The sequence below is a fragment of the Saccopteryx leptura genome, chromosome 4 (assembly GCF_036850995.1).
Source record: "Saccopteryx leptura isolate mSacLep1 chromosome 4, mSacLep1_pri_phased_curated, whole genome shotgun sequence".
Classification (NCBI taxonomy): Eukaryota; Metazoa; Chordata; class Mammalia; order Chiroptera; family Emballonuridae; genus Saccopteryx; species Saccopteryx leptura.
Window position 1 is genome coordinate 89,507,933 of NC_089506.1, and position 72,089 is coordinate 89,580,021.

Consider the following 72,089-nt stretch of genomic DNA (forward strand, 5'->3'; position numbering starts at 1 on the left):
ATTCAGGTTGGCTAAATTGCTGAGGGGTTAATGACTGCTTGGCATCAGAAGAAGACCCTTCAGATTCTACAACCATTTCCTCATGCATCTTATCAAAATACACTTGATCACCATGTTCACTTTCTTTGTCCTTAGAAGAAGTAAAACTGTTGAAAACTGGAACTGGGAGTGTCTCAGAGTGTGGGATAGGTTGTATTGCTGAAGGAATATTAGGATATGCGATCATATGCTGTTTTTTCTTGCCAATGCCCTTTGTATGGATCAGACAGAAATAACAGTCACTACTGTGGTCCTTAGGTTCACGCCAAACCATGGGAATACCAAACGCGTTACTTTGCGTTTTTCTTTTGTCCAGTCACGAAGCATTTCCTCACAATTATGACACACAATAATGGGAGCCCAATTCTTGTCTTGATCACCAAAGGGAACTTGAAAATAGGCAATATATGTACATGTCACAAATGATGAAATATTGCACCTTTGATGTTGAAGTGTATAACAGCCACATATATAACAGAAGGTGTCAAGACTATTCTTACATTTATGCTGACTTGAAGAAGCCATGATTCAATCTTAAAACAAAATAAGAGGGTGTTTTTATCAGATAGAAATTTTTTACATTTAAAAACAACTACGATTATGTAAAAGTGATGTTTGTAAAACATTAATTGCCTTGTGGTTAAGTTCAATCCAAGAGTCGTTGCCCTTTAACTCCAATTTAAAAACCAATGCATGCCATTAACTGTAACAAAAAGAAATTAAAATTGCAGAAAAACTAGAGCATGCACAAAAAAACAAATTTCAGATTTGGAATCAGCGATGCAGATATATGTAGCAGCAGTTTTAAAACCTCATGCAACAGCAAATGAAAAAAGAATTGTTCCCCAGTGAAACATTACTGGAGCTGCCTGCCTCATTGTCCCCTCTCACCTACTGTGCAGTCCATTTGCTGTCATTCTGAAAAGAGACAAATCTGGGGTAGAATTGCCAGATTAAATATAAACACTCGGTTGTTAAGTTTGAATTTCAGCCATACCACAATTTTTTTTTAGTGTGCATGTCCTAGATATTGCATAGATATACTAAAATTTTTTAGTATATTTTTTATATTTGAAATTCAAATGTAATGTGAATCCTATATTTTTATTTGCTAAATCTGGAGGATCATTTTCTTCCATTTTTAGTCTGCTCAGCTGAGAGCTGGCTCAGCAAGCAGGTCTGAGTCAGCACAGTGGAAGTCTAGGGTGTTACTTCCCTTTAGGAAAAGCTACTTCTCAGACCAGATAGATGGCTCCTATCTGCTGTGCCTATAAATATACAAATAGTTATAGGCCAGAGCCCCCTCTACTGGGCTGCAGCTGCAGTGCACGCAGCCTATCTGCCCTGCCTTATGATGGATGCCACACAACACTGCAGGTATACATAGGGGGTGCTCTGCGACTTCTCTGCTGGTAAATTATTTCCCAATACTCCTTTTTTACACCCACAATGCATACATAGAACTACACATGTGTCTATAATCATCCACGTGACAACATTTTGCAAAAATTTGATCTCCTTTATCCATTTTAGTGTTCTTTTTCACTTGTGTTTGTTCATATATAACTGGGAAAAGCCACGTGGGATCACTCATAATGGGTTTTGGCGAAGAAGCCTTCTCTTGCTGTTTATAGTGAGGGTATTCATAAACTATTCTCACTCTTCTATTTCCAGACTAAAATTTTCTAATCTATTTAGTTTCTCCTGCTATGATATACACTAACCATCCCCTGAAGTATGCTCTTTTTGCTTCTCCAAATCTTCTCCAATTTTGTTAAACCTTTCTTGAAACACAAATCTTAGACTGATGATTTTCCTTAAATAGGCAGCCAATAATTTTGTTTCAAGATGATTACTATTTCCCCTATCCTTTACAATACTTTTTCTAAAAACACAGCATTTATTTGATGTTCATTTAGAGAACATTTAAATGAATATGAATTCTAATTTTTCTGGAATTCTGTTAATATATAGTTTGGCATATATAAATACAGTATATATTTTGTTTATAAAATGTATGTTTTACATTTTTGCTATATGCAAGCATTTAAGGCCTCATAAAATCATATCTTCTCTCACTTTTGGCTCCAAAATGATATTTTGCTTCAAACAAGTTTATTGCAAATCTTTTCCCTTATTTAAAACCTGTTATGTTCTTATTAAAAAACAAACAAACACAAAAACCTTCCCACAATACTGCTTTTGGTGTTTCTCTGTCCCTCACACTCTAATTCCATATTATCCTTTTCTTCTTTTTTAAATATCTTATATTTTTACCATTATACCATTCTTATCAAGCTGTTCTTTTTTGCTTCCCTGTCAAAAGAAAAAAAAAACACTCCTTCTCAAAGAAACCTTGATAATACTCTTTCTACATGAAAATTTGCCAAATCCTTTAAGTTAAACTCATACCTCTGTTTTGTATTAATCATATTTATTTTATTACATCTTAAAGTATAATTAATGATATCTCTAAATACAAAGTAGAATCTTGCTAATGTTGGGGACAATGTCATGCACATATTTTTTATATCCAAAGACCAGGAAGAATTCTCTTTAGTTCCAGTATTCAATATATATTTGTGAGTTCACTATCAGAATAAAATGCAAACTTTGGAACTATAAGATACAGTGTGTCTGTAAAGTCATGGTGCACTTTGACCGGTCACAGGAAAGCAACAAAAGATGATAGAAATGTGAAATCTGCACCAAATAAAAGGAAAACTCTCCCAGTTTCATATCTATTCAGTGCAGTTCCATGTGGGCTCACGCACAGACTTTTTAGGGCTCCTTAGGTAGCTACTCCATATAGCCTCTACAGAATCGTCACTGACTGATGGCCTACCAAAATGGGGTTTCTCCACCAAACTGCTGGTTTCCTTCAACTGCTTATCCCACCGAGTAATGTTATTCCTATGTGGTGGCGCTTCGTTATAAACGCGCCGATATTCACGTTGCACTTTGGTCATGGATTCAAATTTAGCAAGCCACAGAACACACTGAACTTTCCTCTGTACTGTCCACATCTCGACTGGCATAGCCGTGGGCTGCTCCGCTGTATACACGGTGTTACATCATCATCTGCACATGTGCACATGCTGCCACATCATCCTACAGAAACTGGGAGGGTTTTCCTTTTATTTGGTGCAGATTTCACATTTCTATCATCTTTTGTTGCTTTCCTGTGACTGGTCAAAAGTGCACCATGACTTTATGGACACACTGTATATATTTTAAAATCTCAGTCTTACTGTTTTCCCTCATGACATATTCAAGTCCTTTCCGTAAGGCTACTATTTTTATCCTTTATACTTGTTTGAAATTCAGGGTATATCCTCTGGTTTGTTTAAACACTAAAACAATCTAACTTCAGTAACTAAAACATCTACAGTGGGTGTTTGGGTTATAGCACAGTTCCTACGACAGTGAAGTAACCCGAATTTTGGTGTAAGTCAAAGCACACCCTAGCCTAAGTCACTTACCTACCCTAACACAGTGTTAAAATCATAATATAGAACATAAAAACACAACTAAGCCACAGAGAAAGGAAAAGGACATAAATATACTGGACTGTACACTGTACTGCATATTCTTCCGCCGCACGCAGCCAAACTAGTTCACCCACGTAGTCCGTAAGTATGATGATAACAGAGTAAGCCGAAACACTCACATCTCAATTTTTTAAAAGTTTTTATGGGAGTGAGTGTTATAAACTCAAAATGTTGTACGTCAAGACTGTTGTAACCCGAGGAGCCCCTGTATTTCGATGTAATAAGTTAAAATGTTCAGCTTTATGTGGAGGAACTTGTGCTCCCCTCCCCTGGTGGGACTGCTTTAGGCTGGTGCCTGCAGTGGGATGTAGGCCAGTGAATGGTGCTTGTGTCTCTCCTATCACTAGCCTACCTCGAGTTGAAGAGGTAAGAAGAGCCAGGCAAGTCTTACTTGCCGTGTACAATTATGGTGATTTAAATTGGTGACTCTTGGCTTGGCAGGGGTTTCAAGCTGATTTGGTTTTTCTTGTAGCGCATCACTGTTCTTTCTGCAGTCTTTACTTGTAAATAATTACTTGCACCAACTAAGTGAACTGCTTAAATAGGAGCTGGCACGATCCACATAGAATGAATGCCTCAGGCACTCTTTCTCTCACTATAATCTGTTTGTGCTTGTGAGCCCCAATGTAGCAAATATTTCTTTGCTGATGTTGAAACCATCTAATTGGTCATGTTCTCTTTCTCTTTATATTTCTCGACTGTGAGTCCAATACAAACCCCTTGTGTTCCCCCAACTCCAGAGATCACGTATCAGGGGAAGCAGAGGTTCAGGGTTCTCAAAGCTTCATGTGATGATGGTGTGAATGTTTGTGTCTTCCACCACCACAATAATTCATTTATTAAAATCTACCAGAACCTAACCATGCTGGCACCTGATCTTGGAATTCCAGTCTCAAGTAATAAGTTTCTGTTGTTTATAGGTCACTTTGTTTCTGGTATTTTCTTTTTTTTTTCTTGGTGAGAGGCAGGGGGGGGGTAGTGAGGCAGACTCCCACTTATACCCCGACAGGGATCCAACTAGCAACCCCATCTGTGCCCGATGCTTGAGTACCAAACTATTTTTAGCACCTGAGGTTGACATGCTCAGACCAACCAAGCTATCCTCAGTGCCCAGGGCCATGCTCAAACCAATTGAACCACTGGCTGTGGGAGGGGAAGAGGAAGAAGAAGGGGAGAGGAAGGGGAGAGAAGCATGCGGTTGCTTCTCCTGAGTACTTCAACTGGGAATCTACCCAGGATGTCTATATGCTGGGGTGATGCTCTATCTACTAAGCCACCAGCCAGGGCCTTCTTTGGTAATTCCTTATAGGAGCCTGAACATACTAAAACACTGCATCAAAAACAGTAGGTTGCTATTGTTTTATCTGAAGCAGAATGTACGCATTCTTTGCAAAAAGACCTAGAATCATGGAATGTTAGACCTGGAAGATGCATTAAAGGCATCTAGCCAAATTACAGATGAAGAAACTGAAATCTAAACACTAAGTACTGTAACCATTGTTTGATTAACCTTAGTTCAATAAACGTGACTAAATGCTCCTTTGAAAGTAAAAATGGAATATGAAAACAAGACAGAGAATTGACCTTGCAGGAGATTTAGTTAGTAGAAAAACCAATATTACAATCCAGCTATTCCTGTTCCTGGTCTAAAGCCATATCTGCTACCCTGCACTAGGAGAACAGTTTAGCATACAGGAGAATCTCTTTGGGAGCTGTTAAAATGCAAATTACAGAGCTCTGCTGCTGCTGCATCTAACTCAGTGTGGAGGGTCCATGAATCTTCATGTTTTTTTTTGTTTGTTTGTTTTTTAATTTTTTTTTTTTTTTTTTTGTATTTTTCTGAAGCTGGAAACAGGGAGAGACAGTCAGACAGACTCCCGCATGCGCCCGACCGGGATCCACCCGGCACGCCCACCATGGGGCGGCGCTCTGCCCACCAGGGGGCGATGCTCTGCCCATCCTGGGCGTCGCCATATTGCGACCAGAGCCACTCTAGCGCCTGGGGCAGAGGCCGAGGAGCCATCCCCAGCGCCCGGGCCATCTTTGCTCCAATGGAGCCTTGGCTGCGGGAGGGGAAGAGAGAGACAGAGAGGAAAGCACGGCGGAGGGGTGGAGAAGCAAATGGGCGCTTCTCCTGTGTGCCCTAGCCGGGAATCGAACCCGGGTCCTCCGCACGCTAGGCCGACGCTCTACCGCTGAGCCAACCGGCCAGGGCCTGAATCTTCATGTTAACAAGCAGCTAAGTTACACAAATACAGGTTGTTCTGTTCCAGAATTTTTTTGTTTGTTTGTTTGTTTCAGAAAAGGTGCAGCCCACTGATATCAATGTCAGAGAGAAGAGGTGCATCTGTGTGACTTGGCGCCTCTCCTATCATCCCACACTTTGGAGAGCTCAATAAATGTGCACAGTTGTAGTGAAGATACATCTGGGTTCACTCGGGTGCCTCTGCTTTTCTGAAACTTATTTTCCAGGGTTATTTTGTTGTTTCCTGCAGAATCCTGATATCATCCCCTTGTTCTAGAGATTCCCTGAATGATTATTATTATGTGAGGACCATGTTTTATTTTATGTTTTATCTCTCAGGACACAGACCCTTGCAACACTGGACCTACAGGAAACGTAGTATGTTGACTACCTGCTCTTTCTTTCATGGTCACACCCAGGTCTCTATAAAATATGAACTGACTAGAGAATTCTTCATAACAAGATTGATTGCTTTTGATGCTACTTTTATATTTCATAGCATATTAGGACAACAGTAAGGCCTACTTTTTTGAAACTTCAGTAAGTCTGACTGATCAGTAAGAAACAGAGCAAAGCTGGTACCCGAGGCATGACAAGGAATTTCTCATACGGTAAGATAATGGAGTTTGAGTACTAATAACACCTTCTCTTCAGCCATTCCCAGGGTGAACTCTCAATCTCATTTCTAGTCTTTCCCTACAAGGACTAAGACATGGTCTGTCTTCAGTGAGAGGCTATGAGGAGCTTGTCCACTCATTTAGGATGATAAGTATAAATATTTTCTGCAATTTCTAAAATATGTACATCTACTTCTAGATTTGTTTTAAAATGCTACTGAGCTGCAGTTAGATTGCATTTATCCTTAGCACACATAAAAGTTTAAAGCCTATCAACTAATACTTTAATGAGATTAACTTTCCAACAACAGCATTTAAGTGGGAAGGGAAAGCTAACTAGGCATCTGAATGCATGTTAGTTCTTCCTCAAATAAGGAGAATATTTAATTTAGCGATATAATCTCCATTTCACTTTAATAAAGAAAAATAAATGGTAAGGCTAATATCCTTATACCTGTAAGGCAAACTGGAATAAGTTAGAAAGCAAAAGCATCAAAGGAGTTGGAATCAAGTACTTTTCTACTTAAAATTATTTTCTCCCGGGGCCGTTGTCTAGTATTCCCTTCACATTTGCACCAATGTTTATAGATTACCTCGAGGACATAGGCATCCACACATCACCTTTTTATGATCCTTATTCATTGAGGAGTGTGATGAGAAAATAGCCATTTTGAGTTGCTGCCCAGGCTTTTTACTGCATGACGATCCTGTTCACACTCAGAGTCTGGACACTCAGATAAGGACCGAAGCTTAGTATTCCTGCCACAAGGTCTTTCCCCAGGTACCTTTTAAATTAACCAGTTAGAGTTGAGCCTGTGGAAAGTCAGTGACTTCTGTCCAATCACCTTATAATTAATGGATGCTTATAACTTACTCTCTATCTGGGACTTGGGACCTGGAACAGGGGGCTGTCCTTCCTCCGGCTGATTGCCTATCTCCATTTCTGAGATGTGTAATTAATAAATCTGTGACTTACTTCCTTTGTATGAAGTGTATTAAAACTTGTGCTTTCAATCAAAATAATGCCAGATTTTCATTTCCCAGAAGTGTGAGCCTGGATGCTGAGGAAGCAACCTTCCAACCCAGTGTGAGTGGTTTCTGCCTCCGCCTTCAGCAGGTCGTAATCTGCATGTTCTAAATTTAATACACTAGCATACCCCCCCCCCCCAGCCCGCAACACAATGAGAGCCCGCAATAATCCAAACACTCCGGAGATGTTAGATATTCAGTAAGGAGTTTCTACCTTTAAGACATTCTCAGACACAGACCCAAGGACTGTGGCATAAATAGATATATATTACAATACTGCAGGACAGATGCTATCAGAATTATGACTAGATCTACAAGACTCCAAGCACAGAACCACTCACCATTTCTAGAAGAGCTGAAGGATGCTTTAGTGAGATGGGCCTCAACCCTCCATATTAGTGTCACCTGGGAAGCTCTCAGCACAAACAACACTCGCGCTCCAGCCCAGGCCCATTACGGAAGAGCCTCCACAGGTGTGTCCTCAGCGGCAATAGATTTCAAAATATATCCAGCTTATTATAACATGCATCTAAAGTTAAGACTACTTTAAAGGAAATGGTAAATGAACTATTTAAAGTGAACTATGTGTAGCAAATCTCTGTATTTAAACAAAGCCCAGGTTAAGTTACCTATAGATAAATGAGAATGTTTTGTCAGTTTCCCCCTTCCAAATTCTTTCCATTATTTTAATGTCTGATTAGTTAATTTTGAATAGGGCAGAATTTTAATACTTCTTAAACTGAATGATTACTTTCATAATAGGCAACCAAGCTTAGCTAAAAATGGTTTTTATTTCTACCAAAAGAAATCTGTTCACCACATAATATTTTATTACACCAGTCAGTATAATAAGTTAGAGCAATTTTATACATCATTCTGGGTGTCAGAGAATATAATTAAAAGTAAGGTGACTGGTTTAATGAAATAGAGTCAACAGTAGAAGACAGAGATTTTTCAAATGGCATGTAGGTCTTTACTGTTGTTACTTTTATTTATCAGAACATACTGTTAGTTTAAAGGTTCTGCAACCAACTATTAACATTCCTAAAATTCAGCAGATACAATTCACTTAAAAGATATAGCTTACATTGCTATTGCTCATTATAAGTGATGTTTGAGGCTAATGATTAGCAGCCAGTAATATTGCTACATTGAAACAAATTTACAGCAACATCTCACTCCAAGAACAGAGTTCCGTGAAGCCCCACCCATCTTACATCTGACTACATTATTTATCCTCCACTGCTAGACACATGACCAGTTTTCTCAGATAAAAATTCTTCTCCCAAGTCAAACTCTATACTGTTATGTGCTCCATGTAGATCTCTTTCCCTTCAAAACCAGATACTATCAAAACATGACCTGATCTACAAATTCCAATGAATGTCAAACTTCCTCACTAGAAGTCATATGCTACATTTAAATTTTTTCTATTACTTATTTTTGAATCAAATTATATTGTCATATTTTCTTGTATTTCATACACAATTTCTTATGTCAGAGGTCAATTTTGGAGGGAATAAGTCAAAAGAATAAGGAACTAGGTTTATATGGACAGGTTAGCAGGTAGCAGGCCTATTTTGGCCACTTTACTTAGAGGCTTGGAGAAGGTATCTCGCAATACCAGAAAAATATTCAGTTATCAGCCTCTTTCATTTTAGTAGCCAGTTCTGCTCTATGCAGTGACGTTCATTGAGGGATTACTCCTCACTACCGTATCACCCCATTACCCGCACACTGAGGGCACACCAGTGAAGGACACACCGAATACGTAGTCTGGCACATAGTGACCAGTCAAATATGTACAGAAGAGTAAGGTTAGACAGACTAAGAGACACAAATATAATAGTCATGAATAATGTTGTTGAACTGAGGGCTTCATTGTCGCACCGCATACAGAAGGCATATTAGTGAGTAGAATAGACACTGGATGGAGCACTTGGATCAATTAAATAGGAATCACACCACAGCAACCATAAGAAAATCACCTGGGAGATACAGAGAGAGACTGATGGGCTGTGTCGAGTAACACTAAGACTGAGGACAGAAGATATTATTCAGAGCAGAGGGTAAAACTGAAAATGTTGGACATTGGGGTGAGAAGTGGTGGAGTAAGTTCACTGTGAATGCAGAAATAAAAGATGTGATATCTTCAGTGTATTCTCTTATGTGTTCCACATGTGAGAGATGGAAGGCTAGACTGCTGCCCACCTCTTTTACAGAATATTCAGGAAACTAAGAACAACATACAGGAAACAGCAAACAAGCCATGAGGAACTGCTTGTAACTCAGTAATTGTGTAAAAGATATAGAGTGTATGTGCTGCAAGGGAGAGAGGGGAGTGATGACTGAGAACTGGAGAGTCATCAGTAGGATTTGAGGAGGTTCTGAGTAGTTCCAGGAGGAACAATGCTCACAGACCTTCATGATTTAAGGTTTCAGTGGGGCAGTGAACAGACATTCTGGTGAAAAAGAAAAAAGGACAAGATGGGGGAAAGCAAGTTGAAGATTTCAGATATGTAATTGTGCTGCGTAATTACGAATTCTGCAATGACACCATACACTTGTATAACTAAATAAAACTCAGAGTGAGCCTCAGAACTTCTGGAAGTATGGCACATTTAATTGCAGATATAAAACACGTTTTCATGTCTTTCGGTGTTTATATTCAAAGGAAAAGTAAAATTCTTTTCTTTCTTTTTCTTTTTAACTTTCCTTTCTCTCTTTTTACTTTTTTCTTCTTTTTTCCTTTCTTTCCTTTCTTCCTCCCTCCCTCTTCCTTTCTTCCCTTCCCTTATCCATGCATTAAACACTTATGTTTTGTGCCGCTACTATATAACAGGTGCCAGAGGGAAAGCAATGAGCATGGAGCTTACATTCTACCAAAAAGAGACAGACTGTGTGTCTTCATGTCTGTATGCTTTTAAAGTGACTTTCGTCAGTGATAACCAATTTAAAGATAAAGCAATATAGGATGGAAAATGATGAAAGTTGGGGAGGCCTTAGCAATTTTTTAAGTGTACAACACAGTAATTTTAACCACAGCACATCTCTAGGACTCTTTCATCTCATAGAACAGAAACCTTGTACACCTTTTAATAAGATATATTAGAAAGGGAAAGACAATAATCTCTACTGAGGGCTTAGTGTACCTTGATTAAATGAGATTTTATTAACTCAATACTTTGACTTTTACTCTGGATTGGTGCCCTTGGACTTTTTACACCTTGGGGCAATGCACCATAACCATATTCAGGGTGGGTGAAAGATGTCTTCTCTCCACTATGATGTAGGTTGACTGTGATGGTAGAGGTAGGAGAGAAGACTAGGCTATTTGTGGGAATGTAGCAAAACAGATCAGTTCTAGTAAAGAGAACACATAGAAGTAGATGGACAAAAATTATATTCCTATATATATTTGGGAAAAGGTATCCCTTAGAAAGGTAGTCCCAGAAGCACACATACCCCATTTAAAAATTTTTTGTTGTTGTGACATAGTAAAATTTACTATTTAACCATGTTTAATTATACAGTTCTGTGGTGCTAAGTACATTCACATTGTTGTACACCATAACCACCATATATCTCCAGAACTTTTTTTAAGGGTCCAGACTAACACTTAGTACCTATTGAACAGTAACTCTCCATTCCCTCTCTCCCCATTTTCTGTCAATCATCATTTTACTTTCTATCTCTATGACTCTGACAACTTCAAGTAAATTGTATAAATGGAATCATACAATATTTGTTCTCTTGTAGCTGGATTATTTCACTTAGCATAATGTCTTCAAGGTTAAGGTGTAGCTTGTGGCAGAATTTCCTTCCCGTTTAAAACAATACTATTCTACCGAAGATACTTATCTATCAATTGCACTGAATCTGCAGATCATTTTGGGTAGTATTAATATCTTAACAATATTAAGTTTTCCAATCCATGAACACAGGATGTCTTTCCATTTATTTGTGTCTTCTTTAATTTCTCTCAGCAATGTTTTGTAGTTTTCAGTTTGCACTACAAGTCTTTCTCGTCCTTGTTTCACATGCTGCATTTTAAAGACTTCACTTGTAGCACTTAGCAAGGACATGGACTTCTTTACTCTAAGTGCTGTGAGAACCCTCACTACCATTAAGGACAAAATGTGACAATGTTATAAAAGACATACAAAATTCTATGATCACATATACAATGTAAACTCTGACTCCTTTTCTGAGGTAAATCCTGGTGCTTCACACAAAAATAGCTACAAGTAGTATGGATTGTGCTTTCACACTGTGGTTCTCTTTGTGTGCTCCAAAATCTCAATGCAGGCTATCAACCCATAGAACGCATGTGAAACTTTTTTGTCTCCCTCTTGCGCTAGTAAACTATTTTCACACAAACATATACACACTCCCAAATACATGAAAGATAAAAGATACCTTAGTGTTAGTTCTGACCCATGGTCTCTTTCAGTGGCTTTAAACTCCCATTTGGTACACATAGCAAATGCTATGCTCACTCAACAATACTGAGATATCCATTTATTTAAAAGCTGTGAAGGCTTTAAAATACGTAATTATATAATTTTTCTTTAAGAAAAAGAACCACAACAGAAAATATTTCTCTTTTAATGCATTTTTCTGAATTTTCTTTTCTTTCCTTTTTGTGGAAACACTGTTTCAGAATGATTCAGAAAGGCTCAGTCACTCACTGCTGAATTTATGATACTATAATTATTTGTCATTTGTTATTTACAGACTGCATTCATTATACACAAAGCTCACAAAACAGAAAATGATTATGGTCAGGATTTTAAATAGCTCCTAAGGAATGAGGGGCACTTAAAAACACTTGGCTACTTAATTATATTAATAATCTAAAATTATAGAAAAATGAAAGTCAGCAAAAATTATCTACTTCAGGCTGTTCTTTTTTTAAACTTTGAATAGAGGGTAAATAAAATAGTAATTTTACATAAATACTGTATTTACTTAATACTACGATTCATTGAGAGTATGACAGATCTTAACAAATATCAGCTCACCATAAGTATACACATACAAAATGTTACCACTTCAATAGCACACATTTATATGCAAAATTACATATCACTCTTTTTTACATTCAGTAGTCAAGTCTGAATCAAAGCTTCTTCACAGCCAGAATACATTCTCCTGAGCAGTATGGTCATTGGCAATAATGCACATCATCTCACGAATGCATAGCTATTCATGAGACTTTTTGAAATTAATTTATTTATTGTGTTTACATATATTCTAGTGTCTACCCAAAAGCACCCCCTCCCCCATATTACCCTCAACATCTCCCTTACCCCCTTCCAAAAGTTCCCTCCCCCTTTTCCTTCAGGTTTAATTCCATTCCTCAGTTCACATTGTTCCTTGGATTCCTCAAATGAGTGAGGTCATATGATATTTTTCTTTCATGATACTTATTAGTCATTTTGATTTCTTAATTAATTTTAGAACTAGTAATAATTTTTTGATGCATTTTAAAGAGTACTGCATTTTTATAATAATATTCTATTTGGGCCCTGGCCCACTGGCTCAGTGGTAGTGTCAGCCCACCATGTGATTGTCCTGGGTTAAATATCTAGTTGGGCACACAGGGAAAGCTACCACCTCCCTCTCCATCCCAATCCCATCTCTCTTTCTCACTTCCCCTCTTGAAGCCATAGTTCAGTTGGTTCAAGCACATCACCTCTGCACTGAGGATGGCTCTGTGGAGCCTCTGCCTCAGGTGCTAAAAGTAGCTCAGTTGTGAGCAGGGTCTCAGATGGGCAGAGCATTGGCCACAGACAGGGGTTGCTGGTTGGATCCCTATTGGGGCACATGCAGGAGTCTGTCTTTCTATCTCCCTTCCTCTCACTTGGAAAAGAAAATTAAAAAAAATAATAATCTATCCGATTTTTTAAACATTTTAAAAATAATATTCTATTTGTTTAAGCTCATCATTTTCATTTTTTTCATGACCTTTTAAATGAAGTATGTTGCCAGAATTTAAACAGCTTTTGAGGAAGATTTATTAATTACATGTTCACTCAATACTCCTTCACTATGTGTGTATCAATTGCACCACATCTTTTTATACTTTGTAACTTCTCAGTCTATTCTAGAAATTCTAGATAATCATTTCAACAATGATGTGAAAATGTGTGTAACTTACCATTAAGAAAAATCTTCAAGATGTCAAGACCAATGACTTTGAAATTTTAGATAAAGTATTATGCATATGATAAACCTATTTAATTTGCTTGCCATGATCTTGTTAACTGTTGTAGTAGTCCCTCAATTTCCTTGTGCAAGTATCTATCCCTCTTGTAGTATACAGCCTCTTCATTTCTTCCTATTTTTTACTACAATCAGAGAAATATAGTTCTCTTTTATCATATAATACTCAATATAAAAATATGATTTATTCTATAATTTCTTATTCTGTCACTTAAACTATGTTATTCACATTTTTCACTTCCCAATTAAAACCTGAAGAACTCAACTATTCATTTGTTTTTTGGGGTTTTTTTCTTTTCCCTAGAAATGAGCACAGTGTCTTAGATGGGAAGACTGTCAGTAGATGGTGAATGTAACCTCCACAGGATTGAGATTTTTTCTTTAAATTCCTTGATGTGGTATGCATTTCTAGTGTGTAGAAGAAAAGAATACCTGCCACATATACTGTGCTTAATAAATATTCATTTGGAGGGATGAATAAATAAATGCTTCAAATGAAATAAAGGACAAGTAAACTAGTAGTTAAAAACTAAAGAAATGGAGTAAAGCAAACTTAAAATGACAAAACCATAGATGTATCCATTAGGTATGTTGTAGGTGAGTTATAAAATTGAACTATGGAAATTGTTTTTAGGAATGCACATTGATCATGGAACCTGTCATTATGGTCTCCATGGCCTCATCATATCCCATTGAGACATTTCCATTCTATTTTCTCTGCACTAATAACCTCTTTCAACTTTAGTTCACACTTCTAATTAATAAAATCTGATACTTTAAAAATGGACTATAATACCCAAGAGACAAAAAAAAAAATCATTGTAATAAAGGGGGAGTATGTTGCATTAACACTTTAATTTTTGTTTTCTTCAAAAAATAATGATGATGGTAGGCTTTATTATTTTTTAGTATATGAAATGACACTCAATGTCCACCCTGGTTAAAGGAGAGATAGCCCCATTGCACTTATGGCCAGCAGGATGTTTTGGAAGCATGGGGATTCTGTGTGGCAGTATGGTTGACAGTGGCACCCTCTCTCGTCACTTATGGTTTACAGGTACCTGGTAATGAGATTATAAATTATTTAATGTGACTTTAAGTAAATATCCTCAGCAAATAGACCAGCAACTTAAAAAGAATTCTACAAGGAAACAGCAAGTTAAAAATAACACTTCTTATGCAAGAACAACTAAACAATGAACAAATAAATGACTTGCTTTCCCTATTCTTAGCACATGTTCTTCACTAGCCAGATTATCAGATAAAAATAAAGATGATCTAATCAATGGTGACAAAAACCCAGTCATGACAATTCGAATTTTTTCAAGAAGTCTTTATTCAATATGATTTTTAAATATTTATGAGCTTTGTTGTCACAAACAGAATATGTTGAGATACGAGATAGTGAAAGCATTATGCTCTAGTCATTTGAACAGTAAATATCCACAATTTAAAGACATTCATATATGTTTTCCAAAAATATTAAAAAGCATGCAATAATTTTAATAAAATATCAGTAAATTTCACTATACTTAATGATAAATGTTTGGGAAAATTTTTTAAGTTTTCTTAATAGAAAACATAAAACAAAGCTACATATTATTAAAAAAATACTGTTTTTTCTTCAGTGAGTAAAAAAGAAATCTGTAATTTACATAGAAAACAATGTAACTACCATTGAACCACATGCATTTCTCAGTATATATTTTTTTTAGAAAACAACAAAAATGCTAAATATTTAAAGAAATATTTATACAATCAAAATACACAGTTGAAAAGTACATATATTTCTATTTCAATAGTGAAATATAAAGACAACTAAATTTTGTGGGAATTCCTGAAGGGACTATGCACTATAGAAGATATTTTCTCAAGTAACCACTTAATATTAAACCATTCAAGTAGTTGTTGTTTTGATAAGAATATTTTTAAAAATTCAGGAGTAAGATGTCAGAGATACTAAATTAACACATCATTCATGGAACTTACTGTAGTAAAGAAATTGAAGGTAATTGAATCAGGTGACATTACAGGTTATTTTTGATGTACCTAAATTTACATAAAGAAGACCTTAAAATATATTAGAATTTTAAAATATGTTGCAATAAGACAGTGAGTGACATCATTGTACTATAACAGAGTTTTCCTGGTTATCTTAGGGTAAGAAATTTAAAGGCTTTATTCAACTTTAAGATGAATTATATATTTTTCTTTTACCAAAAGGAAAAAGAAGGCAGGAGACAATTATTCAAAATTAGTGACATTCAGGTGGTTTGTTCTCTATCATAGCATAATTAATATTTTTGAGTTAAAAAAACACAGTTGAAATAACTTCCCTTTATTATCAAGATGACCTTTCAAAATGACAAAGAAGGCCCTGGCCGGTTGGCTTAGCGGTAGAGCGTCGGCCTGGCGTGCGGGGGACCCGGGTTTGATTCCCGGCCAGGGCACATAGGAGAAGCGCCCATTTGCTTCTCCACCCCCCCTCCTTCCTCTCTGTCTCTCTCTTCCCCTCCCGCAGCCAAGGCTCCATTGGAGCAAAGATGGCCTGGGCGCTGGGGATGGCTCCTTGGCCTCTGCCCCAGGCGCTAGAGTGGCTCTGGTCGAGGCAGAGTGACACCCCGGAAGGGGCAGAGCATCGCCACCTGGTGGGCAGAGCATCGCCCCTGGTGGGCGTGCCAGGTGGATCCCGGTCGGGCGCATGCGGGAGTCTGTCTGTCTCTCCCCATTTCCAGCTTCAGAAAAATACAAAAAAAAAAAAAAAGAGAAAGAAAAGAATTCTCAAATAATCTCAAATTATGAGAGAAAATATTAAAATAAAATATTTTGTATTTTAGAAAGTGTGGATCACTTATAAATCTCTTATATCTTCACTGTAGTATAGAGAGGGGAAAAAAGGGGGATATAGAGACATTTTCTTATCTGTAAAAAATCTTAAAAAAAAATAAACAACAGGACCTGGCCAGTTGGTACAGTGGTAGAGCATCGGCCTGGCATATGGAAGTCTCAGGTTTGATTCCAGGCCAGGGTACACAGGAGAAGTGCCAATCTGTTTCTCCAGCCTTCCCCCTCTCTCTATCTCTCTATCTCTCTTTTCCTCTCCCGCAGCCAAGACTCCATGGGAGCAAAGTTGGCTCCAGGCACTGAGGATGGCTCCATGGCCTCCACCTCAGGCACTAGAATGGCTTTGGTTGCAGCAGAGCAATGCTCCAGATGGGCTGAGCATCGCCCCCTGGTGGGCATGCCGGGTGGATCCTGGTCTGGCGCATGTGGGAGTCTGTTTGTCTGCCACCCCCTGCTTCTCACTTCAGAAAAATACCAAAAAAAAAAACCCAAACAAAAAAATAAACAACATAGTCTTACCGGTGGTGGTGCAATGGATAGAATGTTGGCTTGGGATGCTGAAGATGCGAGTTCAAAACCCCAAGGTCACCAGCTTGAGCACGGGCCCACCAGCTTGAGTGCAGGGTCACCTATTGAGCATGGGATCATTCTATATGCATTGTGCCTTCTAGAGTGCTATTCTTCTAGAAGTCTATGTTAGAATGGAAATATATTGTTTATTCTATCAAATTAATTTACCTTTGCTCCAATTATCTGACTATATTTTTCTCTCTGGCATTGTGTTTCTTTACTTTCTTTTCCATTTTCTTCTTTCATTAAATTTATTGGTGATGACATTGGTTAATATGATTATATAGGTTTCAAGTGTACATGTCTATGATACATGAACTTCATACTGTATTGTGTGCCTATTACCCCAAGTCAAATTATCTTCCATCACTATATGGCCCTTTTTAACCCTATCTTTCCCCCAACCCCTTCCCTCTGGTAACTACCATACTCATGTCTTTGTCTATGATCCATTTTATATCCCACATATGAGTGAAATGATATAGTTTTTAGCTTTTTCGGACTATTTCATTTAGTATAATATTCTCAAGGTCCAACCCTTTTGTCACAAATGGTAGGATTTCATCTTTTCCAAAGGCTGATTATTATTTCATAGTACTGTATATATATGTGTGTATATATATATGTATACACACACACACACACACACACACACACACACACACCACATCTTCTTTATCCAATCCTCTGAAGGACACTTTGGTTGTCTCCATGTCTTGGCCACCATGAATAATGCTGTGATGAACATGGGGTGCATATGCCTTTGAAAATAAATGTTTTTAAGTGTTTTGGGTAGATATCCAGAAGAGGGGTTGTTGGGTCATATGGTAAGTCTATTCTAATTTTTTGAGAAACTGCCATACTGTTTTCCATATTGGCTATACCAGTTTACATTACCACCAGCATCTTTTCAACATTTGTTATTACCTGGCTTGTTAATAACAGCTCATCTAACAGGTATGAGCTGGAATCTCATTGTGGTTCTTATTTTTATTTTTCTAATAGCTAGCAAAAATGAGCATCTTTTCATAGATCTAGTTGGTGTTTGCATGTTTTCATGGGAGAAGTGTCTGTTCAGATCCTCTTCCCATTTTAAAATTGGATTTGTTGTTTGTTGTTGAGCTTTGTGAATTCTTCATATATTTTGGATATTAATCCCTTGTCAGTGCTGTTGTTTGTGAATATTATCTCTCATTTGGTTATCTGCTTTTTTGTTTTGTTGTTGTTGGTTTCTTTTGCTGTACAGAAGCTTTTTTAAAAAAATATAGTCTCATTTATTTATTTTTGCCTTTACTTCCCTTGCTTTTAGTGTCAAATTCTTAAAATATTCTCTACAGCCAAATTCCTTAAGTTTAATATCTATGTTTTCTCTTATATGATTTATTGTTTCAGATCTTATATTTAAGTCTTTGATCCATTTGGAATTATTTTTTGTATATGGAGACAAAGTGCAGTCAAGTTTCATTCTTTTTCATGTCGTTTTCCAATTTTCAAAGCACCATTTATTAAAGAGGCTTTCTTTTCTCCATCATGTAGTGCCTTTGACAAAAATTATTTTCCCAGGCCTGACCTGTGGTGGTGCAGTGGATAAAGTGTCGACCTGGAAATGCTGAGGTAGTTGGTTTGAAACCCTGGGCTTGCCTGGTCAGGGCACATATGGGAGTTGATGCTTCCAGCTCCTCCCCCCTTCTCTCTCTCTGTCTCTCTCTCTCCCTCTCTCTCTCTCCTCTCTAAAAATGAATAAATAAATAAATAAAATACAAAAAAATTATTTTCCCATATACATGTGAGTTTATTTTTGGGCTTTCAATTCTGTTCTATTGGTCTATGGGTCAGTTTTTCTGCCAATCCATGTTGTTTTGATTATCATGGTTCTAGAGTATAATTTGAAGTCAGGTAGTATGATACCTCCAGATTAATTCTTTTTTCTCAGGATTGCTTTTGCTATTCAGGGTCTTTTGTGGTTGATACACATCTGATTTTTATTTTATTGTTCTATTTCTTTAAAAATATGACATTGGGATTTTAATGGGAATTGCATTAAATCTGTATATTGCATTGGATAACATGGACATTTTAACAATTTTGATTCTTCCAACCCATGAACATGAAATATTTTTCCATTTCATTGTGTTTTTTTAAATTTATTTTAATAATGCTTTGTAGTTTTCAGTATTGGAATATTGGAACTTCACATTCTTTGTAAGTTTATTCCTAAGCATTTTATTCTTTTTCTGCAATTGCAAAGGGAATTTTTTTCCATTCCTTTTTCTGAAATGTTGTTAGTATATAGAAATTCAGTGGAGTTGTACATTGATTTTGTATCCTACAACTTTATTATATTTGTTTATTGTTTCTAATAAGTTTTTTTTGGTGGCATCTTTAAGGTTTTTTATATGAATAATCATGTCATCTGCAAAAAGTGATACTTTTTACTTTTTTTCTTTCCAATTTGGATGCCTTTTCTTTCTTTCTCTTGCCTGATTGCTCTGACTAGGATTTCCAGTACTATGTTGAATAAGAGTGGTGAGAATAGACATCCATGTCTTATTTTTTCTTAGAGGAAAAGCTTTCAATTTTCCACTACTGAATACAATATTAGCTGAGGGTTTGTCATATATGACTTTTATTATGTTGAGGTACACCTTCCTTCTATACCCATCTTGTTGAGTATTTTTATCATAAATGAATATTGTATCTTATCAAATGTTTTTTCTGCATTTATTGATAATATGATTTTTATCCTTTATTTTGTTAATGTGGTATATTACACTGATCTATTTGTATATGCTGAACCATCTTATTGCCCCTGAAATGAACCCCACTTGGTCATGATGCATTGTCTTTTTTTAATGCATCGTTGTTCTTGATTTGCTAGTATTTTGTTTAGGACTTTTGTTTTGTCTTTCATTATTCCTCAGTGTGAATCTTTAGTTATGTCAAAATGATATGTTCATTTTTCACCAAATTACATATATTATATATATTTATATATCATGTTTTGTATTATTTTGTTAATATAAGTTATTGTTCCTTTTCATAACACTTATCCAAATTTGCTACATTCTTTGAGGCTCAGATTAAATTAGCTTCCAACATGAAATATAGGTCTCTTTCTCCTCTAAACTTTTTTCATTCCTTATGCTATAAAATGTAATCTACCTCTTCTTTATTCTTGTTGATATAACTATAGTCTTCCTAATTATATTTCAGGTGTTTAGAAAGAATGTTTCCATTTAAATTTTTCTCATAGATATATGATCCCACATCTTCTAACACTATGATATTTAATTTAATTCTAAAAAAATTTTGTTTGAATTTTTTTAGATTTTATTTATTCCTTTTAGAGAGAAGAGATGAGAGAGAGAGAGAGAGAAGGGGGACAAGGAACAGGAAGCATTAACTCCCATATATGCCCAAGCCTAGGGTTTTGAACTGGCAACCTTAATGTTCCAGGTCAATGCTTTATCCACTGCACCACCTCAGGTCAGGCTTGTTTGATTATTGAAGAAACACCAAGGAAGAACTATAAACAGAAAACATTTAATAATTATTTTTGGAGTATTTCCATCTTCTAATTCAGAAATAAATGAAAGTTTTTATTTAAGAAATTCTAATGTTAAAATAGACCAGTGGAAATTAGAAAACACTTAAACTATAAAGTAGTTTTTCATTGTTTAGAGTAAACATGATAGAAATCCTTTAAATAATTTATATCTTAAATATATTTTATTTAAAATTACTAAACATTCAAATAACTAAGAAGAAACAAGCCTAGCCTTTTGTGAGGTACATAGTTTTCTTCTTAAATCTTCTTTCTTTAACTTTGAGGCAAACCTTATCTCTCTATCCCTCTGAGGGTAAAAACCAATCACAACATCTGAGATTTTAGATATTTAGAACCCTTCAGTAAGTAACAGATTGTATATTTTCATAAAACACATAGAAACACTCAAAGTAACTAGCAACAGAAAACAGACCTACCATTTTAGTTTTAAAATTTACATTTTCTCCTAATTTTAGGATATTTATTTTATATTATTTAAATTTTTTTTCCAGTTACAGTTTATATTCAACATTATTCCATGTTAGTTTCAGATGTATATCATAGCAGTTAAAATTCTTGTACTTTACAGACTGGTCCCCTGATATTTTAAGTATCTACCTGGCTACATACATAGTTATTACAATATTATTGACTATATTCTCTATGCTATAATTTACATCTCTGTGAATATTCTGTAACTTCCTATTTGTATTTCTTTTTTTTTTAATTTTTATTTATTTATTTATTTTTACAGGGACAGAGAGAGTCAGAGAGAAGGATAGATAGGGATAGACAGACAGAAACAGAGAGAGATGAGAAGCATCAATCATCAGTTTTTCGTTGGGACTCCTTAGTTGTTCATCGATTGCTTTCTCATATGTGCCTTGACCGCGGGACTGCAGCAGACCAAGGAACCCCTTGCTCGAGCCAGAGACCTTGGGTTCAAGCTGGTGGGCTTTTGCTCAAACCAGATGAGCCTGCGCTCAAGCTGGCAACCTCGGGGTCTCGAACCTGGGTCCTTCCACATCCCAATCTGACGCTCTATTCACTGCGCCACCACCTGGTCAGGCCCAATTTGTATTTCTTCATTCCTTTGCTTTTTCTACCGAGTCCCCTTACTCCCTTATTTCTATCAACTATGAATCTTTTCTCTGTTTCTATGATTCTGTTTCTACTTTTTTTATTTAGTTGTTTAGATTCCACATGTAAGTGAAATCATATGTACTTGTTCATCTCTGTCTGACTTACTTTGCTTAGCATAATACCCTCTAGGTCTATTTAGGCTATTACAAAATGTAACATTTCATTCTTTTTTTTATGGCCAAGTAGTGTCTCATTATGTAAATGTACCACAGTTTTTTTATCCATTCATCTATTAATGGGCACTTGGGCTGCTTCCATATTGGCTATGTTAAATAATGCTGCAACAAATATAAGGGTACATATTTTTTTTTGAATTAGTGTTTTGAGTTTCTTTAGATATATTCCCAGAACTGGAATTACTGAATTATAAGGAAATTCTATTTTTAACTTTTTGAGGACTCTCCATTCTATTTTCCATAGTGGTGGCACCAATCTCCATTCCTAAGTAGAAAGAAGTCTGAATAGACACTTCTCCAAAGGAGATATACAGATGATCAACAGATATATGAAAAGTTGCTCACTATCACTTAGTCATCAGAGATATGAAAATCAAAACCACAATGACATATCATCTCACATGTGTCAGAATTGTTATCATCAATATATCAGCAAATAACAAGTATTGGTGAAACATGAAGAAAAGAGAACCCTAGAGGATATGTATTTTTAAAAGAATCTGTAGTCTTAAATCTCTATAGAGTTTCCAGAGACCATTTGTTAGTCAAGTAAGTTTGTAAATATGATATCTATGTTTGCTCACTTATAGTTTGCATTGGGTATGGGAGACAGGCTGTAAGCTAACAAGATCCTAATGCTTAGTTTTAAGACTAAGCCTCTCCCACTCTTTTAATACTAAGTGCTTTTCAAATCTTTCTAATACTAAAATATTCTCAAAACTAAGCTTTTCCCCACACCCTTGACAGTTGCATGATGTGGGGTGGTGCACTCTTATGAGGAATCCCATTATGCCCCAGATAAGTGGCTTTGTATCAGAGACTTCCTTATTTGTATATTGACTTAAAGGCTTTAATTTCTACACTATAAAAAAAGGCAGACCCGGGTTCTCTCTCTCTCTCTCTCTCTCTCTCTCTCTCTCTCTCTCTCTCTCAATTCTTGCCATTAGCATTACAGAGGAGAGGCAGCCAAGATAGCGGAGTGCTGAAGGAGAAGCCAGTTTGTGCAGAGTTTGTGCAGAGAGAAGGAGATGGGGAACAGAGGTGAATAAGGCTAGTGAGGTAGAAACCTTTGATTCTAGGAATATTCAGATGAGTCAGTGGCTTTGGGAGCCCTGAATGGAAAGGGAAGTGTTTTCTCACTGTGTGTATTTTCTCACCCACCGGTTGCGAGTTAGGATTAAAAGTAAGGGCCCACCAGTTCTTGGCCCCGTTGTTTCATTACTGTCTGTCTGAGTCAAATGGGAACCTGCATGGGCCAGGCGGCTGTGATGGTGGCTGTGGCTACTGGCTGTACACCATTCCTTCAGTTCAAATTGTCGTGAATATTTTTCAGTTTCTTCTCTAATAATGTATTTTTAAATTTATCTTCTTTTAATTTTTCTTGGCTATATTAATTAGAATACTGGCTTTGATTCCATAGCAAAGTATACAAAAGTACTCACTTTATAAAGATAGAGATCTCTTTCTCAGAATAGACTGATTATAAGTGGTGGCTTAATAGTGTCATGAGCCCATACCCTTCCAATCTAGCTGCTCTGCCATTCTCAACACACAGCTTCTATCTTGTGGTCTAAGAAGACTGCCCCTGCTTCGACTAATACCTGTTGGCTAGGAGAAGATACAAGATTAGGCCACTCCTCTGGAAGGGTATCATGAGCCAAGGTCAGTAGTATATAGAATATGTTCATTCTCTATGATTCCCTTCGTAATAGAGCTATTTTCTTGTATTTATCATATAATGATGTCATACTGATGACAGCATGTTTCTTTCTTTAATTTGTTTCTTAACCCAGTCTCCATGCTAAGACCTCCTCCAGCACAAATTTAAATAAAATTTGTGATAATGGATCATGTGTCTAGTTATTGAGCTCAAAAGGAAAGATTTCTAGTTGCAAATACAGTAAGTAATTAGTAGATACCTTTCATCAGATATAAGAAAGTTGAACATTTGCCTAACTTCAGGATTCCCTTTTTCTATATGCACGCATCCTCACACATATTTTTTCTGAATCATTTGGCATTTGAAAGAAAATTTCAGACACAATGCACCTTTCCCCTGGTATGCGTCAATATGTACTTTCTAAGAATGCAAACATTCTCTTTTGTAACCACTATACAAGTATCATAATCAGAAAATCTAAGTTGAATACACACATACATAATTCACAGTCAGTATCTGAAATATGCCACTTCTGCCAGTGATGTTCTCTATTGCTACTTTCCCCCTAAATAATACATCATATTTAAATGTTTGGAAGTAAATCTTCCTTTTTTTTTCTTAAATGTTAGGTGGTTATTTATTGATTTTCACTGAGAAAATGGCATAAATATAACTCTCTCTCTCTCTCTCTCTCTCTCTCTATATATATATATATATATATATATATATATATATATAGTTACATTTTATAAATCATCCAAAAGAGCTCAAATAAAATCTTGTATAACTATAGTGATCTATATCAGGTAGAAGAAAAACACAAGAGAGCATGCAATTTTGCTTAAGGCAAAAAATGTAAGGGACTATTTTTTAGGAAATGGCCCTTATGTGGGAAGAAAAAATAACTTAGACAAAACACATCAAGGGTCAATTCTATGTGGTTTCGGTTAGGTAAATGTTTTTCTCACTGGACACATGATCCACTACTGGGTAATGAAATCATCTGTATGAATTAAAGCCAGTATTTTGTTATAAAATAGAATTAAAACAAAAATTATAACATAAAATAAGGGACACTATCATCTCTTGAAACTTTTGTTTTTGTATGTGAATCTTAATCAGCTCATGGTACCAAATACATGTAATTCTCTTTCTGCTTTTGCTGTCATATAGGGAGCTGGGTTAGATCATCCTAGCCACAGTAACGGAGCCCATACTGTTTTCAATTTTTTTCCAAAAATATGTAACTTGCTTTCCTTCTAGGAGCAAGCATAAACACTTTCTCATTAAGTTTATGGCATTTCTAAGTAGATAAAGAGACTTTTAACTCCTGGAATATCAAGAAACAGTTAAAATATTAGAAATGCAATTTCAAAAGCCTGTTGAAGAATCCTTATATTTTAAAGTTATTTTAGAAATAGAATGACTACAAGGTGGAACACATATGGGTTACTAAAACACATATAGAAAATTTTCCACATTTTGCACGTGTCCACCTATTGCTGTATATATCATCTATCCTTTATCTACCCACGTGTGTATTTACTAAATTTATCAGTCAATGAAAAATGATACCTATGTGTGAAGTTTTTTTTTCTTTCTCAATATTGACACTAATTGCTACAACATGCATTATGCACTTTTTCCCTCATTGATATTCCAACCTCCCTCCACATACTCAACAAGCACTCATTTAAGACTTAATGTGTATTGAAGGCTGGGAAGACAAATATGAAGGAAAAAATAGTCTCCTAAATCAAGAAGAAAAAAAGAACTCACATAGAAGACACAATATTATAAGTAAATATCTGCTACTCCATGTGGTTATTGAGAAAGACAGAAATTCACTAGGCATAAAAAGGAAAGAATGATGATTTCTCCAATCAGCTTCTACAAAGTAAAGTAGCGTTAACACAGACTTTGAGAGGTGGGAGGACCTCAGCAATAAAAGAAATCTCAAATAAGGCATGCTAAATCCATTTCTGAAACATCATGATATTTTATGAAAACATTCATATGGATCAAGATTTATAATGAGGGGAAAGAGGATAAGAATTTATCAACCTGTATATAGAAGACATAAAAACATAAAAAAAATACTCTTTCATTAAAATTTAGGCATATTGATATTGTCAGTAAGTAAATACTAAGAATAGTTAATGTCTATCAAACTGAACGAGTCAATGAAGTCACCTCTACAGACCACTGAAGACTCTGAGCCAAGTCAGCTCTTGGATTGGTTCCCAGAGTTGCCATTGATTTCAGCAGGACTTGCTCACACAAATCTTGCACTGAAAGTAGCTGATGGACAGGATGTTGTTACAAAGAGCAAATCTGTGAAATGTTTCAAATATCAATAACAGCCAAAAGAGGGAAAAAGGGCAGTTAATCAAATGTCAAAACAACATTGTGTAGAGCCAGTTTTGTCCTTAGGAAAGTACACGTGGTTCTTTATGATTCAGTCAATCTTCATCATCTCAAGACTAAAATACAGGTCCTTCCCATTTTCACAGTAGATGCTTTGACCAAATGGCAAATCAGTTTAATTTTTTTTTAACTCCCAGAAGGAAACAGATACATTTCTATGTTTGGGGAAAAAGTGAAGCAATGGAAAAGAAAATGAAATGTATGAAAACCTAGCATTTAGACTTAGATAAATATCTGTAGTTCAGAAACACAGCCAGAGTGACCCCTTCAAAATGTGAATCTGGTTTTGTCATCTCCTTTACGGAACTCTTTAGTAGCCCTTCTCCTTACTGAAGATATAATTGTGTCAGCATGAACCTGAAGGCTATGCATGGTCTGACTCCCACCTAACGCCCCCACTTCACCTCCTCCCTTCTCCTCAGTTCACGCTCTCTCCTCCAGCCCTGCAGCTGTCTTCAGTCCCTCATTTTCTCTTACATCGAACGTCCTTCATATAAATGACTTCTCCTTCCTGGAAGACTCTTTCCTTCCCTCTTAAACCAATGCCTATCCCTCCATTAGCTTGATCAGTTCTTCAAATAAGTGAACCAGGTCAATTTCTCCATTAACTCATAGAAACCTGTTCCTTTATACAGTGTGTCCGTAAAGTCATAGTGCACTTTTTTTTCTTTTTTTTTTTTTTTTTTTGTATTTTTCTGAAGTTGGAAATGGGGAGGCAGTCAGACAGACTCCCGCATGTGCCTGACCGGGATCAACCCAGCATGCCCACCAGGGGTTGATGCTCTGCTCATCTGGGGCATCGCTCTGTTGCAACCAAAGCCATTCTAGCACCTGAGGCAAAGGCCATGGAGCCATTCTCAGCACCTGGGCCAACTTTGCTCCAATGGAGCCTAGGCTGCGGGAGGGGAAGAGAGAGACAGAGAGAAAGGAGAGGAGGAGGGGTGGAGAAGCAGATGGGCGCTTCGCCTGTGTGCCCTGGCCGGGAATCGAACCTGAGACTCCTGCACTCCAGGACAATGCTCTACCACTGAACCAACCGGCCAAGGCCTGTCATGGTGCACTTTTGACCAGTCACAGGAAAGCAACAAAAGACGATAGAAATGTGAAATCTGCACCAAATGAAAGGAAAACTCTCCCAGTTTCATATCTATCCAGTGCAGTTTGATGTGGGCTCACGCACAGATTTTTTTGGGCTCCTTAGATAACTACCCCATATAGCCTCTACAGACTCGTCACTGACTGATGGCCTACTAGAACGGGGTTTCTCCACCAAACTGCCGGTTTCCTTCAACTGCTTATCCCACCGAGTAATGTTATTCTTATGGCGCTTTGTTATAAACGCGCCAATATTCACGTTGCACTTTAGTCATGGATTCGAATTTAGCAAGCCACAGAACACACTGAACTTTCCTCTGTACCATCCACATCTCGACTGGCATGGCTGTGGGCTGCTCTGCTGTATACATGGTATTACCTTATCACCTGCTGCCACATCATCCTACAAAAACTGGGAGGGTTTTCCTTTTATTTGGTGCAGATTTCACATTTCTATCATCTTTTGTTGTTTTCCTGTGATGGGTCAAAAGTGCAGCATGAGCCCTGGCCGGTTGGCTCAGTGGTATAGCGTCGGCCTGGAGTGCAAGAGTCCCAGGTTCGATTCCCAGCCAGGGCATACAGGAGAAGTACCCATCTGCTTCTCCACCCCTCCCCCTCTCCTTCCTCTCTGTCTCTCTCTTCCCCTCCCGCAGCCAAGGCTCCATTGGAGCAAAAAGTTGGCCCGGGCACTGAGGATGGCTCCATGGCCTCTGCCTCAGGCACTAGAATGGCTCTGGTTGCAACAGAGCAATGCCCCAGATGGGCAGAGCATTGCCCCCTGGTGGGCATGCCAGGTGGGTCCCGGTCGGGTGCATGCGGGAGTCTGTCTGACTGCCTCCCTGTTTCCAACTTCAGAAAAATACACACACACATAGAAAAAGTGCACCATAACTTTACGGACACACTGTATTATTAGGCCTCTCCCACTATCAGCTCTATCTAAAGCCCAGGTATATTTTCTCATCATTTTTTTATTTTAGCTGCTAAGAAATTTTTTTTGAGGAATTCCAAAGATTAGATTGCATTCCAGAAGATTGAGCTACTAAAATAAGTGATTTTTACATAAGAAAAATATTGTCATATGGACATAATGCCCTGCATGCAAGTATTAGCCTGGTTGCTAAATGCTACAAGAATTCTAGGTTAGGAAGTTGGATTATATAAATATGTCATTATGATGTTATATACAACAAAATAAAAATTAGAGATTAATTAAAATCACAAAATGAAGAATGGTTAAGTAAATAATGACACATTCACACAATGGATATTAATACCATAAAATACATTTATAAAGTATTTTATATAAAGCATTTTTATTATCAGAGAAAGATAAGAGGGTTTAAAATAGTATATGACAATAACAAGAGCTTATCTTTACTGAACACCTACTACATATCTAGCATTGTTTCAATTGCTTTACATGCAGAGGGTCCCAACTATAGGAGGAAATATACTTAGAAAAATGATACTAGAAATTATACTTAGAAAATGATACTAGAAATTATACTTAGAACGATACTTAAAAAAATGATACACCGTCCCTAATAGCTATGCTTCCCACTGATAGATACCTACAGAATATAGAGGGAGCCGTCCTTCATCTTTGTTATGTCTCTACCATTCCCACTGTGAATTACTACTCAGTGCAGAAAATAGCAGACTGTCTATTTACTAAAAATATTAAATAGTAATTGTGTCTAGTTGATGCTGTTATGAAGAATCTTATTTTATATAGCAAGTATATATATATATATATATATATATATATATATATATATATATATATATATATTATTAGTATTATACTAATGGGGAGAATATTTCTTTTTTAGGTTGACTATCTTTCAAAGAAAATCCAGGTCACACTAAACAATGTATTTTGTTTATCATTTGTCTAGTGCCTAGTACTGGGGGAAAAAAAACCTCAAATATTTTCTGATTGACTAAATAAACAGTTGAGATATCTAGTCAAATTTTAATAACAATCACCATAATTACTGGTGGAATTCCTCTGAAGGCAACAACCAGGTAAAAATCTAATCTAAGAAACCTGTGACCACAAATCATTAGTTCATCTCTTTTATTCATAAATGGAGCTACCTACACCATCCCTAATAGCTATGATTCCCACTGATAGATACTACAGAATATAGAGGGAGCCATCTTACATCTTTGTTGTGTCTCTACCATTCCCACTGTGAAATACTACTCAGCGCAGAAAATAGCAGACTATCTATGTAGATAGAGACTTGTGATCATTCCCTAACCAGCTTTCTGGAAACAGATTAAATACATGAAAAAATTTAAATTTCTAGAGCACCTTCTCTTAATGATCTTAATGTGAAAGGGAAAAAAATAGCTTTGGAATTCATAATATTGATTCTCAGATCACAAAGCCCTAAAAGTTAGCATTGGCAAGGACATTGACAATGATTCATTACAACAAACAAAACAAGAAAAATTCTGTAAGGGAGAATTTCAAAATAAACCCGATGTTTATGATTAGCTGGGCACACTGCTGTGCTCGTGCAGTGGGACTGCTGTTAGTGACTCTGATTCTGGAAAGATTTAGGAAGATACTGTAAAAATTATTAGCAGCTTAGATCTAATAAAGGCTTTTAAAAATGTTTGGTTTAAATGAGTTGTCTTAAAAATGTCCATGGTTAAGAAATATAAAGCTATTTGTTAACATCAGAAGCCTGGGTGTGATGAGAAGCTGAGGCCTTGAAGTGTAATTATCAGAAGAGAATGAACTCTCATCATCAAATATCAGTAACAGCCAAACAGGAAGAAGGAGGAGGAGGAGGAGGGGGAGAAGGAACAAAGGAGAAAAAGATGTCTAAAAACCATAAACAAATAGCAGGAGTCAGAAAGCTCAAAGACACTTGAGTCTATCCTCACTCTGCGTTGTGTAGTAATGCATTTCCTTATCCTTAAGAGCCAGTTTAGGTCCTGGACGATGGCTTAGTAGATAGAGTGTCAGCCTGGTGTATGGACAGCATGAGTTCAATTCCTAGTCAGGGTACACAAGAAAAGCAACCATCTGCTTCTCTCCATATCCCTCTCCCCTTTCTCTCCCTCTTCTCCTCCCGCAGTCAGTGGCTCAAGTGGTTTGAGCATGATCCCAAGCACTGAGGATAGCTTGGTTGGTCCCAGCACATCAGCCTCGGGCACTAAAAATAGCTTAGTACTCAAGCATCGGCCTAAGCCTGGGTTACCAGGTAAGTCCTGATAGGAGCACATGCAGGAATCTGTCTCACTATCTCTCCTCCTCAATTAAAAAAAAAAAGAGTCAGTTTAAATCCCAGTAGAGTATGTGTATTTGAGAGCATCCTAAATACTATAAGATATATAATTTGGTTAATAAAATATAAATTCTCTCTTAGGATTATAAATTTCATCCTGACAGAGACTCTGATTGTCATCCTCAGTAATGAATTCCCAGCAAATAAAGCAGTGCCTGGCTTGCAGCAGGCAATCAATGAATATTTTTTGAAATAAATGAGTGAATGACTAAATGAATAGCTTCCAAAATACCAGTATTTTCTCAGTTTTGTTTCATAGTACTCTAGATAAAAAGTGGAATATCCTTTTCTTTTCAAATATTAAGAAAAGTACTATTCTTTGCTGGTGGTCAGTTGCGTTTAACAAGCTCACCTTAAACATATTTGCATGAGATAAGCTCCTTCTTTATACTACTTTATTAATTTTCCATTTTTTAAATTAAGAGTTCTTTAAGTGATAATTTTTTTTTTTAGATAGCTGTAACAAGAAGGGAAGGAGAACAAGACCACAACTTCTGCAGTACAGGGCATTTCAATGACCTATCTACCTCCTTTTCCACCTGAAAAATTGGGCCCCAACAATGTTTCCTTGATGAATAGTTTGGCAATTTCAAAACTGACTTTTTCTCTGTTTACATGACCTTAAATCACAGCAAAATCCACAGGCATTTAAAAGTACAAAGACTTCAGGGCCTTTTCTGACACTCATTTCACATCTACAATTACCCGACTCAAATCACAGAGGAATAACACTGAACACGCACTGTTCATTATGATCTTCTTTTTGAATAAAATAAAAAGCCCAAGGTGCTAGTCTGTACTTCGATTTCCACAACTTGAATTTAGGTTGGCAATACAAAATATTTTTTTCATCACAAGTAATAGAACAGCCTAATTCTTAAACTGTGATATTCCTGAATTGAAAATATGACTGTTCTATCACTGGTAAGGACAGCTGTTTAACGTCTTTTATTTTGTGTATTCTGAAGCTTTGACATCTGGGAGTTTGCTGACACTGGAGAGTTTACCCCTGCCATGGCTAGCCAATTCCTAGAGATGATAAATAAGTCACCCAGGAGCATACTTTTCTAATGCAAAAAAAAAAAAACAATCCATAGTCCACACTCCTATCCCTGCACCATCAGGCTCTCACACCCCAGGAATCTGCCCACCTGCTTACCAGCCAGGACAGACAACTATGCCCACCAACTCTGGAACTTCCCCACATGGACTTTTCTTTTTAGGAACTGTAACTGTTGTCTCCTGATCTGTTCCAACTACTACACCTGAATAATAATAAGATCTGTTAAAACATGTACGATAAGGTGTACTTGTATGACAAGAGAGTTATAAAACAGAGTTTCTAAGAAGGAAGAATCACGGTTAAAATTTCTCTAATAGGGTAACATAAAAGTTTGGAAGACCTAAAATTGGTAACTGAATGAACAAATTTCAGATGTGGAAACTATGGAATCATAGTTTTTATAATTTTGCTTTTAATTTGACCTCTGAATTCTGTTTCTCCTGTTTTCTTCAGTTAAAACATATTTTTTGATTTCTTACATAATTCTAGAGGGACTTCTGATTACTTGATCACACATATGTTGTGTATCTCTCCCCTGACCCCTCCCTGCCTCAGTATTGTAGATTTTTTCAGATTTCTCCCTATTGAGGTAGGGGTGGGTATGGCAGTGCCACTTAGGGATAAGGTCAATTTTAGTCAAGAGGCTAAAAATGAGTAAGAAAGTAGAGCAGACCCATTTTGAGAAGAGATGCCAATCTCAAGAGCCTGGATTGATAGACGGCTCTCTTGCCTCAGTACCCACTCTACTGTGCTGACAATAACTAGACCAAGTTCACTGACTGTTCAAATTAGTGAAAGGTCCAGGGGCAATTGAATCGAGTGCTTTCATCTCAGTGTGGAGCAAGCGTCACCACAGCTTCACTTCTGAGGACCGCTGGCCTTGGAACTGCAGAGAATCAGGCTGTGTCCCCTGAGATCAGACCATTCCCAGAACCACCAACACAGATAGTTCCTTTGCAAACAGCCCCAGGAAGGATACTGAGAAAAATGAAGAGAAATTCGAGGCCTTCAAGGATATTTGCAAACACTTCTCTGAGGAAGAGCGTACAATGCTGGGAAATTCAGAGAAAAGCACCTACAAGTATGTGAAAAGAAAGTATGATGCCATGACTGATCTAGGTCTCAGGACACCCTCCCTGCCTTCTTGCATCCTAAAAAAGTGACAACAGAATTGTGTGGATGTAATTCTATGAAGATCATAACCCTGGAAATCAAGGTGAATGTCATTAGGAGGCTTCCGACATACAACAGAAGAAACACCTGAAGGTGTCTTCGAAATCTGAAGAACCACAGAGCCTTTCTCCTTCCAAGGATGTGAATATGGTGATGTTCCTGAAGCCAGCAATGGAAGAAAATGACCTGAAGCCAGTACCAGTAGCACCTTGCTCAGAATTGGCTCCTAAATGGCTCTGCCCCTGAAAAAAAACAAGTACCTTTGGTACTTGTACATCGAGAAGTCAGCAGGACCCTGGAAAGGGAAGAATGATGTCTGGACCCTCAGGCTGAGGAAAAAAGAACCAAGCTGCCTATGAAGAAGCCAGTGTCCCTGAAAAAAACAAATAACTCTGGATGTGACAAATCCCGATCATAAAAAGCTGAACCTGGTGGCCTTTTATGAACAGGGACAAGGCTGTGATCACTTGCTCATCAGGTGTATGAGTGAAAAAAGTATTTATAACAAAAAAGATAAGCATGATATTTGATATTTGTTACTATGTGCCAAATATTCCGTTTGAGTTTTGTTGTTGAGCAACACATCTACCCAATACACGTTTCTGTCTTTGGTACCCCAGGACACAACTTTTGTTAAGAATCTCTGCCCAGCGTAACTACTGAGGGCAATTTTGGGGAATTATTTCTAAACATTTTTATCTGTATTTACACACACACACACACACACACACACACACACACAGTGTTGTTATGACCATCTCCCATCTGCTTTTCCCCCCTAACAGGGTATTCTGGGGATGTGCCCTCATCTGCTTCCTGTTCAGCAGCTGCTACACACTGCAATCCCCCATTATTTATTTACCTTTAATTAGTTAATAAAAACAAGTTTCCCCCCATCCAAAAAAGTATAGTAGAAATATAAACCAAGCCTTTGAGAAGGATTAGTTCAGTGAGAGACCTCAAGTATCATCATCATTACCAGTCATTCAGGATTTATTAAAGATTTATTAATGCTGGGCATATTAGATATGCATAAACATAAAAAAATAAGATCCCTATCTGTATCAGGGTTTGATCAGAGGAGACTCCAATGGCTGATATAACAAAAGGGAATTCTTGTAAGGGTTAGTCCTAAAATAATTATGAGGTCTGGTTAATGACTCTATATATATCTGTTGCCTTTATGTCTAGTGTTGGACCTGAAGTTGTGATAGGTCAGCCTAGCCCACAGTCAGGAAGTAGAACTGCGTATAACTTGGAGGAAAACTATAATAAACTAGAATGCATAAGGACAAAACAAAACCTACCTCTCACATTCAAACTTAGTAATGTGACCTACAGAAGAAGCAAGTATCATTCATCACTCAGCATAGCACTAAACACATACCTGGTCCATAGTATAGAGAAGTTGAAAGAGGAGCTACCCTGGGAGCTTGTATAGTGGTGGGCCTGGATCCCATCTCATTCCAGTTTTTGAGTGAACAGGACAGAGACAGCATGCATGATGTGCCACAGTGCTAGGCATTCTATGCCAATATCAGTGCACAAAAGTGGCTTCTAATTTACTTCTTCCTTCAAAATCTCACACAAATTTCTATTGTCGCCACACCTAATCTGAACCTGCAAAGAGTAGGTAACTTCTAACTTGGCTATAGTCGCATAATAGAAAGCCACCAAAGTCTACTCCTTGTCATGTTGGCTTCCACACACCCCTTTTTAACCATACTTAACTTTTCAGTAAAAATAATATCAAAGTCGTGCTTCTATCTAAATTTATACAAATATCACTTATGTAACCAAAAACATACTCTCTTTTGAAAAGAATATAAAATTTCTCTATCCAACTGGATAATACCCCTTTCTAGCTGAATCACACTGACCCTTTGATACTTAAATACTGAGGTATGAGGTTAATGCATTCTATGTTAGATAGCAGGGGAATAAGAAAGGGAAAAATATAATTAACAACTAGTCAATGTGTTCACAAACAGATTAATATCAGAATAGGGAGAAATATTTATAACTATTATAGTCTCTGGTTCTACAACTGATCATTTCTTTATAAATGTGATGTATAACTATGTGCACAGACTGCCCTTTCCACATAGCCTTTGTTCTCAGGTAGCACTTTGCTAGTCATTATTACTTGCCTTGTAGGGTGATCCAAACTTTCTTTCCTGAGTGCTCTAGTCCATCAGCAGTCCTGCATGAATGGAGTTGTAGTTTCCATTGCCTTTTATCACTTGTCAAAGGAGTACTGAGTATCTCTCCAGGCAATCAGCTCCATTGTATACATGCTCATCCTTACCCTTATTATTTGGTAGTAACTGAATTTCTCCAGGGTAGTTAGAATTATTCACTATAGTAAGTACAATGGCCTCCTTCTTTGCCCATTGATTCTGTAGCGTGAGGAACTCAAAGTGGCTAAATGACAACTTCAGCTTCAAATTTAATGGAGCCATTGATGTGACCTCAGGCAGAGGCATTCCTCCCATGTGAACTCAGATGCCTAGATTAGAATAGCTTAAATTCACAATTATTGGAAGCAAACATTTGGTTAGCAGATTACTGATGCAGAAAAACCACTTTCATTTCTATCCTTGATTCCCAGACCTGTGAATACTAGTGAAGAAAGGACAGCACCACATATTAATCTTTAATTGAATGCATATAATACACCCCAGAGAAATTACCGACTTCCTTAAGATACTGCCAAACAAGCAGTGCCCTACCTATGTCTTTAAATGCCATCGCACTATTCTATCAGGCCAGATGCTTCAGAATGACAGAAAACATTGTACGACAAGTGAATTGCATGAGTGTGATCCAATGAGCAGGTTTTGTGGTTACCCCATTAAATTTAATTTTCTAAATAAAATTTTAGAAATAAAAAATAAATTAATTAAATAATTAGTAATTTTGTCAAAAGCAGTGCTCTGTGGAATACAATTAAAGCACCCTATAAGTATATGGGTATAGTTCTTCCAGAAGCACTGTACACAGGAAATGAATGTTCATATCCAGATAAGTGTTTACTCAGCAATCACAAAGAATTGTCCTCTTCATGAGGAGTGTTCCAATATAATCAATCCACCACATGGTAGTAGATTGATCTTCAAGAAATGGTGCTATTTCAAAGTAGATTTGTCACTTATCAGTGGCTTTTGCTACATAAGATGTTAGGGTTGTAATTACATATTTCTGATCCCATGAATACTACCATCTACCAACATGGCCACCTGGCTTGTAAGAACAGAAGTTGACTAACATCTATAAAAAATGGTTATCTTATCCACAAAACTATGCAAACGCCCTTAATCTGAGTTTACATTTGGGTGAAGATTCATATGGGATACCAATATCTTTATATTCTTTGCCCATTTGCAAAAGTTCCCTTACATATCTTTACTCCAGAACTTAGTGCATCAATTTTCCAGACCTCTTACTTGAAAGTCTCCAGTCATTTAAAAAAAACACATTACTCACTCTCTATAAATCAATGGAGATCCATAACTGAACATCTCTCATTCCAGACAAAATGAACAGCCATATACATTGTTCAGTGTTCTCCATTAAAATAATTTTACTTCACCTCTATTCTTCAAAGTACCCTGTAGTGGGGCTGTATTTTACCTATTTTCAGCATTATTATACAGGGGGTCCTTGGGATATGATGCAGTTCTGTTCCTATGACAGTGACATAACCTGAATTTGATGTAAGTCAAAACACACCCTAGTCTAACTCACTTACCTATCCTAACACAGTTGTAAAATTCTAGAACATAAAAACACAGTTAAGATACAGAAATAGAAAAAGGACATAAATATAATGACTGTATGCTGTACTGTAGTAGCAGAAAAAATGAATGTAAAAAAAAAGTGATGCTAATGGGGTAGGCTGAAACACTCACGTCTCGTTTTTTTTTAAGTTTTTATGGGAGTGAGTATTGTAAACTCAAAGCATTGTATATCGAGACTGTCATAACCCAAGGGCCCCATATTAGGTCATGTGAAAAATAGATTCATTTTATTTACTTAACCAAATTTTCATGGGGAACACCCTAGAAGACTGTAGAAGCAGACTGAGAAGGAGAAGGAAATGCAGCAGGAGCAGAAGACATTAGCATTGAGCCACATATACAACCTTTTTATGCCTTCAAGACATACTTGAACCTGATTTTTTATTGACCAGGTCATTAGATATAGAATGCTATTGTGCATACCTCTGAAATTTATGGGGTTTTTTTGTTTGTTTGTTTTTTTGTATTTTTCTGAAGTTGGAAACGGGGAGGCAGTCAGACAGACTCCCGCATGCGCCCAACCGGGATCCACCCGGCATGCCCACCAGGGGGCGATGCTCCACCCATCTGGGCCGTTGCTCTGTTGCATCCAGAGCCATTCTAGTGCCTGAGGCAGAGGCCATAGAGCCATCCTCAGTGCCCGGGCCATCTTTGCTCCAATGAAGCCTTGGTTGTGGGAGGGGAAGAGAGAGACAGAGAGGAAGGAGAGGGGGAGGGTGGAGAAGCAGATGGGCACTTCTCCTGTGTGCCCTGGCCGGGAATCGAACCCAGGACTCCTGCACGCCAGGCTGACACTCTACCACTGAGCCAACTGGCCAGGGCCTAAATTTATGGTTTTGAGAAGTCAGATAACCCTCACAGTTTATAATGGGTGGATCAGGTCAACTAGTAAATTCTTAGTCAATGGTCAAGTGCTCCTTTTCTACTCTGGCCCAGTAGCATGTTAAAAATATTTCTTTAAAGGAGAAAAATCATCTACAGAGGATAATCTAGCTTTGTTCCAAAATCATAATGGTCTAGCCCAGAACCCTGGATCATAGGAATTTCATACAAGTGGCAGGCCCTGAATTTTTGAGAGAATCAATAATTTCCTACCTCTGGCAGAGGAGTTACACCAAGCTGTCTAGAGTTGATACATTTTGCTGATTATAAGATCAAATCAGCCTGACCCGGTGGTGGCGCAGTGAATAGAGCATCGGACTGGGATGCAGAGGACCCAGGTTGAGACCCCAAGGTTGCCAGGTTGAGCACGGGCTCATCTGGCTTGAGCAAAAAGCTCACCAGCTTGGACCCAAGGTCGCTGGCTTGAGCAAAGGGTTACTCAGTCTACTGAAGGCCTGCGGTCAAGGCACATATGAGAAAGCAATCAATGAACAACTAAGGTGTTGTAATGAAAAACTGATGATTGATGCTTCTCATCTCTCTCAGTTCCTGTCTGTCTGTCCCTATCTATCCCTCTCTCTGACTTTCTCTCTGTCCCTGTAAAATAAAAATTAAATTAAAAAAAAGATCAAATCAGTGTTGGGAAAGGGAATTCACCTTGGACATTGAGTGTCCCTGCATATTCTTTCTGGGTATGCCAAGAAAGCACGGCTCTGATTAATGCCTTCTGAGATAATTTCTTAGAGTTGTTTTTTTGGTGAACAACTTGAGAGATGAGGTAGCATCTCACTGCATACAAAGAGCAGGCTTGTTTCCATTTGCTTCAATATTTTCCTCTTGTAATGCAGCCCATGGGCTCTGTGCTACCTCCACTGGATTTCAGGAAAGATGAAGAATTGACACAAACTAAGATAGAGTTTTTGCTAGTGCATTTGCTGGGAGTAATAAAGTCCTTTATCTCTAGCCTAAGAATCACATATCTTCTAGGATCTATGAAATAGTCACAGGCTAACTTGTACCTATTAAACAGGGTAAAATCTCAGACTGCATAGTTCTCGACAATAAGCAAATTACATCAATGGAATAAACTGGCATGATAATTGTATGGAGTAGATTGGCTATCAAGTTCTCTACAGAATCAATACAACAGGGCTGGAGAGTTGACATATCCAGAGTTAGGAGAGTAAAAGTACCTCTCTGCTAAAAACAAATAGCCTCTGACAGTCTTTATTGGAAAGTACAGATTAAAATAATACACCAGACCAAGAGCTAAATATCATGTGCCAAAAAGGTATAGAGTTGTGCCAGTAACAGAATCATCTTTAAAAAAGCAAATCTAGTCACCATTTAATTGCGATAGTCTACTGTCACTCTATATGACCTATGTACCTTATGCACAGGTCTACAGATGAATTAATGGGAGTATGTTTGAAGTAGCCATTCTTGCATTTCTTCCAATTTCCATTTGGCCCTTCCTACCATAATAGCCCTCATTTCACGGTACAGGGAAGCAATGTGAGGATTCTGCTGTTACTAAGTATATTTATTCTAATTCTGCATTGTAAAACTGGGGAAATATTATGAGGTATCCTTGGGGCCTACTGTAATGGCCCTGCACCAAGATTCATTGATTAGCTAACCTATTGTTTTTTTACTCTAAATGATGGGTCACAGTATCATTTTGGATATTTAGCAGTTAATGTCAGTTCTGAGCTCGTGTACAATAATACCCCCCCAAATTGATTAATTTACCCCAATGAACAGTTATTCTAGTAATTAATATTTACACATCCTTTTAGGAAAGGTGAAAAGGACGATTTGTAGTATAAAATTTGGGGTTTGTCTTTTCTTAATCACAGGATATATAAAATAGCTTGAGATTTGCTGTGGAGCAATGGCTCTTTATTGTCTGATTCAACTCAGACTTCTCTTCAACTGAATTAGAACTCTCCAATTATGCAAATCAATCCAGACTCTAATTAGTAGGTTACTCATCTATTTCAGTTCTAGGGACACTATGATCAACTAGCTAATGCCAATATTTTTACCAGCAAAATTTTCCATCTGATTGCAACTGGCTTTTCAGCCCATTACATTAACCTCTCCCACTTGGCTTTATGATGAAGAGCTGCCTCTTGGCCACAGTGCTCCAGTATTCCTTCATCCACATGGAATTCAGAAAGCCTAGTTCACTGGCAGCAATTCCATCTTCATCAACAGCCTAAAAGAACTTCTATCCCAGAGCTCTTCAAAAATGCTGGAGCTCCCCTCAGAAATATAATTCTCTCAACTTCAATGAGGAGAGGATCCTGTGGATCATCCTAAGAATGAAGTTTGGGATTGGATGGCCAGGTCTTATATGATGAATCCACAGTATTATTACACTATTCCCTAAATATCAGGACCCCTTTTTTTTATAGTATACTAGCCAAATTGTGTAATTTGAATCTCATTTAGTGTAATCTGCCATTGGATCTAAATTTTACAGTCTGGTTGAAAGAACAGTCAAGAGCAAGAAGCAAAAAAAAAAAAAAAAAGGAAAGAATGAAAAAGACCCTGAGTCAAAGCCAGGCACAGAGAAAAAGTTAGAGGACAAATCGAGCTTACAGTCAGATGATGCCTGTAGTTGTATGTGTGTTTGAAATCCATAGGGTTAGGATTTACAAGGCCACAATTTTCATTTTGAATAGATATACAACCCTGTTTTTCTTTAATACCAACAAGACCTCAGAAATATCAGAAAGTTTAAATATGTTTAAATATACAATGCTTACAAGGCATCTCAACTTCAGCCCCACCCTCCAATGATCTGACACATGAACTCTTCATAATACCTTTGAGGAAATACAAGACCCGGTTTTCAACAATTTAGTTAAGTGTACAAGATAAAAGAATGATGCTGAGACTCCTCTACCCACCTTAGGGAAGTGACACATCATTACTATTCACTAGTGGTGGCAAGAAAGCCTGACCTGCCTCCACCCTGAAGATGAAATGAGGAGGTCTGCCCTTTCTCCAGTGTTTTGAATACAGCCAGCCAGTGGATGCCAACCCAGATTCTCTGTGTTGGTCTAGGGATGCAGTTTATGTCTCCCAGCTCTTGTCTGTCTCTTCTTTGGAGCCTGAGCTTCATGTTCTTATTCTGCACAGCTACATCTGGTTTGGGATCACTCTAACTTCTCAGATGACTTGTTTGCTTTTACATCTCATGTATTCTTTCCTAATCCCTCTGCCACAAAAGGCATTTTTACATATGGTAAACTTTGATTGTTGGCTCTACTAACTTACAAACTGTAAAGGATGGCAACTAGATCTGGGATAGGGTGAAATGGTAGGAGAAACTTATCAGTGACCTCTGTAGAAATCATTTTTACTTCTAACAAGATAATCATGAGAATCCTTGATTCCTCAGTCCAATAAACAAAATAAGGAGAAATTGTTATAGGCAATTATTTATTACTACATAGCAATGAAATATAGTAATATAGATCTTTGTACCATATACTAATCAAAGCCTTCCTTGTTTCTAGAGAACAGTAACTTTGCCTTGTTAGGCTATTAATTTTTTTAACTTAAATATACTAAGACATTTCTTTTTTTGTGTGACAGAGACAGAGAAAGAGAAGACAGAGAGAGGGACAGATAGGAAAGGAGAGAGATAAAAAGCATCAGTTCTTCATTGTGGCACTTTAGTTGTTCATTGATTGCTTTCTCATATGTGCCTTGACCGGTGGGGGCTACGCCGAATGACCTCATGCTCAAGCCAGAGAGCTTGGGTTCAAGCTGGTAGCTGTGCTCAAACCAGATGAGCCCAAGCTCAAGCCGGAGACTTCAGGGTTTCGAACCTGGGTCGTCTGTGTCCCAATCCGACACTCTATCCACTGTGCCACCTCCTTGTCAGGCAAGACATTTCTTTTTATATACATAACATCAGTGGTGGGATCCAAGTAATTTAACAAGAAAAGAAATACACAAAACTAGATTATAAGAAAATTTTAAAATACTAATGAAAAAATATTAGATAATACTTGACAAAAAACAATAAAAGTTATTTAATATATTTCCATATTGCTTCTTAATTGACATCCTCAATTGCAATTTTAGAATAAACATTACTATGGGCACTTAGAATATTCCGTTGTGCAGCCTGACCAGGCGGTGGCACAGTGGATAGAGCGTTGCACTGAGACGCAGATGACCCAGGTTTGAAACCCCGAGGCTGGATTGAGTGTAGGCTCATCTGGTTTGAATACAGCTCACCGTTTGAACCCAAGGTTGCTGGCTTGAGCAAGGGGTCACTTGGTCTGCTGTTGCCCGTCCCCCCTCATCAAGGCACATATGAGAAAGCAATCAATGAACAACTAAGGTGCCACAACAAAGAACTGATGCTTCTCATCTCTCTGCCCTCCTGTCTGTCCCTATCTGTCCCTCTCTTTGACTCTCTCTCTCTCCATTTCTGTCAAAAAAAAATATGCTGTTGTGCAGATGAATATTAAAAAAGAGTAAGAAGCCCTGATTAGTTGGCTCAGTGGTAGAGCGTTGGCCCAGCGTGTGGAAGTTTTAGTTCGATTCCTGGTCAGGGCACACAGGAGAAGCAATCATCTGCTTCTCCACCTCTCCCCCCACCCCTTTTCTCTCTTTTCTCTCTCTCTCTTCCTCCTTCCCCCCTGACCCCTCCAAGCAACTAAGTAGCAGCCTCAGATGGGCAGAGCATTGCCCTGTAGGAGTCTTGTTGGGTGGATCTGGTCTGGGCACGTGTGGCAGTCTGTCTCTCTGCCTCCCTGCCTCCCTGCCTCTTACTTAATAAAATGAAAAAAAAAAGAGAGAAAGAGTAAAAAATGTGAATTTGTGACTTCCACATTGGGCAGCTGCCCAGGCACTCACCTTAGAGAGAACCCTGATTACAAGTGCCATTTTAACAATTGGTTTGCTGAACTCAACAAAATGTTAAGTATCAGTTCTGCCAAACCAGTGTGCACCAGCTGAATTCCACCACTGCATAACGTGTTGTTTTCTCTAGTTACACTAGGGTAGTGTGTGTGACATATATGGCCTCTAGATGACCCTCTTTCACACTATCTGCTTGCATTTGTCACTATGTATGCACACTTCTTTCCATCTGGGGCCACTAAAGACAGTTAGAAGGTAATGGAAGGGGTGGTTGGATACTTATATTCTACTCAGCCTTCAGTCTGTATTTAGAACCACGGTTGATTTCTATATTCTGTATTTAATCCTCATATGGAGAGAAGGGTCAGGCCAAAATCTGACAAAATGCTTGCTTGTTTTTTCCCCATAAGGCATTGTCAGATTCTGAGCTAGGAGTATTCCCAGAAGCTAATGGAGTGCATACTTAATAAAAGCCTTTGTGAAACTCTGGAGACAAGCAGGTTACTAAATATGAGGGCTATTCTTCAAGCCATCATAATATCCAGCACAGCTCTGGCTCATGGACTACCTGTGGCTTTGGGAATAGTGGAAGATGACACCTGTGACAAAGATTTGCTCATATTGGGGATCACTGTTGACAGTGGCAAAGGCAAGCTTCCATAATCAGTTTGTAAGAATAGGATATTAACAGGGCAGGTCAGAGCAGGAGAGGAGGAAAATGAGGTTCCCATATAAACTGCTCACAAGAATTAGGGGATCAGGGAATGTGCAGATACTCCAGTACTTTCAGCCTTTTATATAGTGCCTTTTCACCAATGAAATAAGTTGGTTTTGCATCTCATTTTCATAATCAAACTTTCTTTGACTTGCCATTTGCTTTTCTGTTCTTGTTTAATAAAATGATTTCAAATGCTTCTTTTTTATCGCTTCGTATTCATTTTGAGATATCCTCTAATTTTTAAGAGCAGTATAGATACAGCAAATGGCAGACTCTTTATTCATGTAAGCCTTTCCCTTGGGAATGTATCTGTAATGCTGACTTTTTGCTGTGTATCACAAAGTTCCCACCTGCACCAGAAGACAGGGATGAAGCCATTATAACATAAAAACACAAGCAATTTTTACTTTATTTGTCTGTGTAGTCTTTATGGCCAGGAGTCATAAAACAAACAGAAAAAAACTTCTAAAGTATTGATAAGATTGTCTGAGGAGGAATGAAAATAAAAAGCAGTAGCTCTCATTCTCTTCATTTTTACTTTAAAATAAATCTTTTGTTGCATTTCAGAAGCATTTTAATTTTGACATAAAATATGCCAGAAAACTTGAGTTCATGGAGATTTTTTTTCCCCTAAAAGTAAGTCTGCACGACAAATACTTTTGGTAAGAACAGGAATATAAATTATTTGAAAAATGTATTTGTTAAAAGCCTGATGCTTTTATTACAAACAATTCCAATCAGTTTTGTGTGTCTAATCTATTTTTCATTTGATAGATATGATTGATTTTTATGAATTGCATTACAGCTGAGAGGTTATATATGACATTTGGCACTGGTATTAAAAAAGTAATCATAGGGTGTATAATATTTTTAAGAAACTGATGGTATCATTCTGTTATTTATTTCAGATTTCTCTAAGGACATGCCTCGGTTTTACTATATATCGTCCAATTAAAAATTATGACAGGAAAAAAATTCTGTCTTAAAGTAGGCATGTTTAATTTGATTTTATATATAGTGAAATCGTTTTAAAATAGAAGCTTGTTTATATTCAATAAATTCAACTGTAGTACTAAGCATGAAAAGCAGTAAATCCCTGCTTTTATGTCCTTTTCAAGTTTGGTTGACCAGGAGGTCAAGCAGACATGGTGGTATGTATGCATTGGGACTTGTCATTACTAGCTCTTAAAATCCAAAACAGTCTGCATTTAAAATTCTTCACTACAAAGACGTCCTTCAGAATAAAGGATCTCTTGTTATCACTGCGTTTCCATTAAAAATAAAATATGTTGTTCATTTTTAAAAAGGAATATTTTTTTTCTTTGAATTTGTATTGGTGATCAGAGCATAGACCCCCACCCCTCATAAAAATTTATGGGTGTACAAGGAAAACTAACTCCAAGATGTGGCTCTACTTTTTGCACATGAGCAGACTGCTGGCAGCTAATCTCCCTGATTATGCAAAATTGGAATTATAGCAAGAATTACTGACAGGCTCGTAGGTTTGAATTCCCACTTCAAAACTAGTGAATTGGTTTCCTTATGTTCTGTGACAAATGACCTACCTAGCTGCTTGGCCATGCGGAGATGCTGGAAACACCGGGGAGATGGCAGGACTGCTGATATTGCTGAAGCCTGATTACAAAGTATACATTGCTACTGAAAACTGATTTTTTTAAAGTACAACCAGGTAAATATACTTTTAGTTATAAATGGTCCATAAGCTGATTTTAAAATTACTATCAAATGTAGTAGTAAGTTCAAAGAACATTCAAACACTGTATGCATGATTGATTTAGCAACTTTGTGTATCTGTATACTATACATAGATATAAATATATATATACATTTATACATATATTAAATATACATATATATGTGTGTGTGTATATATATATATATATATAAACTTGGGACATAAAATTGAAATGAAAATGTCAACTGTGAATTTTCCCTCTTTTGATATTTGATTTAATATAATCAAAATATATAATGAAATAAATATAATATTGAGTAACAGATGATCAGGAGACCCCAATTATTTTCTCAGGTTTTGGACTGAACTGTTACTTATATCTGTAGTAAGCTAAAAATTTATGTAAGGATTGATATTTCTGTTAGACTTCTTGATACCAGAGTCATGCATTCTCCTAAAAACATTTAGTTCAGTGTTCACATTATTGCATTCTACAAAATAAAGAAAACTGGTAAATTAGCTTGATAGGGCAAGAAGTTGAAAAGATTGATTTTAGGATATACTTTTGGATTTCTAGAGCATAGTCGCCTTATCAATAGATATAACAAAGCCAAGTAAATATGAAGAAGTGCTCACAGCTACATGTATTGAGAAAATGAAAACCCAAACAGTTGCTCATTGTGCTCAGTGACAATAGAAACCCACCTTAATAAACATAAATCTATTCCCAGGAAGCATTCAACTATATATAAAATAGCTATGGCAAAATAGGGTAGTTTTCTCTGTCCAAAGAGAAATTCTTTCGCATTGTATCTATACACAATTAGAACAATTGGAAGGTAACTTATTCAAATTGATTTGATTGCTGTTATTGTATAGGGCAGAGGTCCTTTATTTTCTGCACATGGGCATATGAAACAAGGTGCTTGGTTTGACTGAAAATTCTAGGGAAGTCTTAAAGACCACACAGAGTGATGAGAAAGTTTATCAACCATTCATTACTGATCCATGATCCTAGCATCTGTCCTTTGAGTCAAATAGGAGAAATATTATTTCTTCTAATATACAAATGATACAATGCAAGTCCAAAATGGTGAAATGGTTAAGGACACAGTTAGCTAAAAATAGGATGTAAATTTAGACTTTCTAATTCCAAGTCACACATTCCTTCCATTAGGCCAGATTTACTTTAACTTAGTATTTTTCTAATGCTTTTCTCCATTTATTTCTCCTACTTTTCCAAGTTTTTCCAATACTCTTGTCAATTTTCAATTCTCTCTCTCTCTCTGTCTCAAACAAAATATTTGACTTTTTATTTCACATGCCAGTTATTAATTTTAATTATTTAGGCATTTCAAGATAATCAAAAAGCTATGATAACTCTCTGAGGTCAGGAGATTTTAAATACAAAATTATAGTCCTCACTGTCATTTATTTATTTATTTATTTATATTTATATAATATATATCTCTCTCTGTGTGTAGACATATATATTTCTTCAACTAAAATTACTTAACACAACTCATTTTTTAAATACTTGGAAGAATTCTGAAAATTGTAATTATTTTTTTAAAATTTAAGATGCTCAGCTTTCTTTAGTACCAATTATTTATCTCTGAAAAATGTTTTTGATATTCATTTAATTAGAAAATAGTTTTCTGGTAAAAAAATTCTTTAGAAGCAAATACTCTTCAAAACTTTTATGACATTAGTGCAGTAGTGAATACTAGCATTTATTGATTAATTCAATCACCTAGACAACTGTGATGAACTTCATATCAATATCCTTTGTTCAAGATAAGCAGAAGCTGCCTAACATACCTCTTTCCACCCCAATCAACTACTCCCTTGATTCCAACTGAAATGAAACAATGAGTAAGTCAAAAATTTTTGTTTATTCAACCCCTTTGAGTTCTTATAACTAGTGTTCAGGTTAGAAAGAACTCAAAACATGAGAGGAGCTTTATTCAAAATTTCAAATTTAGTTTTTCTTTGATTCTGGTATGATTTGTTTCCCTTTGCCCTCACATAGCAACTCTGGTCAATTTAATGTGTTGATGAATTGTTTATTCTTTATGCTACTTATCTAAGAAGCAGATTATGTTAGGAAAATGGAAGATATATGATACCTCTCTGCACTTTAGCTGATGAGGTACATAAAAAAGCTCACAAAATTATGCAGAATCTTTAAATCCAAAGGTTTCTGGTATATCTATCATACAACATGTTGTTCTATCTCAGTAAATGATGCCATTTTTTTACCTCAAAAAGAAAACTGTACATATCAAATTCTCACTCCTCCCTTAGCCACTTTATTTATAGCGTCATTTCCTCCTTCTCAGCAGTGCAGGCAAGGTTTTTCTTTCTTTTTTTCCTTTGTAAGACTGTTTCCTATAATATTTCTCTGGATCTCTTCTACTCTCTTCTCCTCAGAGATCTGCTTTCTGAATTATATCCCTGCTCTCAGGTTTTCAGATTTTCTCTCACCCAAGTCTGTACCTTCAATACATAGATACAAATTCTCTATCATTTAAAAACCAAGGCAAAAACTACGTAAGAATAAACCTACCCATTTCCCTGTATGTGACAAAAATGCCTAGTTACCTCAAAGTATTTATTTTTCTTGAATTTATGAGTGCATTGTAATTTTATTTTCCAATGTTATATTCTCTCTTAGTATTTTACCTTTTATCAGTTTTTATTTCTATAGGTTCCTAAATCTATATATATTAGCTAAAAATACCACACCAGTTTATGCATTTGCATATTGGATCCTCTGTCTGAATACCCCAAAGACAAACCAAAATTAGGATATACATAAAATAATTCATCATCTTTTCACCCAAATTTATTCTTCTTGAACTTGTTGATAATGACATTTATCCAATTAGCTAAATCACCCTAGACTAAGTGTTCGCTCTTACTTATGTCCTCTGTACAACTGTTCACCACGATTTCTATTCCTACCTCTTTTATAATCTCTCTAGTTCATCTTTCCATTTTGATTTCTTTTTGGCCTGAAGCATTTGGAGATTATAACTTCTGCCTTATTCCCCTAAAAACCTTCCTAATTTAAAAAGAAAAAATTAGGCCCTGACCAGGCAGTGGTACAGTGGATAGAGCATCAGACTGGGACACAGAAGACCCAGGTTTGAAACCCCGAGGTTGCCAGCTTGAGTGCAAGCTCACCAGCTTCAGTGCAGGGTTGCTGGCTTGAGCTAGGGATCATAGACATGACCCCATGGTCGCTGGCTTGAGCCCAAAGTCAGTGGCTTGAGCCTAAGGTCAGTGTCTTGAGCAAGGGGTCACTCACTCTGCTGTAGCTCCCCGGTCAAGGCACATATGGGAAAGCAATCAATCAATAAACAACTAAGGAGACTAAAGAGCTGCAATGAAGAATTGATACTTCTCATCTCTCTCCCTTCCTGCCTGTCTGTCTTTCTGTCTGTGTCACACATGCACAAAAAATAAATAAATAAATAAAATTAAATTTTGAAAGTAGTAGTGTAGAATGAAGATAATATAATGAATAAATAAAATAATGAATTAATACATAATGAAATTGGGTTCATACAGGAAAATGTTGGTTTCACTTTAGGAAAACCAATGGTCGTAATGCAGTTCATAAAAAAATGAAAGAATAATATAAATTTCTCAACAGATGTTAAAAAAGAATTAGGTAAAGTCCAAACTATTTAGAAAAAATATTCAGCATGCGTTTATATATAAAAAGCCATGTGATCTCTCCTAGTGGGCATTATAACTGAGATTTAGGACTCCCACTTTTGTGCAGTTCAGTGCTTGTGGGTGGCAGGGCCCTTAAGAAGAACACTAGGTCCTACTGCCTCATTGATTTCACTGTGAAATAAATTCTGTGGTGAGAGAATCTGATTTAGTAAATATGGAATTCAAAAAGGTTAGCTACAGTGATTCTGACAGAAGCAAGACAGGAAGAGAAAACAAGTTCACAATCACAATTTGTCGTTCCAGGGAGGAGAAATCACTGTATCCTCATTATAGAAGGAGTACAGTGGAATCAATCTTTCACCAAGCAACTGCATGGTCCCTCCAGGAGATGATGCTCTCACTGGGGCTGGTTTTGGTCTCTGCTGATTTGGGAGGTTTCAGTGATAGTGGCAGCCAGCCTCAGGCGGGAGAAACCCACATTGCTGATTCCAGGGTGTCACCTCCATCTTGATACCATAGCTTCTTTTCTTAAGAGACCATTGAGGAAGCACTAGGGTGACAGGACAAGTTGCTTGATATTTGCATAATGCATCACTGATTTCATCTTCTTCAGTGAACATCCTTTGGTGGGCATTTTGTGGGTAACAACTATTGTCACAATGAGTTCAAGAGATCCACGCACAATGTCTTACTCCTAACCATCTTCTCCATTTCTCCAATATTTTTCTGTTTATGTTTGAAAAAATTTGACTAAATGTTAAATAATGATCTCTAATTGACTGAGTCTTACCTCTGATTATCTTTCCTTCTAAGCCAAATTTACCTGCAGCTTTACTAATAGACGGGCTCCCGACCTTGGAAGATTTCTTTCTCCACTGTCCTGCACGGCCCTTAAATGGGGCTGTGATGCTGTCCCTAACTGTGCCGACAAATCCTACATAAACATCTGAAAACAAGCCTTAACTACTTTCTCTTCTGTCGATTTCATACTGATTACGTAGGTTACAGGCTTAACTGCTGAAAAACCGAGACCCCAAAATTGGTGCCTGAAATAAGAGACGAGTGTTAACAGCTATATGTCTCTCAAAATGTTAGAGCAAAGCTGGTAAAGTAGTTCTGATGCCTTCAATGTGTGGCTTTTGATTTTAGTTTGAAAGCATTTGATCTAATTTTAATCATTTCCCACAAAAGAAAAGGAGGAAGTTACAAAAAGAGCATATATCAATTTTTTAAGGACATTTCACAGGCAAGAATAGAGCTCTCACATAGTTGCAAAGAGTCTATGAATGCAGCTACCAGATAGTCATGTGCGTAGCTAAAATGACATCATTATGGGTAGAAGGGAAACTAGATAATCATGACTACTCATAGTTGGTTATAACATAGTTTCAGGTAACTTATATATTATAACTCAGAAATTTCACTCCAAAATATACATCTTCTTGGGCATATTATCCAAAAAATGTCATTATAAACATCAATACTTATATGACATTTAATAAGCTGTTAAACACTTTATATATATATCAGTTAATTCCTACAGCAGCCCTATGAATTAAGTACTATATACATTTCCCCATTATATATATATACGGTCTACCAGAAAGTTCTGTCTGTTTTTGGAATAAAACAAAATACAAATTTTTCTTACCATCAATAAACTTTATTGAATAATATAATTGTCATTGTTATTAATGATTTCTTGCCAGCTTGAGGGCAATTTGTATATCCCATTTTTGAAAAATGTTTTATCTTTTGATGCAAAAAATTGAACCAGTGCTTGTTTGATATCTTCTTCATTTTTGAATTTTTTGCCATTCAAAAAATTTTGTAAGGACAAAAACAAGTGATAGTCGGTATTATTCCTTCACTAGACACTTTCAATAAATTTCTACATGCTTCTGTAGCATTTCTTCCTTGTTGAAATTCGTAAAAATTACAGTGGCGTAAATGAACTTTATCAGTAGCCATGGGTACACTATCGCTTCACACATAAGACTAACATGAATCAACTTTGTTTTAGTTAATTTGCTATGTCAGTATGTATACATTAAGTGATAAACATAGAGAAGCACACATGCACCAAATAAACATGTGCTCATGTGTCGAAACTTGTTGTGATAGAAACGGACAGAACTTTCTGGTAGACCATATACATAGGAAAACAAGGAATAGAGAGGTTATCACAGTAAGAGACAGATATGTATTATATAGCCCTATGTAAGTCATATCAGTAGGGGAATGTTCATAACAGCACTGGTTATAGCAGCAAAAACAAAACAAATAAAAATAATCCCAATGACCCTCACAATAGATTGTATAAATAGTTGTGGTATATTCATAGAGTGGGACTTATTGTCACAGTCAAAATAAGCAGTTACTGTCTGCTAGAGTTTGCCCTTGCACAGGGTAATGGGATAAACTATACATAACAACATGGGTAGTGCTCGGAAAAAAGTTATTGTAAAGCAATATTTATAGTATTATTCCTTTAATGTAAAGTTCAAAATAAATCTAAGAAAAATATTGAAGTGATTAAAGATTCCTGTTAAAATAACAGAGAAAGTTAACAAATAAAAAGTTCACTAAAGGTCTGTGCTATTGAATAGAGGGGACAAAAATGAGAGGTATGTGCAGAAGACTTTAAAGTTAACAGCTACATTCTATTTCTTAATCTGCACCTATTCTCTGTGCATTGTAGATATTTTATAAACTTTTTATATCAATATCAAATTTAATATGAACAGTTCTAAAAAAGTTATAATAAATCAAATTCACTAAATTTAAAAATAAGTCCATAGTATAAAATATACAGTTTTTACATTTGTACACAATCAGATCTTTTATCTTCTTTAAAAAATAAATAATTTATAATATTTTTTTATGGAAGAACTTTAGAAATCAAGTATATTGTGACATTTGTACACTGAATTATATGTGGGAATGAAGAATGAGAAGCTATGACGACAATTTAAAATATAGGTGAAAAACAAGAGAAACAAATTAAAATAAGTTCAATGGATAACTGAATGTCAAACAACTGCATTATTTACTAACTTTATTAAAGTTAATTGTTTACCCACATATAAATGAAAAGAAAGTGTTAAATTTAACATGCCATACCACGTCTTTCATGCTAACAGGTTTAGATACAAAAAATATTTTGAAGAAAGCCTTATATCCAAGCCATTGCAAATCAAGTGCAACTTTATACACCAAGAGAAAAGTTTCAAACACCTCTTAGAAGGGTCATTTACTTTCTCTGTAATGACTTGTTAGAGAATATATAATTGTAGCATTTGATATATCTAGAAGTAAGAAAAAAATGTTCTTTCTTCGGTCTTAGCCTATCTTCATTTGCAAGAATACACCTTTTGTTCATGTGTATTTGCCAAGATTGAAGTAAATTATGTACAAGTGCCTTGGGATGTACAATCACCAGCAGCAGGAAATCTGAAAAATTGAGATGCATAAATCACTGTCAAATGAAAAAGTGTCTAATTTTGTTAGTATAGAGAAAGTACAAAAGAGGAAGAACGGATTAGCTTAAGAAACCCCACGGCATTTATCTAAATGATGTAAACATCATCTCTATCAGAGAGAAACTTCAGCTCCCCAAAGATAAGTAAAATCATACACTAGCTGAGGACTTTAGATTAATGGAGAAAGAGAGCTGAGGTGTTAATGAGCTCCTCTGTCATCTCCTCTTGCTCAGACTTACACTTTTCCAGAGGTACTAAGTGTATGACATCTCAAGGCCTTCAAAGGACATGTTTATGCTATTTCATCATTCTGTCCAAATAAAAGTTCATGAACAAAAATTTCTTTGACTTATTGAGCAATAATAACCAAATGCCTAAAAGTCCTTTCAACAATTGTGCAGAGTAGGTATAATCATTACTATTCTTAAAATTGATGAAACTGCACATTAACAAAGTGAAGCAATTTTTTCAAAATCACACATCTAAGAAGAGTGGAATGTAAACCCAGTTGTCCCTGATGACAGATCCCACGTATTTTCCACTGCAGCCGTCCGCTTTATGAAGTTGCACCAAGCTGTGGAAATTATTTTACATCTTTTTCACATCATGGGAAGGAATGGCATTTAAATATTTTCCAAACAAAACTTTTCAACAAATGGTACAAAATTGAGTCTAATAACAGATATGTTGTCCAGACACATTAAATATCTGTTTAACAAAACTTATCAGAAACATGCCAAAGGTAATACCCACCTTAAAATTAAAATAAAACTAAATATTGGTTTGGAAACTTTGTTCATAAACTGTTTAACTTTTTTTTTAACTTTTTACTTTTTAAGATTTTATTTATTCATTTTTATTAGAGAGAGAGGGGAGAAAGAGAGAGAGGGAGAGATAGAGAGAGAACAGGGGGAGTAGCAGGAAGTATCAACTCCCGTATGTGCCTTGACAAGGCAAGCCCCAGGGTTTTGAACCAGAGACCTCAGCTTTCCAGGTTGACGCTTTATCTACTGCGCCACCACAGGTCAGGCCTGTTTAACTTTTTAAAGAAGATGTTAAGAGAAAGTTAATGAATTAAGAGTAGGTAACTGAAGTGAAAATCAGAAATGAAATCTCAAATTAAGGTTCTAATGTCTATGTTTTATTAAACAAGGTATTAAAAAAACATATTGGGCCTGTCAGATTAAAAGTGTATCTTCCAAAGAATGCCTCCTGCAGTTATTCAAGGAAGTTTGCCCAGGGAAAGGAGACATTTTTAAAACTAGAAATAAAATTGTGTTCAGCATAAGTCTAAGATCATCAAAGACATATAGAACATTTGAGCTAGGAGAGCCTTTCTTCTATGTCCACGTACATAATTAAGTAAATGAGTAGACATGATAGAGCTATTTGGCACAGTACATTGTAGTAAATATTCACATGATAAATAAGCATCAAATTTCTACAAACAAACAAACAAGAAGACATAGAAGACACTTTTTTTATTAAATAATTTTATTTTTTTAATGGGGCGACAACAATAAATCAGGATACATATATTCAAAGATAACAAGTCCAGGTTATCTTGTCGTTCAATTATGTTGCATACTCATCACCCAAAGTCCGATTGTCCTCTGTCACCTTCTATCTACTTTTCTTTGTGCCCCTCCCCCCTCCCTTTCCCTCTCCCTTTCCCCCCTTCCCCCCGTAACCACCACACTCTTATCAATGTCTCTTAGAAGACACTTTTTTTAATTTACCAATTCAACATCATCAATTCTAAGTGTTAGCTGTGTGTTCCAAAAAACCTTCAGCAGAAAATTTAATTTAATGTATTCACTGCTGCTCCAGGTTGGTAGTGAGGATATTTGAAACGTACACACATGTATGTGTGTGAACGCATACTCACACATGCACACACACACAGATCTTACCTGGAGGAAATCAAATTCAAGCTGAGGGAATTTTAAAGAAAACTAAAGAGCACTGAGCACCACTCCCAAAATAAGGTGATTAGGTCGCTACGATGAGCACGAAACAGAAGAGACAGTAAACAGAAAAACAAATCCCTGAAAGACTCCAAATATTGGCATTTTTTTAAATGTAAAATATAAGATAAACAAATTATATATGTTTAAAGAAACAAATGATAAATATGAAATGCAATTATGAAATAATGCAACATAAAGAAATGAAAATATGTCCAACAAAAACTATAGAACATTTCTATAAACAAAAATAATATTGCTTGATAAAGATGCAATATTACACAACAGATTTTAATGCTCACAAGCTTGTAACGGCTGTGCATCTTTCACAGCAACAGACACATTTCTTTCAGCGGTCCTTCAAGATCTGACATGTGTTAGATGTTTGCCCTCATCTTCTTCTATCTATGCTTCACTTTACTCCTGCTAAACGTGCTCTTTGCTGCTCTCAAGAAACATGTCTTCTTGTTCCTGTCTTGAAACTTTTTTTCTAGCTATTCCCTCAGCTCTTTATCCAAATAGCTACATGGCAAACTCTTTCACATCCCAAAATACTTTGTTCAAAACCTCTTTTCAATGAGACCTCTTATAACTGCCCTGTTTAAAATTATAATCTTCCCTAATATCTGTAACTCTGATGCCTCTCTTCTTACCTTACATTGTCCTTTTTCATAGCAATTATTAGCTTCTACAAACTATACAATTTACCTTTAATAGGAGTTGTTTATTGTAGTCTCTCCCACAGAATGTGAGTTTTCTGAAAACATAAGCTTTTTAACTCTTATCCCAAGTCCCTCATGCCTGCATGGACTATATGGCCAATAAACATGATTGAAAGAATAGTTTCTGTAAACTTGCAGAAATTTTGATAAGAAAAGTAAGGAACTTACTGTCGTATCTTCCATTTTTTCCATGTCAGCTAATATGAGATTTGGAAAAATGAGGTTTGAGGAGAGAAAAAAATCACACATTTTTTTGAGAAAGTGAAATTGCTAAACAAACATAGTTGAACAGCAGCGCATTGTGGTTTAATTATTTGAGGTTTGTGATTTAAATTTAATGTAAAAATATTTAACCTTACTTGAAATGTTCTCCAGATATATATTAGCTCCTGTGGCAAACATATAAAAAGCAATCATGTTGAGTTCAGCCAGTTTGGTTTTTGCCAAGTAAGTATAACAAAGAGAAAGAGGTAGAAAGGGAATAAAGCGTCATAAAGGAAAAGTTATAATAGCAACCATGAAATTTTGACAGGAGTGAGTCAAGGATTGAAGATCAGATTACAGAATTTATGGAAATTAAAAAAGGATGATGTCAGTACATTGGAGTAACATCAAAATTGTCTATGTCAAGTGCACTTGTGTGCATGGGTGAGTATATGTGTGGTTTTATATTTTCCTTCCATTATGCCAGTACAGCTATGCATCCCATAAGAACATTTTGTTCAACAATGGACTACATATACAGTGGTGTTCCCATACAATTTTAATGGAGCTAAAATAAATTCCTGTTGCCTATGGATATGGTAGCCATCCTAAGGTAATCACGCAATACATTAATCACATGTTTGTGTGGTGTAAACAAACCTACTGCACTGGCAGTCATATAAAAATGCCATCTAGCTTTGTGTTAAGTGCACTCTATGACACTCACACAAGGACAAAATCAGCTAATAATGCACTTCTCAGAAATTTTCTTCACCATTAAGCAACACATGACTGTATTCAAAATTGTCTATAATGTATATTAATAAATTTTTCATTTAAGGCAAATTTTCTTTTTTTAATGTATTTATTCATGTTAGAGAAGAGAGACAGAGAGAGAGAGAGAGAGAGAGAGAGAGAGAGAGAGAGAGAGGGAAGGGGGGAGGAGCAAGAAGCATCAATTCCCATATGTGCCTTGACCAGGTAAGTCCAGGGTTTTTAACCAGTGACCTCAGCATTCCAGGTTGATGCTTTATCCACTGCGCCACCACAGATCAGGCAAGCAAATTTTCTTTTACTTAAAATAAAGCATTGCCTATACATCAGCACTGAACAATTGGAATTTGAAATTAAAATCACAGTACCACTTACACTGCCACTTCCCAAATTGAAATTTGCATCCTTATGTACATTTTTTTAGCTATCTGAGGAAAATTATAAATCTCTGATGAAAGAAATAAAAATAACTAAATTAGTGAAGAGATAATTTATGTTCATAGATGATAAGATTCAATATTGTGAGTTCTTTACAAATCTATAGATTCATCATAATCAAAATTGATAAATACATTTTCAATAAAAATATCAACGAATTATTTTGTGAATATCAACAAACTGATTCTGAAGTTTATATAAGGAGGCAAAAGAACCAGAATAGCCAATACAATATTGAAACAAAAAACAAAGTTGAAAGACTGACACTACCTGACTTGTAAGGTTATAATAATTCAGACAATGTGGTATTGGTAAAAACAAACAAACAAACAAAAAAAAAAAAACCCGAACGAAAGAAGGAAGGAAGGAAGGAAGGAAGGAAGGAAGGAAGGAAGGAAGGAAGGAAGGAAGGAAGGAAGGAAGGAAGGAAGAAGATATAAGGAGACAAATAAATCAGTGGAACAGAACCGTGGGCCAAGGAATAGACCCATACAAACATAGTCAACTGATCTTTGAATAAGGAGCAAACACAATACAATGAAGCAGATATAGTCTTTTAATAAATGTTGGTGAAATAAGTGGACACACATATGCAAAAAAAAAAATTGAATCTAAACACAAATTTTATACTCTTCACAAAATTAATTAAAATGGATCATAGACCTAAATGTAAAATGAAAAAAATATCTAAAATTCCTATAATAATATAACATAGGAGAAAAACCTAGGTGACTTTGGGTTTGACAATTACTTTTTAGATAAAAAACCAGAGGCAGAGTCCATGAGAGAAATACCTGGTAAGTTGGACTTCATAAAAAGTAAAAACCTCTGCTCTGTGAAAGACACTATCAAGAGAATGAGAATATTGGGAGAAATTATTTGCTTAAGACATGTCTGATAAATAATTATTATACAAAATATGTTTTTTTTAAAAAAAACTCTTAAAACTCAACACTAAGAAAATGCATGACACAATTGAAAAATGAGCCAAAGATCTAAACAGATACTTCACCGAAGAAAATATGCTAATGGCACAGAAGCATATGAAAAGATACTAAATAGCATATGCCATTAGGAAATAATGAATTAAAACGATAATAAAATACTACCACCTAACTATTGAAATGGTGAAAATCCAAATACTAACACCAAATGCTGGCAAGGATGGAGAGAAACAGTAGCTCTCACTCATCGCTGGTGGGAATGAAAACAGCACAGCCGGTGTGGAAGGTAGTTTGGTGGTTTCTTGCAAAATTAAACATATTCATACCATATGAATCAACAATCATGCTCCTTAATATTTACCTAAAGAGTTGGAAATGTATGTACACAAAATACCTACATATGAATGTGTAAAAGTTTTATTCATAATTGCCGAAACTTGGAAACAACCAAGATGCTCTTCAGAAAATGAAAGGCTACATAAACTGTTCATCTAGAAAATGGAATATTATTCAGCCCTAAAAATAAATGTTACCAAACCATGAAAAGACATGGAGGAAACTTAAATACATATTACTGAATTAAATCACTATGTCAGTTTGAAAGACTATGTACTGTATGATTCCAATTATAACATTGTATAGTAGACAAAATATGGTGACAGCAAAAAGATCAGTGGTGGTCAGGGGTTGGGTGGAAGACAGGGATAAACAGGTGGAACACAGAGAACTTTTAGGGTAATAAAAATACTCTGTATGATACAATACTCTTATATACATACCATACACATTTATCAAAATCCGTGGAATATAGAACACCATGAGTGAACCCTAATGTCAATTATGGCCTTTGAGTGACACTGATTTGTCAATGTCAGCTCACTGATTGCAACAAGGCTGTCCATGTGTAAGGCCAGGGAGTATATGAGAGCCCTACTTCCCTTCTAATTTTGCTGTAAACTTGATATAAAATTTATATTACTTTATTTTCTTTAAAACTTTAATAAAAACATGTATAATGTGACATAATCAATTCAGTTTTAATTTCTATTTATTTCTACTTATCTTTACCTCCAGCAAAATAAGTTTAGACTTTGTCTTAAGTTAATTATTCAGTTTTTGGTAATGCTTAGTGACCATTAGTCTTTGATGTTTCAAACTAGAAAAAGAAATCTCTTGTTTAAAACAGTGTTATCCTTTCTGCCATTTTACCTTTCTATCTTTTGTTTTTTGTTTTTTTTTGTTTTTTGGGTTTTTTTTTTGTATTTTTCTGAAGCTGGAAATGGGGAGAGACAGTCAGACAGACTCCCGCATGCCCCTGACCGGGATCCACCCAGCACGCCCACCAGGGGCGACGCTCTACCCACCAGGGGGCATCACTCTGCCGCGACCAGAGCCACTCTAGCGCCTGGGGCAGAGGCCAAGGAGCCATCCCCAGCGCCCGGGCCATCTTTGCTCCAATGGAGCCTCGGCTGCGGGAGGGGAAGAGAGAGACAGAGAGGAAGGAGGGGGGGTGGAGAAGCAAATGGGCACTTCTCCTATGTGCCCTGGCTGGGAATCGAACCCGGGTGCCCCGCACGCCAGGCCGACGCTCCATCGCTGAGCCAACCGGCCAGGGCCTACCTTTCTATCTTTTCCTTACATGAGAAAATGATTCATGAGAGCTTTGCTGTAATGGTTTAAATTGTACCTTAACACTAAAATCACTAAGACAATATACACAATAGAATTTTCATTTTCATTGATATTTTAAGTTGATGGTTCTTTCTATTTTCTATTAAAGCATTACTAAAGTGATCCAGAAATCAATCCTTTTTACCATCTTTTGTTGTATAGTTCTTCCATGTCATTTTATAATAATGTGCAGGTCATTACTGTAACTCATGTCCAGTTCATTTAATGGATTATCTTGTTGCTAGTTCAATAAGATTTTTTTTTTAATTTTTGCACAACTGTGTTGTCCTTTAAAAACTTCCCTACTAACTTCATAACTAGGGCTGGGGAAGTCATGCTTAAACACTTGTAGACTAGAAAGGGAGAATGAATTATTTTGAATTATATGCCATATGCCAAGTTCTTTATTTAATGTACTCAAAAAGTATTCATTGATGATAAATACTCCACAAAGCTGGAGAGCATTTTAACAGATGAGGTCCTGCCTGTACAACACAGAACAGGTGATCAGTATGATGTGACACTGATGTTTCTCATATTTGCTTTCTGCCATACTGAAAATATATTCTACTCAGCTTGTTTCTCAAAAAAGGGCAATTTGTATCATGAAAGAATATATATGATAATTAAACATTTCATTATATCTTCTACTTTCACTTTGAATTATGAACAAAATGTCTGGAAATAATACTAAGATTTCAGAAATGGAGGGAAGAAAAGTTTTCTACTTCCCAATGTAGCCAAAAGCATCTTGGCAGGATTAGAGACAATTGAATTACTCTTTCATTTATTCATTCATTGAATGTCAAACATCTAGGAACTTATGATCCATGTTCTAGAAAATATAAAGAATGTGAAGACACAGTTCCTGATCTCGAGCAGTTCACAAGCTAGTTGCATTTACAGGAATGCAAAATTTGCATAATAGAATACTTAAAACATGAGTGTCAGCCACAAGGTTTGTCCACATAGAAATTCTGAAGGATAAAAAGATTGTTCATAAAGGGGAAATGGACAGTTACACTTCAAGAACATGTCAAAACACCAGGCAAATGTATTTAGGAAATAAAAATAATTTTACAGAGCTGGAACTTGTGTGCCATGGAAGGGAAAGTTGAGAAAGTGTATGCAAAGTAGAGATGGTATAATGTGCCAGATTAAGAACTCTTCTCTAGGCAATAGGTAGTCTTTGGATAATTTTAAGCAAATTAGATTTTGTACATTTTAAAATAATGATATATAAAACATGAAGAATGATTTGATGGTCTTTTAAAGATATCATTGGGTCCTCCAAATTAGCTGGAGAAAAATAATTGAAGATCAAAAGCCCACCTGCAACCCGGGTGTTCCTATGCTTTTAGAAGCTGGTACAGGCCTTAACAGGATGCATGGTTAATTAAGATGTTGCCTGTACCAGCAGTGCCAGATGAATACAGAGCACACAGTTAAATTTAAATTTCAGGTGAGCATTGAACATTTTTTAGTATAATTATGTCCCAAATAGTTTGTGGTAAATATTTATACTGAAAGAGTAAATTTGTTGTAATCTGAAATTCAAATTTAACTGAACTATCCTACCAAGAACGTAGTCTCACTTTGAGTGAGTGATGTTGCTGTCGCGAGGACCTTAGAATCTCCTTCATTTCTCTCCTCCCCAATCTACTCATTAAATGTTTATGAAAAATGAGAAATATGCAGCATCTAAAAACCTGGACTATAGCCCCTTAGAGGAAGGATACAGATCTAGATGACTGGACAAGTTTTCAGTCTTCTGCAAACAGAAGTAAAGGCAGTCAATTCCCAACCTCTAGGCAAAAAAATACTTGTATTACTATATGAAGACTCTAACCTTTATTATGTGCTCTATGTATGTCTGACACATATAAAAATACTTCCCAAGAATTGTTATTGCTTATTGGTTTATTTGTGTACATTTTTGGTGTGTACATTTTGGTTCATAATATATTTATGAACATAGGCTATAGAACCAGACTGTTTTACTTGAAATGCTAACTCATCTACTAACAACAAACCTACCTCAACTGCCCTGGCCGGTTGGCTCAGTGGTAGAGCGTCGGCCTAGCGTGCTGAGGACCCGGGTTCGATTCCCGGCCAGGGCACATAGGAGAAGCGCCCATTTGCTTCTCCACCCCTCCACCGCGCTTTCCTCTCTGTCTCTCTCTTCCCCTCCCGCAGCCAAGGCTCCATTGGAGCAAAGATGGCCCGGGCGCTGGGCATGGCTCTGTGGCCTCTGCCTCAGGCGCTAGAGTGGCTCTGGTCGCAATATGGCGACGCCCAGGATGGGCAGAGCATCGCCCCCTGGGGGGCAGAGCACAGCCCCTGGTGGGCGTGCCGGGTGGATCCCGGTCGGGCGCATGCGGGAGTCTGTCTGACTGTCTCGCCCTGTTTCCAGCTTCAGAAAAAAAAAAAAAAAAAAAAAAAAAAAAAAAACCTACCTCAACTGTTGTAAGCATTAGTTATTATATATAAAGATTCGAAAACAGTGCCAGGAATCTCATAAGTGTTCAATAATAACTGGCTAATTTATTAGTGTATTGACAAATACACAAACGATTAGGTTGCCTGAGAATATAGGTACCAAGAAAGCCAATCCTGAGGCCATTTATGCTTGGACTATTTAGTAATGGGAGCCAATAAGATATTGGATTTGCTTAAACAAATATAACAGAGTTTTTGATCACCTGACCCCAAAATTCTTAACTGATACCGAAATATATTTTATTTAACAGGTTTACAAAATTTATTTACAAAATTATTTAGTAAATAATTTAATAAATTATTTTAAAGCAATAGTAAATTACAAAATAATTCAAGTGGTATCATCATTAGTTTAATATTTAACACTAAATTTTTGTCATTAAATAAAAGAGTAAATTTGGCCAATCACGTGTATTCATGTTGAAATAAAGTCTGTGTGTATCTTAATAAATATATTATTAATGTCTATAAAACTAGGTAAGAAAAACAAATTTCTTTTGTAAGGTAGAGTATCTCAAACTTCAAGAGTTTTCTATCTTTGATTATATCACACATCCATGTATATATACTACTAGTTTTATGGTATTTCAGCTTAATTCTATAAAAAGCCATAATTTACACAAAGAGGTGTGAGAGGGCTGAACAATCTGTTGCTAGCACAACATGGAACTTGGAACAGCTTTCAAATCATCTTTTACTCAGCAAAAGAAATTCATTTAATTCCTAAAGTGTGTTTTTTAGAAGACTGCTACCTTCATTGTAACAGTGTAAATCGAGAAGTGTCTGAAATCCACATGCTGAGCAAGAATCTATTCATGATACTAAAACACATGCTCTTACTCTTTCCTTCCCCTCTGCTTCCCCTCACCTTGATGATAGGTTCATATTTTGAGTCTTTTAAAATAAAAATCCAATTTCTTCCATTTTGAAATTCCTTACAGATTATATTTGTCTTACTTTGCTGCCCCAGCTGCCAGATAATTATTTTCCTCTAGAGGCTTTGCATCTATCAATATGTTGCAAGGCTCTTGAACAGCATCAGACTGATGCATTTATTCAGCTATACCCTTAAAAGCTTGTCATTCAACTCTATCTCTGAATGCTGCTGCTTATCTTAACAGATCCTGCAAGGATCATTCTATGTGGGGTATCTTTCATCAGACTCATACCTTGAGCTCTTCTTCCAAATAAGAATAGAAAAAAAGAAGGTAAAGGAATGGAATTTCCTGACACTTCCTAAGTGTGGTCTAGCCCTTTTGGTTTTCTTTCTGATTGTGAAGATAATGGACAGCATGATGAAACTTTTTCCTTTTTTCCTCATTAGGAGATATTAAGTAGAAGGCTACCTCTTCTATAACTTTACCCCAATGCAAAATGGCTCTCTTAGTATTGGACTCCATGTCTTTACTAAAGCTGCAGCTATTCTCAAATTAGCATATTATATCTTTGTTATTGGCTGAATAATATCACATATTTTTCCAACTTTTTGAGATATAACAGAAAAAATTATATATATTTAAAGGGTATGACATGATGATTTCATATACATGTGCATTGCAAAAGGATTCCCATAATTGAGTTAACATACTCATCATCTCGCACATGTACCTTTTTTGTGTGTGAGAACACTAAGTTCTATCATTCAGCAAATTTCAATTACACAATTTTATATAACTTTACAATATTATCAGCTGTAGTCATTATGTTATACATTAGATCCTTAGAGCATCTTATAACTGAAAGCTTATTTTACTTACTTTTTGCTATGTATCAGCAAGCCCTTTGTATGTCTTCTTTAGAAAAATGTCTATTCAGATCCTTTGCCTATTTTTTAATTGAATTATTTTACTTTATTTTTAAGTGAGAGGAGGGGAGACAAGGGACAGACTCCTGAATGTGCCCCAACCAGGACCCACCTGGAACCCTGTCTGGGGCTGATGCTCAAATCAACCGGGCTATCCTCAGCATCTGGAGCCAACACTCAAAGCAATAGGCCACTGGCTGTGAGAGGGAAGAGAAAGAGAAGGGGGAAAGGGAGGGGAAGAGAGGCAGATGGTCGCTTCTCATGTGTGCACTGACCAGGGATTGAACCAATGACATCCACACACCAGGCTGATGCTCTATCCACTGAGCTAACAGGCCAGATTGTGTTTCTCTTTGTTATTTGCTATATTTTTTGTATGAGATTCTTGTATAATTTGGATCATAACCTCTGATTAGATATATGGTTTGCAAATATTCTCTCTCATTCTAGAGGTTGTCTTTTAATTTTGTTAATGGTTTTCTTTGCCATGGAGAGATTTTAATTTGATGTAGTGCCACTTACTGATTTTTGTTTTCCTTGCTTTTGCTTTTGGTGAAAATCTAAAATCTTTGCTAAGGACAAGGTCAAGTAGGTTACCCTCTATTTTTATTCTAGGAATTCTATGAGTCTTACATTCAAGGTTTAATCCATTTTGAGTTCATTTTGATGTATGATATAAGATGAAAGACCCCTTTCATTCTTTGGCCTATGACTGTCTAGCTTTCCCAACATTTTTATTTAAGATCCTATTAATTCCCTATTATATATTCTTGTCTTTTTTGTCAAAAATTAATTGGCCACATATGAACAGGTTTATTTCTGGGCTTTCTATTTTGTTTCATTTATCTGTTTCTGCTTCTATGTCACCACCATACTGTTTTAATGATTATAACTTTGTAATAGTTGAAGTCAGAAAGTGTGATGCCTCCAGTTTTCTTCTTCATCAAGATTGCTTTGGCTATTCAAGGTTTTTGTGGTTTCACATAAATTTTGGGATTGTCTATTTCTGTGAAAAATGACATTGAATTTTTATAAGGATTGTATTGAATTGCTACATTGCTTTGAGTAGTATAGATATTTAAAAATATTAGTTGTTCTAATTCATAAACATGAAATATATTTTCCTTTATTTGTGTCTTCCTCAATTTCTTATAATATTTTATAGTTTTAGTGAACAGATCTTTTACCTACTGGTTAAATGTATCCCTAAGTATTTTATAGCTACTGATGTTATTGTAAATTGAATTGTTTTCTTGATTTCTCCTTGGAACAGTTTATTGTTAGTGAATAAAAACAAAACTTATTTTTATATTGATTTTATACCATGCAACATTACTAAATTTATTTAATAGTTCTAGTAGTATTTTGATAGCATTTTTAGGGTTTTCTATATATAATATCATGTCATCCACAGAGACAGTTTTACTTCTTCTTTTCTGATTTGAACGATTTTCATTTCTTTTGTGTGCTTAATTGCTCTGGCTACAACTTCCAGTACTATGTTGATTAAAGTGGTGAGAGAGAGCATCCTTGTGTTGGTTCCTGATCTTAGAAGAAAAGCACTCAGCGTTTTACCAGTGAGTATGATATCAGCTGTTGACTTGTCATATGATTTTTATTATGTGAGGTATGCTCCACCTATACCACCCATATATAACTTTTTAGAGTTTTTATCACCAAAGAATGTTAAATTTTCTCAAATGTTTTATCTAAATTATAAGGCCAGTGGCCATCCCCATAGCTATGAAAATTCACACTGAATTTAAGCAGATGGTAAAGGAACTGTGGAGCCAAAAAATGGTGAGTCATTCCATTTTTAAGTCTTATAATGGTGGACAAGCAAACAGGCAGGGAAGACCGCTTCCCTTTTTCTCTCTGGACTCTCCAGGACTCACAGTGCAAAACAGGACCCCACCTGCTTCAGCAATATCTCACAAAACAGGTTGGGGAAACAAACCCCTTCTCTAGTAAAGGTTAGCAAAAAATGGCCCTTCCCAAGCAGGAAGGCAATTTGCAATTTGCAATCTGCTGCCCCAAGGGCAAGCACCTGCAGCCTTCCACTATACACACATGGGGCTGCTCCAATACAAGTGAGCAAACCTAAAAAATACTTATTTACCCAACATGAATTTATTGAGATGATCATGATTGTTATCTTTCATTTTGTTAATGTGCTGAATCACATTTATTGATTTGTGATGTTGAACTATCTTGCATCTCTGGAATAAATCCCACTTAATCATGGTATATCTTACTTTTTATGTATTGTTAATTTCAGTTTACTAAACTTTGTTGAGGATTTTTGCATCTATGTTCATTGGAGATATTGACATGTAATGCTCTTTTCTGTAAGTATCCTACTCTGTCTTTGGTATTAGGGTAATGCTGGCATCCTAATACGTATTTGGAAGTGTTCTTTATTCTTCTATTTTTTTCAAAAGAGGAATTGTTTCAAAGGAAGAATTCTTCTTTAAAAGTTTGGTGAAATTCACCAGTCAAGCCATCTGGTTCTGGACTTCTTTGAAGGGAAGGAGAGGGCTTCCTCAATCCCATCCTTCCTGCAGCCTCCACACTGAACTGGCTACAATGCCTTTGGTTTAAAACTCTTTAAATTGTTATTTGTAATGTAAGTAATTTTTAAATACAGAATAGTTTGTTTTCTAACACAACATTCAAAGTTCTTCAACAAGCCCTCCCTGCCTAGCTCTGTAGCTTTATCTCTTATTTTCTGTCATCAGGATGCTTATCATCTGGCTCTATTGATTGCCCCAATAGTTCCACATATTCCCCTGCTCTTTCCTGCCTCATTGTCCATTTCCTGCATCTGACATCATCAACTCTCATCTTTCCTATATTTAGCAGGATAATCTTCCTATTCAACTTTAAAGCTCAGTGGTAATATCCACCAGAAAACCTCTTCAGAATCCTGTCATCTCACCCCTAGTCAAGCTAAGAGTCCTTCCTCTGGGATCTTGTAGAACTCAGGGCATGAACCTATCACTTTACTTCATATTGGTTTACATTTGTATCTCAATTAATAAGTTATATGTATCTTGAGAAGAAGAAACTTGATTTTCAATGTCAAGTAGCATCTAGAGTACGTTTACCAAAGTGCTTACTTAGTAGATGTTTGTGGAGCAGAAATAAATTGTTGACTCTAACTTTTCATTTGTATCTCCAATTTATTCACCATATTCCATTATGTTCCAAAAACTTACAGTGTTTCTTGTATGTGCTGTTTGATTTTTCTCTTTTCCTGGATTTATTCCTGTCATTTTCTTCACTGAAAATGCAACCTTTTTCTCAACTGTTCTATACAAATTCTACTCAAAAAAAAAAAAAAAAAAAAATTCTACTCAATTTTTAAGGCCCAGCTCAAATGCTTTTACTCCCTTGATTTTATTGATTACCTTATCTCAATGCTATTGAATTAAATACCCAGAGTATTTCTTTTCATCACTTTATTTGATTGCATATTTGGTATGTGTCTTTATTTTGCTATTCTTCTCCTACATGATGTATTTCACAAGGGAGATAATTTTTGTGCTATATATTACATGTCCTTTTCTTATTTTTATCTTTAATTTTTCTGAAGTTAGAAGCTGGGAGGCAGTCAGACAGATTCCCACATGTGCCCTACCGGAATCCACCAGGCATGCCCACCATGTCTTTCTTTTGAAACATGCCACTGATGGACAGAATTATAATTTTGAAATATAGGTAACTGGAGACCCTTTACCTAGACGCTTTTGCCAAAAAGGTCCAATTCAGGATTTGTATTTACTTTTGTAGATAATTAAATATAAATTTTCTAAAAAGTTTTGTCAGGCCTGACCTGTGGTGGCACAGTGGATAAAGCATCAAGCTACAATGCCAAGGTTACCGGTTAGAAACCCTGGATTTGCCTGGTCAAGGCACATATGGAAGTTGATGCTTACTGCTCCTCCCCCTGTCTTCTCTCTCTCTCTCTCTCTCTCTCTCTCTCTTATCTCTCTAAAAATGAATAAATAAAATCTAAAAAAAAAGGTGTGTCAGTAGATTTTACCTTTTTCTTCTTTCTAATTAGCTTTAGAAAACCATACTACTGTGGAGTATATAGTGGTGTGTATACTTTGCTTCTTTACTTACTACCATTTTCATGTTCTAAAAATTTATTCCGAAGATGGATTTTACAGGAACAATTTACATGGCCATGACATTAGTGATATAAATATCACTTCATAATATTATGGAAAATATTCCTTTATTAATTAATAAAGTTATAATAATTTAATTCTAAATAAGAAAACATAATATGCACATTACTAATATCATTTTATTTACACTTTTTAACTGTTTTCCTAAAAATTACTATCCAAAATTTTAGCTATATAGTTATAATAAAATTCAAATCAATATATTTCATATTCTTGTAGAAATAATTTCAGCAAAAAATATTAAATATTTGACTAAGGTAGCTTTGTAATTATGATGCTAAGGATTCAGAAATTCTATATTAAGCTGCTTAACTACTACTAACTTGGGGCTGTATATTTTAAATAAATTCTTAAGCCTTGTGAGTCTCACTTTGTCGATAGAGTGAGCAGAAAATATCTGCATTACCAAATGCACAGGATTTTAATCATGGTTAAGTAAATGAATCACGTGAAGGCATATTGAAAAATTAAAAGTACGGCCTTGGCCAGTTGGCTCAGCAGTAGAGCATCAGCCCAGCATGTGGAAGTCCCAGGTTTGATTCCCAGTCAGGGCACACAGGAGAAGCTACTATCTCTCCTCCCCCCCTGCTCTGCAGTCAGGGCTTGAATGTTTAGAGTGAGTTGACCTGGGCACTGAGTATGGCTCCATGGCCTCACCTCAAGCACTAAAATAGCTCAGTTGCTGAGCAGTGGAGCAATGACCCCAGATGGGCATCACCTGGTAGGGGGGGGGCTTGCTGGGTGGATCCCAGTCAGAGCATATGTGGGAGTCTGTATGTCTGCCTCCGTGCCTCTCACTTAAATTAAAAAAGAAAAGAAAAATTAAAACACAAATATATGTCTGTTATCAGATTTATTAATAACTATTCATTTATACACAAATTATTTGTGTATTAAATAAAAACTGACTTTGTATGCATTATATATGAGGTTTGTGGTGCATATCTAAAGAATAAAACATTTTAAATGATGTACTTTGGCTTGGTATACTGGCTGGGATGTGATCAAAATATTGTAAGGAAAATTTCCATCACATTTACCCCCCAAATGAGCCACAGAGAATAAAATATTACAAATACATTCATCTACAGAAAACAAATAAACAGAAAAAAAGATAATCTAATATAAACTAGAAAAGCTTATGAAAACATAAAAATTTCAAAAGAAAATGATAAATTTTAAGGAAGGGTCAGCCAACTGGCTTCCTGATGTATTGACAAGCCATTTCTCAATGAATACTGGTGATCTGGGAAGAGGGAAAGACAAAAAAAATTAGCCAAATTATACAGAAATACAAACTGGGTACTTATTAAATTAGTAAGAAGCAGAATTGTAAATATACAAAAATGAAAGAAATAGGATATCAGTGAGAAAGAGAAATAACAGAAAGACTAGGTTAATCACCACATGGAGATGGACTATGTCCATCAAGGTGCTAGAGTAACATTAGCAAAAGAAGTTTACAAAAATATAGAACAAGTATTCTAACAGAGATGCTCCAAATCTCAGCTCAACTCTCTAGCTACCCTACTTTCAGTAATACATCAGGCTACAAAGAAGTGAGTGAACACAAATAACCACTCTGAGGATGAGACACCTTTTTCAGATATATTGGAAAGAACACAAGAAATCCCTACATCATACCAGAACAAATTCTAAACCAACAAAAACAGTAAGCTGCTGGGCTGGGCACATGTATTATAGCAAACATATGAGATAAAAGACCATGATATCAAAAGTAAAGGTACTGAATTTGAAGAAAATATATCTAAAGAAACAGAAAAAAATTTATCAACATTGGCTCATCCTACAGACCATATAAAAATTAAGAAAATTAAAATCCCAGCTCAAATAAAGGTAAGAAAAAAATGAAGACCCAGATAAGATTATTGCATAAATAATAAGAACCTGAGAATCAACAAGGAATAGAAACCAATAAAAACCATCACATAGAAAAATGTCTCTAGATTATTACTCCAAATTCTGGTTAAAATTAGGGCATTCTGAAAGTAATTGAGAAAAATATAATATATATGGATAATGGATAAATATGATACCATAGAAAAATAACTCATGTCAGTGAAATAAAGATGTCAACAAATGGAAATAGGCTTATTGAACGATGTAATACAAAAAAATTTTTTCTGAAATAAGGAGAAAAAAACCTCTGAAACTGCAATTTGAAGACACACATCATATATCAGGAATATTTGATAAAGAATAAATATTCCAATATATAAAAGATAAATATATATAAATATACATATTTATAAGCATGTATCAATTTTACAATAGAGTAATTTATTTTACAAGTAAAGCAGAGGAAGTGAGAAAAGGAAGGAAGCAAGGGAGAGAGTAAGAGAGAGAAAGGAGGGATAAAGGAAGGGATGAAAGAAGGAAGGAAGAAAGGAAGGAAAGAAGGAAGGAAGGGAGGGAGGGAGGGAGGGAAAGAGGAGGAAGCAAAGGATGAAAAGGGACTTTGCATGGGACTTGGGGGGTACAATGCAGTGTGTAGAGGATGATATATTGTGTGGGACACTTGAAACCATGTCAACACAGTAATTTTTAAAAAATAAAAGAAACCACCCTGGTTATGAAAAAGAAAAACTACACATCACTTTAATAAAATAGAAAAGCAGGGAATAAAAAAAGGAAAAAACACACTCAAGGCAAATATGCAAAGAAGTTAACAGTAGTAAATTCTCAGGATGGAAGCATAGATTGTTGTTATCTTCTATAATTTTAATATGATCTTCATATTGATTCTTGAGTCCTAAAACAATATTTTTCTATTTCAGAGTGACATAATTGTACATGAATAAACTTGAGTTTATGGGCAAGTTGAGTATTATATATTGTAATCAATAAGTATTTAGAAAGAGAGTTTATGCTTCATGGAAAAATATATGAAATTAGTGATCTCTGAGAGGTTTCCCAGTACCCCCTGCTCTAGTATAAAGAATGCAGTTACATGAGTTTGTTTTGTAATTTGGCTTTAAACATAAATGTATTAATTAGCTAATACAAATTATCCATAAAATTGCTTTGAAATTTCAATTAGAGATATCTGTAAGAGAAAAGAAAAATGATCCTTTTTTTCTTTTAAATAAATTGGACTTTGAAGTTTCTTGATGTATAAGAAATGAAATAAAGAAAATATTAATCTTTTTGGCCTCAGGATTCTCAGTAGAGAATGAATAGATAAATTATAAAAATATAGATTAGATACTTTTTTTAAACTAAGAATGTAAAATTGTTTATTGATCTACATACAACCTAAAGCATTGGTTAGAGACAATCTGTGGTATATGATCAATACTGTAGCTTGAAAAGTGATGCTTGTCATATATAAAAAAGCCCTTTTTATTTTTTTTTAAATTTTTTAATTAATTTTAATGGAGTGACATTAATAAATCAGGGTACATATGTTCAAAGCAAACATCTCCAGGTTATCTTGTCATTTATAGATTAGATACTTTTAAATCATAAGTAAATACAAAGAAATTTCTTGTTTTAATATATAATTTATCATTTAAAGAGCTAATATGATTGAAATTAGGATAAAATACTTTCCTAGTAATAATTAATATAGCTGAAAACTTAATACTATGATTCTTTGTTGTTAGAATATTATTTTAAAATATTTTAAAATTTTAGCTTTAAGAAAAACAAACAAAAACTTATAGATACAGACAAAAGTATGGTGGTTACCAGAGGGATCGGGGTTAGACGGGTAGTAAAGGGAAAGAAGGTTTAATATATGATGACAGAAGATGATTTCACTTTGAGTGTTGGGCACACAATGCAATATGCACATTGTGTATAACAAAAAGGTGCACTTGAAGCCTATATAATCTTATTAACCAATGTCACCTTGATAAATTTAATAAAAAAATCTTGGCTCCAATATCAAAGGAGTGGCAAATGCATACTATCCTGAATAATTACTAATATTTTTAGTATATAGTTCCCATTTCTGTATTCACTAATACATTTCTATAAAAAATATACATAACTCTGAATTTTATATTACATTAAATCAAAATGCAAAGTATATGTTAAAGATGAATTATATAATCATTTAATTCAAAAGATGCTCTGATTTTTTCATTTAGTATAATGGTAGTTTACATAAAGATACATCAGTGAAAATGCTTTAAGTATTAGAATTTCTCAATACTTTTCCAAGCCATGTATTGTTTTATCATGTGTGCTGCCTACGTACTACTGGATTTTGACTACAAAAATATGTCAAATATATCTTCCACTTCTTTTTTTGCTCTGTGATAACTAAATAACCTCAATTTTGAAGAATATAAATATGTACTATAGAGGTTTCTATTTGAAAATGAAAACATTGACACAATATAGCAAAGGTTAGCTCAAAACACAAATCTCTAAATTGTTAACATTCAAGGTTATTTTACTTTTATATTATTATTATTCCAAAAATTTTGCTAGAAATAGGGAGAGAAGGAGACCCTAAAGCCATGTGTAAAATTTAGTCTTAAAGTGATATCTTTCCATTCAAACAGAAGAGACAAATATAGTATGTTTAGATAGAAGAAGATTCCTTGATTGCTATCTGGAAGATAAAGTTATTTCTTTCCAATTTTTTCTATTTTATTACTATTATTAATAGGAAAATCATTTGTTGAGGATAGGAGATTTGAGGTGAGTAGAAGTTAAAGGAATGTAGAAAAGCTTTGAAATAAATGGTGTGGGCAGGTGATAGTGTGTTACAAACAGAAATGGGAAATAGTTGGGATTTACAAGTGCTTTTGAGGTTGGTAAATATTACAGTATTCAAAATCTGATCAGCTTCCATGTTAACTTCTCTAAAAATTCTTGGCTTTCCAAAGGAAGACATGAGAAATTATACAGTTGGGGGCTGTCTGGGACTAAGGTATTGCCAAATAGGTAAGGTGAAATATTGAAGGGTCAAAGGTTTTGTTTTTTTATATTGGGAAGTATTACTGAAATGATCAGTGAAATATGAA

General features: G+C 35.9%; 1 pseudogene; it reads left to right on the forward strand.

Moving 5' to 3' along the window:
• Window positions 1–25,832: 25,832 nt before the first annotated feature.
• LOC136404195 (protein SSX7-like) lies at window positions 25,833–33,074 on the forward strand (annotated as a pseudogene).
• Window positions 33,075–72,089: the final 39,015 nt, after the last annotated feature.